Source organism: Danio rerio, chromosome 5 (genome assembly GCF_049306965.1).
Source record: "Danio rerio strain Tuebingen ecotype United States chromosome 5, GRCz12tu, whole genome shotgun sequence".
Taxonomy (NCBI): domain Eukaryota; kingdom Metazoa; phylum Chordata; class Actinopteri; order Cypriniformes; family Danionidae; genus Danio; species Danio rerio.
This window is the reverse complement of record NC_133180.1, coordinates 71,058,036-71,130,124: the sequence shown is the minus strand read 5'-3', so window position 1 is coordinate 71,130,124 and position 72,089 is coordinate 71,058,036. Positions and strand designations below refer to the sequence as shown.

General features: G+C 36.5%; 3 protein-coding genes across 14 annotated transcripts in view; 2 read left to right on the top strand and 1 right to left on the bottom strand.

Moving 5' to 3' along the window:
- col27a1b (collagen, type XXVII, alpha 1b) overlaps nt 1-14,252 on the top strand; it is a 147,200-nt gene extending 132,948 nt beyond the window's left edge. For 3 of the 9 annotated variants that reach the window (XM_073950527.1, XM_073950528.1, XM_073950529.1), the window contains 21 exons: nt 141-194; nt 319-375; nt 468-521; nt 623-676; nt 1,697-1,750; nt 1,868-1,921; nt 2,005-2,112; nt 2,217-2,324; nt 3,277-3,384; nt 4,205-4,258; nt 5,574-5,636; nt 5,730-5,783; nt 5,874-5,909; nt 7,495-7,512; nt 7,611-7,646; nt 7,780-7,806; nt 9,408-9,470; nt 9,629-9,797; nt 11,241-11,350; nt 12,026-12,244; nt 13,470-14,252. In XM_073950527.1, coding sequence (XP_073806628.1) covers nt 141-194; nt 319-375; nt 468-521; nt 623-676; nt 1,697-1,750; nt 1,868-1,921; nt 2,005-2,112; nt 2,217-2,324; nt 3,277-3,384; nt 4,205-4,258; nt 5,574-5,636; nt 5,730-5,783; nt 5,874-5,909; nt 7,495-7,512; nt 7,611-7,646; nt 7,780-7,806; nt 9,408-9,470; nt 9,629-9,797; nt 11,241-11,350; nt 12,026-12,244; nt 13,470-13,616 — 1,647 coding nt within the window. In that variant the 3' untranslated portion in view covers nt 13,617-14,252. 9 annotated transcript variants of the gene reach the window in all.
- Nucleotides 14,253-22,700: 8,448 nt separating this feature from the next.
- On the bottom strand, nt 22,701-36,867 carry cfap157 (cilia and flagella associated protein 157). The gene is made up of 8 exons (NM_001110168.1): nt 36,631-36,867; nt 35,868-36,139; nt 35,247-35,400; nt 30,442-30,709; nt 27,358-27,488; nt 27,121-27,271; nt 26,915-27,051; nt 22,701-22,964 (listed from the first exon to the last, which is right to left on the bottom strand). The coding sequence occupies exons 1-8, from the start codon at nt 36,783-36,785 to the stop codon at nt 22,817-22,819; spliced, it is 1,416 nt and encodes a 471-aa protein (NP_001103638.1). The 5' UTR covers nt 36,786-36,867; the 3' UTR covers nt 22,701-22,816.
- sh2d3cb (SH2 domain containing 3Cb) lies at nt 36,202-70,817 on the top strand. 4 transcript variants are annotated; one of them, NM_201076.1, is given in 11 exon segments: nt 36,202-36,423; nt 43,657-43,696; nt 49,760-49,888; nt 52,774-53,207; nt 54,924-55,000; nt 55,073-55,527; nt 57,168-57,283; nt 58,803-58,974; nt 61,562-61,673; nt 61,874-62,071; nt 70,236-70,817. In NM_201076.1, coding segments are annotated over 11 exon segments (1,908 nt in total). In that variant the 5' UTR covers nt 36,202-36,418; the 3' UTR covers nt 70,406-70,817.
- The last annotated feature ends 1,272 nt before the right edge of the window (nt 70,818-72,089 follow it).

Below are 72,089 nucleotides of genomic sequence, written 5' to 3'. Positions count from 1 at the left end.
TTATAAGAATTTTTATGTTTTATTTTGAGCATAAAGCTTTTAAAACAGCTGATCTACATTATGTAAAATAATGTTAATATTGCTTTTTAGTGCTAGTGGTTTTGTAATCCATTTCTTTTCTTTTTTTAAATTTGCCTTAGGGTCATCAAGGGCCACAAGGTTCATTGGGATCCCCGGGACCAAAAGGTGAAAAGGTATAAATAAATACACATTATTAAAAAAAAAAGATCACATTAGCCATAACGAAACACACAGCCAAATGCATATCAGATGTTTTAGGAGGAAAAGTCCTGCAATGAATTCTGAAATCAATTTCAGGGAGAGCAAGGCGATGACGGGAAGGTTGAAGGTCCACCTGGTCCTTCTGGTGACATCGTGAGTCAGTCCATTAAATATATTTTAACTTAGTTTTGGAGAATATTGGGTGCCAACCTGATCAATATATTTGATTTTTCATTGGGTTAAAGGGACCTGTTGGCAACAGAGGAGACAGAGGAGAACCTGGTGACCCTGGATACCCAGTGAGTATCCAAAAAATATAACCAAAATTGGACACCAACAAAAATACTTTATATATCAGATTTTGAATTTCAATTCTAAAATAGATTTTGTCAATTTTAAGGGCCTTGAAGGTGTTCAAGGAGAAAGAGGAAAAGAGGGGGCTCCTGGAGTCCCTGTGAGTAAATCTACCTTTATACATCTTTAAACCTGTGTTATTTAAGTAGCACTGATATGCTTTATAGTTTTGTAAATTAGATATTTATTATTAATATATAAAATATTTAAATCTAATACAAATTATATATAAATATGTAAATATATTGTTTTGGATTTTTAGGAAATTTGTATTTACATACACATACAGTTGAAGTCAGAATTATTAGCCCCCCTGAATTATTAAACCCCCTGTTTATTTTTTTCCCCAATTTCTTTTTAACAGAGGGAAGATTTTTTTCAACACATTTCTAAACATAATAGTTTTAATAACTCATCTTTAATAACTGACTAATTTCTTTTTGCTATGATGGCAGTAAATAATATTTTACTAGATATTTTTCATGACACTTCTGTACAGCTTAAAGTGACATTTAAAGGCTAAACTAGGTTAATTAGGTTAACTAGGCAGGTTAGGGTGATTAGGCAAGTTATTGTATAACGATGGTTTGTTTTGTAGACTATCGAGAAAAAAATTAGCTTAAAGGGGCTAATAATTTTGAACTTAAAATAGTGTTTAAAATATTCAAAACTTCTTTTATTTTAGCCGAAATAAAACAAATCAGACTTTCTCCAGAAGAAAAAAAATATTATCAGACATACTGTGAAAATGTCCTTGCTCTGTTAAGCATCATTTGGGAAATATTTAAAAAATAAAATAAAATCAAAAGGGGGCTAATAATTCTGACTTCAACTGTATATTATATAATTACAAAAACATTTATTTGGATTAGAATAATCATGATTAATCTTTTGTCACAATATTTTTATTTTCACTAAATGATGGTAGTTTTGTTTTGCATTTGTTTTTGTTTTTCTTTTATAAACTAAAAAAAAATTGTAAAAAAATCCTTTGCAACTACCTGAAATAACATCAAATAATATTATTTATCAATGTATTTGTTACACTTTATGTTATTTAGTTAAGTATCCGTAATTAGTTTTCTTAATTTTCATCCTATTTCCCTTTCTAAAACAACAGGGGAATTCAGGGCCTAGAGGTTTTCCAGGGCCCAAAGGATCTAAAGGCAATAAAGTAAGAAAATAACTAACATGTAAACAAGTGCACACACATATATGGTTAATTTATACATACATAAACATCTAATTTAAATAATTTTAATGGCTCAACTGAATAACTGATTGTATTCAGGGTCCAAAAGGCAAAAACAGTCCTCGTGGTGAATCTGGAAACCGAGGGTCTCCTGTAAGCAAATTTCCTATACCCAGAAATGATTTCAGTAACATCTTAATAAAACGGCAACTGATGTTACTGTGTATTTTATTCAGGGTCCTGTTGGTGTTCCTGGGCCCAGAGGGGTCATCGGTCGAGAGGGTTTTGAGGGGGATCCTGGACCCGATGGAGCTGCTGGGAAAGATGGAGCTAAAGGAATGCCAGTAAGACAATGAATGTAATTCTCAATGTCCTCAGTGTAAACCTTCATTTGGCCCAGGTGCTTTATATGGTTTGTGATGTTGTGGTTTGTTATTTCCCCTATTAGGGTGATCTTGGACATGATGGGGATGTTGGGCTGCCTGGAAAACCGGGTCCTCAAGGAAATGCAGGAGCACCAGGTCTACCAGGAGTTCAAGGCTCTTTTGGGCCAAAGGTACTTTGCTTATATATAGATAGTTTGCTTTTGTTTGTGTGTGTCACTGTTGGGGATAAAGTACATCCATGAGGTTGTTATCACAGAATAAAGCCTCACAGGTTTATAGGCAGCCCGACGTGAATCGGAGAACTACTATATAAGACTGAAGGGCTTTATTCTGCGAAAACAACCATCCTGGAGGTTCTTTATCAAATTATACATAAATCATTGTTCTGAGCCGTAGAAGTTTCTTAATTCTTAAATTAAATGCAAAGCTGACAGAAACGAAAACAGCTGATGAAGTATACACTAACCTGCACATTATTCAGCCACAAGATGGCGCCAAACAATTAAAAACCCTGGCCTGACAGACAAGCAGATACCAAAGAATGTGTATGTAAGTATATGGATGTGAACGTATTCACTGACGTGATTGGAAGCTCCTGGATGAGTCTGAGCTATTTAGCGGTTATTGTGTCTGAATAGCATTCCTTGGAACGTCGCATCTGACCAATCAGAATCAAGTATTCCAGACACCCATGTAATAATTCTTATTATTTAATGGGGAGTCTGATTGACTGATGAACAATGCCCCATCATCAATTACTCTGTTTATACTTCTGTTATATTACCACACCTGAAGACATGGTACAGATGCTGTATCGTGGTGGCCTCAAACTCAATTTCTAGAGGGCTACAGCTCAGCTGATGTTTTTCTCCAACCACCTCCAACTCAAACCTGCTTAATAGTCTCTGGTAGACTTGAACACCTTGATTAGTTGGATCAGTTGTGTTTGATTAGGGTTGAAGCAAAACTGTGCAGAGCTGCGGCTCTCGAAGAATCGAGTTTGAGACGTATGCTGTGTTGTAGGACCTTTGTCAGCTTTATGTCCTCAATAGCTCCTGTGTGGCTCAGTTATTTCTGGTGTATGTCAGTATTAGTTGATTTTAGCTTCATTGTTTCTCTTAGGGGGAAAGGGGCATCCCTGGCCAATCTGGACCTCCAGGCAAAAGAGGACTGAACGGAGGAATGGGATTTCCTGGAAAACAAGGCGACCAAGGCTTCAAAGGACAACCTGTGAGTATGATTTCCCTCTATGGGGCCATTTACAACACAACACAGCTTTCAGCCAAAGTGAACTATATTTATAAACTAATTTGGAGAGGATCACGTTCTTATGATTGATCACAGCTTGTCCCACATTAGCAAACGCATGATTCACCAATCGGATGATTCCTAACTTACTATAAATAACCATAGTTTCTTACCTCAGTTATCTTTGTCTTGAAGATTCCCCCCTTCCACCCCTACTCCCCCTCTCTTTTCCTTGATAGGGCGGCACGGCGGCGCAGTGGTTAGCACTGTTGCCTCACAGCAGTAATGTCACTGGTTCAAGTCCTTACCAGGCCAGTCGACGTTTCTGTGTGGAGTTTTCATGTTCTCCCTGTGCTCGCATGGGTTTCCACTGGGTTCTCCAGTTTCCTCCCGCAGTCCAAAGACATGCGACATGGGTGAATTGACCAAACCAAATTGGCACCATAGATGATCTCCTAATCCGCAGTAAATCTCTCCATAGCAATCCCTAATTTGTCATTAGCCATAAATACACAGCGGAGTTCTCGAGACCTACCTGAGCTCAAACTCCCCTCTCGCCCTGCAAACGGGAGGGAGCCCCTGGGCTCGAGGATCTACTGAGCTCAGGGCTCTCTCCCGGGACAGCATGCCAAACGCGCTTTATAATCAATAATCAGCTAGGTTTGAACTTCAGAAAAATTAAAACTCATTTTGTTTAACACTTAATCAATGAATAAATGGCATCAGTGACATTTCTTTAGCACACACTGAAGATTGATGCTACCTGCTGATCTGCTAGTGTGTTGTTTGTATTGTTCTTTAGGGTGATGCTGGTGAACAGGGATTTCCTGGAGTTCTTGGAATATTTGGACCACAGGTAAACTCAAAAGAAGAATAGCGGTGTAACTCCGGTCTCCTGGCCAAAGTTCCCCATTTGGTCCTTACTTATCATGGCCTCCTAATCATCCCCATCCACTGAATTGGCTCTATCACTGTCTCTTCACTCCACCAGTACCTGGTGTGTGGTGAGCGCACTGGCGCCGTTGTCTTGTGGCTGCCGTCACATCATCCAAGTGGATGCTGCACACTGGTGGTGGTGTGAAGAGACTCCCCTCATGATTGTGAAGCGCTTTGGGTGTATGGCCATACACAATAATTGCGCTATAAATACACATTACATTAAAAAATAAAAGTCAACCTGTCGCGTTTTTATGGCCCTGTTTACTTTAAAATATGTTACTGATCTTATTATGATGATAACGAAAGTCTTATTATTCTGTGATGTTCCCATTTTTTTTAAAGAGGACCTATTATGCCCCTTTTTTACAAGATCTCAAATAAGTCCCTAGAGTGTGTATGTGAATTTTTAGCTCAAAATACCTCACAAATAATGCTTTAGAACTCTTTGCAACCGCCCCTTTTATGTTTTGATTCTAATTGGGTCCTTTTGGTTAATTTCGCTTTAAATTCAAATGAGATTGTGCTTTTTTCAAAAGAGGGTGGAGCTACAAATGCCTGTGTGTCAGCATAGTGGCAGATTCATATACAAGACATTGAAGTCCTATGCTAATGAGGGAGAGATCATCACTAATGGGCGGGGCTTTCCTTCTCTGATGACACGTACATTGGGAGAATGTCAATCAAAGTGTTTCTGCAGACTGTTTTTATCAAGTGTGATTATAAAAGAATAAAATTGATCAACTTTTTCCATTAGAATCTGGTTATATTTAAGGACTGATGCCACACAACTGTGTTTAAACCCCTTATTAAAGTGATTTTTGCATAATAGGTCACCTTTAAAAAATGCTTGTTTCAATTCAGAACCTTCTAAGTACTTCTAGTATACTGTTTTTTAAATACTATTAATTCAGACATAGTACTCGGCTAGCATACTACTTTTAACATAACATATAGTAGGTATATATGCAATTTTTAACACAGCCCAAGTGTTTTTTATGATTATACATTAAAAAATGTTGAACATAACCCAGCATTACAATCTAAAAATCTTTTAAAATAATAATAATAAATCAAATGTATGGCTAAAAATTTATGGTGAATGAGAGCAGAAGTCTCGAGCCAACAAGCTGCCAATGGGTGTGTCTTCTCGTACATGAAAGAATAAGGGCAATAGTAATAAACAGTCAATTGTTCTTCCTTTCTGACTCCTAAAGAGTTTCTGTCATTCAAAGGGGCCTCCTGGAGACTTCGGTCCAGTGGGTGTGCAAGGACCTAAGGGTCCTCAGGGTTTAATGGTAAGTACCACTGTGAGAACTGATGTGAAAACACCAGTGAGATGAATGAAGAGTTCTTGATCAGCAACTACTGTAGGTGTTTCTTCTTTTAAGGGGATGCAAGGAGCCATCGGACCAGTTGGGATCATTGGGCCGAGTGGTAACCCAGTATGTATGATCCAAATCATTCAGCAAACCTTGTTCTTTATGTGCTTTTTAATTAGGTTCACAAAACATATCTCTTCTTTCTTATATTAGGGACCGCAAGGAGACAAAGGAAACAAAGGGGAAATGGTAAGATGTTTTTGGAAACTTTTAATTATGTCAGCCCCTATTTAATTTCTCCAATTTCCTATTTTATATAATAAACCACTTTATAAATCAAAAGGTATTGGAAAATCTCACATATTATTCACTTTGTTATTGCAAATTTTGGATCAACTGTTATTCATTCATGCTATTTTTTAGTGTGGAATGAAAACATGCTTATCCATAACAGAAAAATTTAAACTACATGTTATTTCACACTAAAGTCATGCAAACATCATGCTAATTCATACTTGAAACTATACTATATTATACTATACTATACTTTACTATACTATACTTTACTATCATAATCCATACAGGAAACATGTTAGAAGATGCTAATTCATACTAGAAACATGCTAGTAACATGCTAATTCACACTACAAGCTATACTAAACTATACTATGCTATAATATACAATACTGGAGACATGTTAGAAGATGCTAATTCATACCAAAAAAATGTGAATAACATGCTAATTCATACTAGAAACTATAGTATACTGTGATATACTATACAATACTAATCCATGCTGGAATTATGTTAAAGGATGCTAATTCATACTAGAAACATGCTAAAAGTATGCTAATTTGTACTAGAAACTACACTATACTGTGATATACAATATATACTATACTATACTCTAATATACTAAACTAATCCATACAGGTAACATGTTAAAATATGCTAATTCATACTAGAAACAAGCTAATAACTTGCTAATTCATACTAGAAACTATACTATATTAATCCATACTGGAAACATGTGAAAAGATGCTAATTTACACTAGAAACATGCTAATAACATGTTAGTTTATACTAGAAACTATTCTATACTAATCAATACTGAAAACATGTTAGAGGATGGTAATTCATACAAGAAACATGCAAATAAAATGGTAATTCATACTAGAAACTATACTATACTGTGATATATTATACTATACTAATCCATGCTGGAAATGTTAAAGGATGCTAATTCATACAAGAAACATGCTAATAGTATGCTAATTCTTACAAGGAACTATACTATACTGTGATATACTATACTATAATATAATTTACTATACTCATCCATGAACATGTAAAAATATGCTAATTCTCACTAGAAACATGCTAATATCATGCTAATTCATACTAGAAACTATACTATACTATAATAATCCATACTGAGAGCATGTTAAAGATGCTAATTCATACCAGAAACATGCTAATTCATACTAGAAACTATTCTATACTATACTACAATGTACTATACTATACTAATCCATACGGGAAACATGTTAATCAATACTAGCAACATGTTAATAGCATGCTAATTCATACTAGAAACTATACCATACTATGATATATTATAGTGGAAACATGTTAAAACATGCTAATTTATACTAAAAACATGCTAACAACATGCAAATTCAAAAGAATTAATGAACACAAGATCCAGAAGAAAATTTTAACTGAACTGGCAGGAACAGTAATGTATTCTTGATGACAACTTCTAAGTGACTTTATGGTTTAAAAGTGTTCATTGCAGAGTATAATTCTGTGGTTTTTCTTTTATTTTAAACAGGGTGTTCAGGGACCCAGGGTATGTTTGATCCAATCGCCTTAAATATTACTTACCACCTTTTTACATAAGTTAAGTGGCATGTTTTTAACAAACCATTTTTTTTTTGTTCCCATCAGGGGCCTCCAGGTCCTCGTGGACCACCGGGACCTCCAGTGAGTATTTTTAATCCATTTTATCAAGCATATGAATAGCGTTTATGACTGAAGAATAATATCAAGGTTGAGTTGCATTTAGCTGAAGCTTATGGATTTAATACTTGTTTCTTATTCTCTCATTTGTTTACAGGGGCTTCCTGCTGTAGCCTTTTCTCATGTAAGACATCTCTGATGATATAAACTTCAATACAGAACACTAGATATTCTCAATAAAAAATGCTACTAAATGTCACCACTAGAAATAATATATATATATATATATATATATATATATATATATATATATATATATATATATATATATATATATATATATATATATATATATATATATATATATATATATATATAAAATACTAAGCTTTTTTCTCTTTGTAAAAATAATGGTGGCTTAAGAAATGCTAATAATTCTTGCATGGTAATGACATGCCAATGATGTCACATGCTAGCAACATGCTAATTCATGCTAGCAACATGCTAACTTATACTGAAATCATGATAACAACATGCTAACACATACTAGTAAACATGTTAGCAACCTGCTAATTCATACTGGAAACAATTGTAATTCATACTAGAAAAAAATGTTAGTGACATGATGATTCATACTTGCAACATGGCAAATCATACTGGAAACATGTTACTGACATGCTAATTATGATGGCTACATGCTATTTCATACTAAAAAATGTTAACAGCATGTTAACATGTACTAGAAACATGCTAGCAACATGCTAATTCATACTAAAAAATGCTAATCCAAGCTACCAACATACTATTTTATATTAAAATTATGTTAACTACATGCTAATCAATACTAAATTCGTGCCAACAACATGCTAGATCATACTAGAAACATGTTGGTGACATGATAATTTATGATAGCAACATGGCAAATCATACTAGAAACATGCTACCATCATGCTATTTATGATTGCTTTGTGCTATTTCATACTAAAATGTTAACAACATATTAATATGTACTAGAAACATGCTAGCAACATGCTAATTAATACTAAAATCATGTTAACAACATGAAAATTCATACTGGGAACATGGTTAAAATACATATGCTAATCTATAAAATAAACATGCTAACAACATGGTAATTCATGCTGATAACATGCTAACAGCATGCTAATTCATACTGGAAACATGTTAACAATGTGCTAATTTATACTGGAAGCATTCTAACATGCTAATACATGTTAGCATGTTAATTCATACTGGAAACATGCAAATCCATTTTAAAGTCATGCTAACAACATGATAATTCATACTAGAAACATGTTAGCAACATGGCAATTCGTACTGGGAACATGGTAAAACTATGCTAATCTAAAAAATAAACATGCGAACAGCTTGAAAATTCATACTAGAAACATGCTAACAACATGCTAATTCATACAGGAAACATTCTAACATGCTAATTCATGCTAGCAACATGGCAAATCATACTGGAAACATGCTACTGACATGCTAATTATGATAGCTACATGCTATTTCATACTACAGTCATGTTAACAGCATGTTAATATGTACTAGAAACATGTTAGCAACATATCAATTCATACTGGGAACATGGTAAATATATGCTAATCTAAAATAAACTTGCTAACAACATGGTAATTCATACTGGAAACATGCTAACAACATGCTTATTCATACTGGAAACGTTAACAACATGCTAATTCATACTGGAAACATTTTAACATGATAATACATGCTAGCAACATGTTAATTTTTTTTTTCTCTTAGGAAAATGAGGCCCTTGGTGCTGCTTTACATGTTTTTGATTCCCGCTCCGCAATAAGATCTGAAGTAGGTGCATTGGTGCAAGCAGTGTCGGAAACCTATCAGAGATTAGTTTTAGGCATTAGCAAATAAACATTAGAGTTGTGTCTGTTCTGTGACTACAGTTACTGTAATTTTTTGCAAACAGGGACACAATGTTAGCTAACAACTTATTCAATTCACAGATGTATCAGGATACTGACCTTCCGCTGCTGGATCAAGGAAGCGAGATTTTTAAGACTCTTCACTACCTCAGCATCCTGATCCACAGTATCAAAAACCCGCTGGGAACGCAGGAGAATCCGGCCAGAATGTGCAGGGATCTGCTTGAATGCGAGCACCGGTTGAATGATGGTGAGATTGTAAACTGCATTGTTTTTGCTCTGGAAAATAGCCCCCAGCTTGGTAACTACGCAACAGTGCTGCGTAACATCATTGTGCCTGCTGCAGCCAATAGATATATACATTAGATGTTGCCTACCCTGCTGTTGTCTATTAGAAGGAATGCTTCAACAGAGCCGCCATTTTAGTACAGGGTAGCACTCCTTTGAAATGAATGCGGGACCAAGGTGCAGTGGAGGACTGTGGCCATCCAAAGCCTGAGATATACACATATATACACATATATCTGTGATCGCAAATTTTTTAAATGACTTATAATTATAATTTTGCATTACTTTTCTATATCGATGGATAAGTGACCGCATGGGCATTGCGGACAAAGAGCATGTTTGTGTCATGGAAATGTATTATCCTCCCTCCCTGTTTAATCTGATCTAATCCAAGTCCTGAAACACACCTCCTCTCCTGCTTTCACTTCTCATTCTGCGAAGCAAGGGATTTGTTTGTGAATGAATCGCTGTTATGAACGACTCATTCACTTATCCGACAATAATTCAAGTTTCTGCCACCGCAGCATCTTTTTGTCATATTTCTTAACATTGTTAGCTTATTTTATTCAACAAAACTAGCATAAGCCTAGAATTTAGTGTGAGTTGGTGCTCCTTTGCCTAATTGTGAATGCAGTAGGTGACTGTATCATCATCAATAACGTGACTTGTTGAGCACTATTTAACTATTAAATGTTCTGCCTGTGTGTGTGTGTTTTTTTTTATTTATTTTTTGCTTATTACTACACCCGTGCACAGCGCTAAAGTCTAGCATCTTCACATTGGCGCACTGTCTTGACTAGTGCGGTTGAATGACATTTGGCCTAGGAGCACTGGACAAATGTTGCAGCGCTATTGACGCATGCTCAGGGTCCGTATGTGATATCTAGTGTATATATCTATGGCTGCAACCATGGTAGTTCAAACAAAGTTCTTTGACTATGAAACTAAATGAACTATATAAAATGAGACTATAGTTCCTAGCCATATCAGCCTAGAAAAAAAACAGGCAATTTAACTACAAAAGAGTCAAGCTTTAAGTAGAAAAAAATTAAAAACTATTTGAGTGAGATGCTAAGTGTCTAATCTGATTCAATGATCTATGCTAAGCTATGCTAAAAGTGCTCCTGCCAGACTCTCGAATTGACTGAATTGATTCAAAAATAGTAAAACTCAACAGTTTAACTCAAGGAGAGTTGTAAAATTTAGGGAAAAAGAGGAGTGTTTCTTTTAGTTACTGCCATATGATTGACTAATGAGACATTTGCTTTAAAATTTGAAGTCGTGTACCTAAAGTGGTCAGCAAGTGTAATAAAACAGTTAATAAACAACTGTGGTTGTAGTTTGTCATATGTGATAGAAATGAATAGTGTAGGATCGTTCATTTCATTCATTTTCTTTATTTCAGGCACTTATTGGATAGATCCTAACCTGGGCTGCTCCTCTGACAACATTGAAGTGACCTGTAGCTTCACCAATGGAGGTCAAACCTGCCTTAAGCCAGTCACTGCATCCAAGGTCTTTAAAGCACACAACCAGCTATAACTTTATATATTTCACTGAATCTGTATTTGCATCATTCCAAAGATTGCTGTTGAGTTTAAAGGGGACCTGTTATGCCTTTTTTTACAAGATCTAAAATAAGTTTCTGATGTTCATAGAGTGTGTATGTGAAGTTTCAGCTCAAAATATCCCACAACTAATGTTTTATAACTCTTTGAAACCGCCCGTTTCAGGCTTTGTGCTGTTTTAGTGACTGTCGCTTTAAATTCAAGTGAGATTGTGCTCTTTTCAAAAGAGGGAGGAGCTTCTAATGCCTGTGTGTCAGCATAGTGGCAGATTAAAAAACAAGATTAATGTCCTATGCTAATGAGGAAGAGATGGTCACTAATGGGCGGGGCTTTCTCCCTCTGATGACACGTACAAAGGGAGAATGTCAATCAAAGTGTTTCTGCAGACTGTTTTAACGAACTGATTATGAAGAATATAATTAATTTTTACCATTAGAAGCTGGTCATATAAACACACTGTTGCCACACAACTGTGTTTAAACCCATTTAAAAGTGAATTTTGCACAATAGGCCCCCTTTAAAGAGTTCTTATGTTGCTTTTTGTGTCCATTTTTCTGCAGAATAGATTGCTCAAAGTGTCTCTTTTCTTGTGGTAATCAGTTTTTTTACTTCTTTCCTAAAGCTGGAGATCGGAGTCAGTCTGATCCAGATGAACTTCATCCACCTCCTGAGCTCTGAGGCTGTGCAGATCATCACCGTTCACTGTCTGAACATCTCCGTTTGGGCATCGGAAGACTCCAAAACACCTTCCTCCAGCATGGTATACTTTAAAGCCTGGGATGGACAGATAATCGAGGCTGGAGGATTCATCGAGCCTGATTTGCTAAAGGATGAGTGCTGGGTATGTTTATTGTAATCATTTATTTATTAGCAACTGCCAGGTTTCACAGGCATCAGGGGGTTCACAAGACAACATAAGTAAGATCATGCAATTGCCACATACCATATGTGTTGTATTGTGTTTTTTCGGGATCAGTTTGAGTATGGCTACACCTCTAGTATTTAGGGTTGTCAAAAAAGTATCAACCTCCATATCAATTGGTACTGATACAAGGTCCCATGATTTGCTTTGAAATGTGCATTCAATGTTTGACGTAATCTCAACCGAAATGTGAAGAGAGGGTGGGACCAATGACTGTAAAAAATATGGATGACGTGACATTGAACACTTTGAATCCAAAACGCCTCATAACTATCGCAAAAAACTGCTGAAATTGGAGCCCAGGCATGCATAGAAAGACTACCTGATGGAGCTAGAGACAGAGCCACGGAATCAGACTTCCAGTCAAACCAAGTGTATCTGTCTGCGGCCAGCAAGACGGAGGCATAATATGAAGGAGCGTAACTTGTAGTAAGTTATAGGTGTAACTTGCAGTCATCGAGATCCCATAGAACCATGCAAGATGTCGCAACGAGATGTTGTTGGCAAGATAGCGGAAATACTTACCAGAGAACATTTTTATCAAATGTTTTCATGAGTTTTCTCCAAATTTATCCACAACCTATTCATTTGAAATACTATTATATTCATTCGTTTAGTAACTCCACTTGCTGACTTCTTCATCTGTTTTATCATGACATTTAGACTACTTGGCATAGAGTAATAGTCTAAATATCAACAGGATATTTACACATCCAAGCACTATACAAAATAATCCTTATCAAGTTGTACAATAAATTTTAATTATTTACTTTAATTTATAATAATAACTTTAATTATTCTTTACTAGGAGTTTTAAAATAAAAAGCCAAAGGAAAATGATGGGGGGGGGGTCTTTCCAAAATGAAGATAGGGAGTAAAGTTAGGCTGAATATTTATGTTAAATTTGTAATAATCCGATTGGCTAGCTAATGATTACCAATAGTGACCAGCTGTGGTCAATCACATCATGTGCTCCTCTCGAAATTAATTTGTGAGACTTCACTTAAAGGAACACAAAGCAGGATTGGTTTCAATTCGCCGCAGTGATTCGCTGCAATTTTCATGTTGGCTATAAAAAATCTACCACCTCTATTAGACTTCCTCATTTTCACAACTAATCCTACCGCTTTTTTTTCCTATGTAGATCACAGATGGTAGATGGCATCAAACACAGTTCATTTTCCGGACGCAGGACCCAAACTTACTACCCATTGTGGAGATCTACAACTTGCCCAGCACTAAACCTGGCTCACATTACCACCTGGAGGTGGGCCCTGTGTGCTTTTTATAAGGAGAAATCACCACCGAGGCCTTAAAATCCCTGATCAATGGCATCCAAGAGCTTCTGTGCTGTCACCAAAGCTGTATTAAGTTCAGTACACCATGTCTCAAACCTGTACGGAAGCCTTTAACAGGAGGAACCAGGAACACAGAGCAGCTTTGGAAAAAACAAAAGAAGACTTTCTACATGAACCGCTCAGGATGACATTTGCTCTTTTTTTCAGAGCTAAGTTTCTCCTGCTTTTTTAAAACTCTGATAGTCTTAATTTATTCATAGGTGGGTTTTTTGGCACATGATCCATGTGGACAAGCTTTTCGGATCATTTAAGACGTTTGTAATGAAGTACTTATTTTGTATTCTACAGTTATACACAATCATGTGTTTTATTTATACATGTTTGTGTGTGTGTATATTTTCTGTAAAGTGCAATAGAGGATGAACAGATTGTTTTTTTTTAAAGATGAATCTTGCTTTTGGCTGTTTAATGTAAAAGTGACGTTTACTGTCACTCATATCATTTGATTCAGGTTTAATTATTAGAGGAAGCCGAGGCTCATTGACGATATGTGCCTCAGCCTACACTGAATATGTTGTTCCAGATACATTTTCTTGTACATTTCAGATGACAAATCCACTAGAGGGCGCTGTCTATGGTTTTGTGAATCTAAAATATATTACGTTTTCTCCATGTTTTAAGATGGGACTTGTCATACGGATCACCTAGCAAACCACTAACCAATAGTGTTTTCAGAAACAGACGCAAGAGAAAAGATATAACATATCTTTAGCTTAGCTTAGCATAGATCATTGAATCAGATTCGACCATTAGCATCTCATTAAAAAAGGACCACTTTTGAACATTTTTCAGCCTACATTAACATTTCTACATTAACATTTTGTTGTACATTTTAGATGACAAATCCACTAGAGGGTGCTGTCTACAGTGTTGTGAATCTGAAATACATTACTTAGGCTATGTTTCTACACATTCGAAGACTGGACTACAATCCAGTCGTACGGATCACCTAGCGAACCACTGACCTAAACCCAACCAATAGTGTTTTCAGAAACAAACGTAAGCGAAAAAATATATCCAAAAAGTTATATGAAGGTGCGAACATTTATACCTTAAAGAAACACTCCACTCATTTTTAATAGTCTCATTTTATAAATCACCTAGCATTAAACAGTTGACTTAAATCATTTTTTAATCCATTCAGCCGATCTCCATTTCTGACAGGAGCCCTTTTAGCTTAGCTTAGCATAGATCATTGAATCAGATTAGACCAGGGGTGTCCAAACTTGGTCCTGGAGGGCTGCTGTCCTGCATATTTTAGTTATCACCCCAATTAAACACACATGAACAAGCTCATCAAGCTCTTTCTAGTTGTACTAGACGTCCAGGCAGGTTTGTTGGACCTAAACTAAGCAGGACACTGGCCCTCCACGACCGAGTTTGGACACCCCTAGATTAGTCCATTAGCATCTCATTAAAAAAATGACCACTTTTGATAATTTTTCCACCTACATTAAATACTTTGCTCCGGATAAGTTTTATTGTACGTTTCAGATGACAAATCCACTAGAGGGCGCTGTCTATGATTTTGTGAATCTGAAATATGTTACTTAGGCTACGTTTTCTACACATTCGAAGACTGGACTTCAGTCGGACGGATCACCTAGCGAACCACTGACCTAAACGCAACCAATAGTGTTTTCAGAAATGAACGTAAGTGAAAAGATATAACATATCCAAAAAAAAAAATATATATATATATATATATATATATATATCAACGTGCGAACATTTATACTTTGAGGAGACACACCACTTTTCAAGTCAACCTAGCATTAAACATTTGACTTTAACCATTTTTGAATCCATTCAGCCAATCTCCAGTTCTGACCTAAACGCAACCAATAGTGTTTTCAGAAATGAACGTAAGCGAAAAGATATAACATATCCAAAAAAAAAAAAATATATATATATATATATATATATATATATACTGTATATATATATATATATATATATATATATATATATATATATATATATATATATATATACATATATATATATCAACGTGCGAACATTTATACTTTGAGGAAACACACCACTTTTCAAGTCAACCTAGCATTAAACATTTGACTTTAACCATTTTTGAATCCATTCAGCCAATCTCCAGTTCTGACAGGACCACTTTGTTAGCTTAGCATAGATCATTGAATCAGATTAGACCATTAGCATCTCATAAAAAAAAGACCAATTTTGATCATTTTTCAGCCTATATTAAATACATTGCTCCGCATCAGTTTTGTTGTAGGTTTCACATGACAAATCCACTAGAGGGCGCTGTCTAGAGTTTTGAGAATCTGTAACATGTTACTTAGGCTACACATTCTAAGACTGGATTTCAGTCGTATGGATCACCTAGCAAACCACTGACCTAAATCCAACCAATAGTGTTTTTAAAAACTAATTTAACATACAAGAGAACTGCCACAGTTAAGGTAAAACCACATAGTTTTACTTGGATTTTATCTTTTTTTGTAGAAACATGCTTCACCCGACCTTAAACGAAGTGCTCTGCATCACAAAAACAACACCGTACAAAGTGAGCGACCATATTTGATTACAAATTATGGACATTGTTAAGGTATTTTGTGATATTTACTTAAAGGTGTGTAAATAACTACACACAAATAATCGATGTCCCTATAAATATCATTAGTGTGAAAAGGAACAGGAGTTGGTGACTTCATACTGTCCCGTATAATTCATTTAACTTGATTAACTTAATTAATTAAACTGCAGTCAAATGTGTGATGAAGTACGTGTTTGTGGCTGAAGCATGTATTTCCAATGAGCCTGTGTTGATCATATGTATGTGTGTATGCCAGCAGGTCTGACAAAAAAAGCCTCAGATACCATAACACACATATATTCAAAGCCAGAGAACGAGTCAAGGTGAATCCAGACTTGAAAAGGAACATATATAAACGTCTACCTCCCATCTCTACAATTTCTTAAGCATTTGGGGAACAGTAAGTGTTCAGAAATGGATTCACATGCATTTAACCTGTGGTTAGACTTTTGTTCCTGTCATGTTTTTAACTTAAGTGCCTTTTATAGGTTTGAAGGGAATATTGTATTTTTTTTGTAAAGGAAAACCTTCCAGCCAAACGTATTTTAATCTTTTGTTTTCTTTAATGTCTTTTTGTAAAGATATTCGAACTTTGAAGACATGAGGATGCTTTTTATTATAGTAGACATTGTGTTGTGCTTTATTTCTTGGAGTTGGAGGGCTTTCCATCAAGTGCACAATACCAAAAGCCCTATCTGACTGCAGAAGTAGTTGTTTAACGTGCAAAATCTGCTCTGTTTCATCATTGCTGATTGTTGTGTGTTTAAGGTGTTTTTACAAAGCCAAATCTTACCATTGATTCAGCTGATCAAGATCAAAACGAGAGCACTCAAATCTTCAATCATATTGGGCTTATCGTGTGCAACGCATTGATGGTGAGTGAAGTATTTCAGTACATTAGCTGTGACTAGGGCTGCATAAAAGATTTGAAGTTGTTGAGTATACAGTGCATGCGGAAAGTATAGCGCTTCACTTATTCCACATTTTTTTATGTTACAGCCTTATTCCAAAATGGATTAAACTCATTTATTTCCTCAAAATTCTACAAACAATACCCTATAATGACAATGCAAAAAAAAAAGGTTTTGAAATTGTTGCAAATTTATTACAAATAAAAACCTGAAATGTCACACGTACATCAGTATTCACAGCCTTTGCTCAATAGTTTGTTGATGCACCTTTTGCAGCGATTACAGCCTCAAGTTTTTTTGAAAATGATGCCACAAGCTTGGCACACCTGTCTTTGGGAATTTTTACCCATTCTCTTTGCAGTACCTCTCAAGCTCTATCAAGTTGGATGGGAAGCGATGGTGTACAGCTAATTTCAGATCTCTCCAGAGATGTTCAATAGGATTTAGGTCTGGGCTCTAGGAAGAGTCCTGGTGGTACCAAACATCTTTCAGAGCGGCAGAAATGTTTCTGTAACCTTCCCCAGCTTTGTGCCTTGAGACAATCCTGTTTTGGAAGTCTACAGACAATTCCTTTGTCTTCATGCTTGGTTTATGCTTTGACATGCACTGTCAACCCTGGGACCTTATATAGACAGGTGTATGCCTTTTCAAATCATGTCCAATCAACTGAATTTACCACGGGTGAACTCCAATGAAGCTGCTGAAACATCTCAAGAATGATCAGTGGAAACAGAATGTACCTGAGCTCAATTTAGAGCTTTACAACAAATGCTAATAGTGATGTTCATGTGATTTTTCAGGTCTTTTATTTTTAATAAATTTGCAACAATTTCAAAAAACCTTTTTTTCACAGAAAAAAAGTGAAACGCTATGAATACTTTTCTGATGCACTGTAGATATAATGATTCTTGCAATATAACAAATCTAAAAAAAAAAAAATGTCAGGGTGCAAACATTTATACTTTAAAGAAAAACTCCACTTTTTAAAATAGTCTTATTTTACAAGTCATCTAGAGTTAAACGTTTGTGTTTAATCATTTTTTAATTCAATCAGCCGATCTCTGGATCTGATAGGAGCACTTTTAGCTTAGCATACATCATAGAATCAGATTAGACCATTAGCATCCCATTAAAAAGATGACCACTTTTGATCATTTTACTATTTAAAACTTGTTACATCGTACACATGCTGTGTCCACACTAGAGTTTGAGCTTGCGCAATGCTGTTGTACGGCGCTGTGAAAAGGGGACGAGATTAAACAAGATTATTAGACGTAAAAAAGTGAGCGATTTGTCCATATTTTAAATTTTTGTACAGAGAGGTCATGTTTTGCTATGTCATTGGTCTCATACATGTCTCGTGATGCGATTTTGCAGGTCAGAGTTTACCGAGCTTGAACGTAACAATGCAGCGACATGCAAAACTTGTCGCATAAGCTTGTGTTTTCGGTCTTCTGCATTCGCATGCATATAAATGGAAGTCTATAGGGGGTTGCACTGCGGATGCGCCATTCGGTGATGCACCACATAGCGACATGCCATATATTTCTATCAGGGTATGCACTGTGGTGCAGCAAGTAGGCAGCTGTCCGCGCCACCCAGCTTCTACTCAGAACAGAGCGCCATCTGAATAGTTTCATATTAAACAACATGAGCATGTGCGTGTCTGGTGTGCAATACAACTGTCATGTGCGTGCCACATCGCAGCGACCAAAACTGACAAAAGAAGTTAAATAAATAAGTAAAAAAGAAAAGTGATCAAAATGGACTAATGCTAATGGGCTAATCTGATTCAATGATCTATGCTAAGCTAAGCTAAAAGTGCTCCTGTCAGACCCAGAGACTGACTAAATGGATTCAAATATGGTAAAACTCTCGGGGAGTTATGACATGAGCCTATTCTCCGAAAACTGAAGTGTTCTTTTAAAAAACTACGAATGACTGAAAGCATTGTCAAATATTCTGATTCTTATTCGCTCTTAACTCTTATTCTCTCTCATCTTTGCTCCCAACATTAATAACGTATTTATTTTAAGCTCTCCTCTCTGAAGGCTCAAGGTTCAACTTACAACCGGAATAGCCAATAATGTAACATTACAATAATATAAAGATAGTTAGGTCACATTTGATTGGTTGAATATGGATAAACACCCTGTGAATGTAACACACAAATGCTTTGGCACATAAAATGTCTCACACCCTTCTACAATATGGATATTGCAATCTATTATTGAATAACGATAACTTTTTGATTAATATTGCAGCCCTAGCCTTGACCAAAAAGAGTTTGTAAAAATGATTGTGAAATATTTGTTGTTTTGATCAGAATTGTTAGATGAAATGTAAGTTTAAGGTCTTGCAGACAAAGAAAGAAATGCACGTTATAATCAATATTATTATGGTCAATCATTGCCTCTTAAATTCAGCAGACACCAAAGAACTATGATCTCAGTGTTGTGTAAATTAATACACATTCATATCACACATGGACAGCCCTTATATCTGTCTGCCATTCTAAGATTGTTTTTCCTGGCCATTTCAGTGTCTCATTGGAATAAACAATGATGAAAAAACTGCATGTTGTTTATTCATTTTTCTTCAGCCAAAAACCAAATATTATCGAGAGCCGTGGGAGGAAGGTAAAAACACCAAACTACATTACATTAAAGTTGCCATGGGTCATTTCCTACTTTCATTCATTCATTGTCCGCTTAGTCCCTTTTTATTAATCCGGGGATGCGACAGCAGAATGAACCGCCAACTTATCCAGCACGTGTTTTACGCAGCGGATGCCCAGCTGCAACCCATCACTGGGAAACATCCATACACACTCATACACTATTGACAATTTAGCCTACCCAATTCACCTGTACCGCATGTCTTTAGACTGTGGGTGAAACCGGAGCACCCGGAGGAAACCCACGCGAATGCAGGGAGAACATGCAAACTCCACACAGAAACGCCAACTGAGCCGAGGCTCGACCCAGCGACCTTCTTGCTGCGAGGCGAACGTGCTACCCACTGCGCCACTGCGTCGCCCTAATTTATTTTATAAGAGTTCAAATATTATTTTAAGTCATATTAACCATGCAGTATAACATTTTAAATAAAACTTATTGCAATAAAACCAAACAATCACATTTATAACATTTATTGGAGGTCAATGCTGAATATAGTCAAGCATAATCTGCCTTTGACTTGATTTGCTCAGCAAAGTATCTGCATTGTCTGGTGACAGTATGCACATTTAAACAAAATCTGATTGATTTACACCTTTTAATTAAATGTCAGTATGATTTTAACAAAAAAACAAACAAGCAAAAGGGTACAATAAATTTAAATAGACACTCTCTAAACCATCCCCCCTCACTCTCCCTCTCTTCTCAGATGGGATGGTGGAATAAATCGAAGGATCATTCGCTATATTTTAACAAGTATATATCGATAAGTATGGAGTCAGAATAAGTATGTTGTTTTATTTTTACAAAAATATATTTACTGCATCGATTGATAACATTATTTATACGTTTTATGATGATAAATGTTTCTGTAACTTAAATGTAGACTTTTAACATGCATTTAACGTGCTTTTCAAGTAAACAAAATCGCTTTTGTAAATGTCACTTGATAAAAATGGCACATTCAATCTTTGTATCTTAACTAGCAAAGCATATTGTAAAAGCGTCACAGTCTTCTCTGCTTGAATCCCAGGTTTAAACTGAAACATTTTACATTTCAAGAGTTCACACTTAGCTCATGATTTATACATAGCTTGTTTGGCATGCTGTCCCGGGAGAGAGCCCTGAGCTCAAGGGATCCTCGAGCCCAGGGCTCCCCCCCTTTTGCAGGGCGAGTGGAGATTGAGCTCAGGTCTATCTCAAACTCCCCCGCTGCTGAGTCCAAGGCGAACTTCCTGAGAGTAAGACATTATAAAAAAGGTTTAGGCTTGTTTTATCTATAATATAGAGCACATTTGGATGGTGGGAGGAAACCGGGGAACCCGGGGGAAACCCACGCGGACACGGGGAGAACATGCAAACTCCACACAGAAATACCAGATGGCTCAGCGAGGACCCAACACCATTGGTATTCTTGCTGTGAGGCAACAGTGCTAGTCACTGGGCCACCGTGCCGCCCATTCTGGATAAAGGAGGAAGAAGGGGAGGAGGGGGGTTTCTTCCAGACGAAGATAGTTGTAGAAAGGAAATGAGGATATATATAGTGATTTGGGATCCTTCGATTGGAGGATCATAATTAGTTAATGTGGACCAGCTGGGTAAATCATGAGCACATGCTCCTCTCGAAATTAGTTTAAAACTAAACTTCGAGTGGTATTGATTTAGTAATAATTTCAGACATCACTCGATCATACTGAGAATACACATAAAAAAGTCACTTGAATTCTCTTTTGTGTTGCATATAAAGGTTGTAAAAGAAAAATATATGAATGCACTTTTATATATATTATGTGGTCTCAAATGTGGTACACTGTCACCCTGTGGGGGGTAGCTGTTGCTTTTGTTTTTTTCTCTGTCTCTCTCTCTCTCTCTCTCTCCCTCTCTCTCCCTCTCTCTCTCTCTCTCTCTCTCTCTCTCTCTCTCTCGCTCTCTCTCGCTCTTTCTTTCTACCTTGTCTCACCTGTGGGCAATTAAGTGGCTGGAGCATGCTGCAGGAGGGAACAAAGAGAGATTGTGCCAAACTCTAGTGGGTGAAGGCTGCTCCCACCTGGTTCTCCTGCCCCAGACTAGCTCTTGGTGTTGAAAAATTGAGATACTTGTTGTAAAATTACAAATCTTGTTGTTAGTGAACAATAGTGAAATTTAGACTTTAAATTCCCTTTGTTTGTTTAATACTTAATCTTGTTGGTTTTTGTTTAAATGTTTTGGAGCTGTACGGAGGTGGATGTCACTTGTTTGTTTAATACATTTATTTTTTTCTCCTGTTTCTTATAGAATAGGAGCAAGGTAAGATCTTTGTTTTTTTTTTTTTTTTCTTTTGAGAGTTTAGAAAGTTGCTTCCTCAATCAGTTAGATCTTTTGTTTGTTGGTCTGGCATTATTGTTTAGTTATAATTTAGTATGTTTGACCAATGGTTATTTATTATTTGTTAATCTGTAAATAAATAAACTTGTTGTTTTTGCATATTGGATATGGTGTGATTTATTGTTGAAGTGCTGGGACAGGAGAAGAGTGATGATTGTTGGCTGCCTTGCCCTTTAGTTTTTTGTTATTTAGTTATATTTTATAGCATCAAAATTGGCCTCTAATTAATTTTATAATTTGGCTAAATTTAATTTGTTAATTTTTATTTTCTTTTTCCCTTTATGTTAAATTGTTGCATGTTTCCCTGGCCCTAGATAGGGAAGGCATGTAACATTTGTCCCACGTACGTTCGCTTGCTCTAAACATATAATGAATGATACAACAGCGCCACCCTGTGACAAGACATGAAAACAACACAATAACATGTGGAAATTCTAAAGAATATACATGATTTAAAAAAAACAACACCAAATAGGAGAGCTCAGTCATTCCTACTTTCTAAAAGACAAGACTTTATTTAAAGCAATACATTAATGAATGACTTGTATATGTACTGTCATTGTATATGTACCGTCCTGTTGTTGATGTACTGTTGATGTTCGCATCCTCTATGCTTTCTTCTGTAGACTGGTGTAAGCACTCCTAGAGAGATTTCCCATCTTTGTCGATGTGCTGTGTGTTTTGCGAGGAACCAATCCCAGATCTCCCGTCTTATAGTGAGAAAGATGCGGAGAAGTTTTCTGCAGTGCACCTGGTCTGGAGTTAAATCACACTCAGTAGGTTTACAGTGATACATTCTTATTTTAACACAATTAAGACAATACTCTGATTAAGAATAGCGGCTGATGTCATTTTGGAAGTAAACACAAATTGATTTAAAGGGATAGTTTACCCAAGATTGTGTGGAGTTTGTATGTTCTCTCTGCGTTCGCGTGGGTTTCCTCCGGGTGCTCCGGTTTCCCCCCACAGTCCAAAGACATGCGGTACAGGTGAATTGGGTAGGCTAAATTGTCTGTAGTGTTTATGTGTGTATGTGTGGATGTTTCCCAGACATGGGTTGCGGCTTGAAGGGCATCAGCTGCGTAAAAATATGCTGGATAAGTTGGCGGTTCATTCCGCTGTGGCGACCCCGGATTAATAATGGGACTAAGCCAACAAGAAAATGAATGAATGAATGAATTTACCCAAGATGTACATTTTTTTATCATTTGTAGCAAACCTGTTTGAGTTCTTTCTTCTTTTGAACACAAAAGAAGATGTTTTGAAAAATGCTGAAAACCTGTAATGTTTATTTCTATAGCACTTTGACAATGTAGATTGTGTCAAAGCAGCATAACATAGAAGTTCTGGTAAACTGAAAATGTTTCAGTCCAGTTTTCAAGTTCAGTTCTGTTTAGTGTGGTTTCACTGCTGAAAGTCCAAACAGTAAAGATCAAATCTATCGATGCGCAAATCCACAAGTCCCGAACCAAGCAAGCCAGTGGCGACAGCGACGAGGAACAAACCTCACCAATTGATGAAGTGAAGGGGGAAAAAAGCCTTGAAAGAAACCAGGCTCTGTTGGGAACGACAATTTCTTCTCTGGCCAAACTTCATGTGCAGAGCTGCAGTCTAGGCGCGGGAGAACGCTGGACATCCATCGTGGAGAACAGCAGGAGTGAGTAGGTCACCGGCGGATGTTCAGGCTGGCCCACAGGATCAATGCATAGATTCGTTTGTATTGTGGTTAGGAACACGTTCTCCGCTTCTCCATGACCACCACAGCATCAGCTCAGGATACGGCCTGGTCCAGGATTATGAATACCTTTACATAATTTCTTCACAGGTCTTGGATCGCATCATAATTGCTGCATAATCTCTAGGGACCAAGGGGCCATTGACTTCCATAGTAGGAAAAACAAATACTATAAAAGTCAAAGGTTCTAACATTTTTCAAAATAACTTCTTTAGGAAGGAAAGTAACTTATAAAGTTTTGGAACCAATTGAGGGTGAAATAAAAATTGAAAATATTAATTTTTGGGTGAACTATCCCTTTAAGACACGTAGCATGCACCTTGAAGCCAGATTAGCTGTAATGTCAGTCAGTTTAGTATGCACCAATCCTGGGTTTATAAGAAGGCAGCTCAGCTTTATCATTCTTTGTTGTACAGTATCTATGCTCCCTTCCAGTTTAGAGATTACATAAACAAAATTAACCAATCAGCTGTGAGCAAAGTAACATATCATTGAAGTAAAGCCACTCCCCAAAATTCTTTTACTACAAATTAAAGGTCACCATATCTTAAGCAGGTATCAGTAATCCTAATCGTTGACCTTATTCTGAATCAGACAATAATATGATTCTGATTATTTTACAATATTCCATTTAAGCTCTCTTTTTACATATTGTGGTGCTTAAATATATTTTATAAAATATAAAAACATTTTTAAAATAATAAAATCGTCAGTTTTTAGTGGATTATTTATTATAATTATTTTACATGATATCAGAAGGCCTACATTGTCTTAATTCATTAGACATATAGTTGAGTGCAAAATGATTAACCTTCCAGTGAAGATTGTATTCTTATCCAAATATTTCCCAAGTGATTATTTTTAACAGAAGTAAGAAATGTCTGTAATACAGCCCCTATTATGGGTTTTTTGAAAATGACCTTTCATGTAGTGTGTAACACAGCTCTAGTGAAGTGAAATATCCAGCTAAGGCCTAAACCTGAAAGTGCAGTGTACAAAATTATTGATTCATTTATTAAAGAGTTGACTCATTGTGCTTCAAATGAATCATCTTAGTAACGAGTCCTTCGATACGAAACTTAAACACCGCCCAATTGTTTCCCACGCAAACACCGGAAAATTGAAACATGCGGCCCCGCCCACAAACACAGTAACAGATCCCGGTTAAGTCAAGTCATGAAGACGCTGTGCTCAGCTGGATATTACTGAAAGTGTGAGGGGAAAGTGTTATTTTCTCAACCCAAAGATGAAAATGTGAAGAGTCAGTGCTTGAGGTTTATTTTTGCAAAAATACCTCGGCATTATAGCCCAGCCTTGTGCTGTTCCTGTCATTTTTCTGACGAGTGCTTAAGCAATCTACACGCTTACAACAGGGGATTCATCGGCCGTTTGTTAAAGGAAGGATCAGAAAAGACTATTGATGTGTGGGACTTTGTAAGAGCTTGACAGGAACTTTACAGTACACTGTTCATGGATTAGTTTTTTCCTCCATTTCACAAGTGTAAGTGCGATTAAAATGGCTGCCTTGTTTTCTCTAGCTTGCAAATTATGTATTTAATTGTGTTTTGTTACTTATAACCGCTTGTAGTGTATCTGATTAACTCTTTATATTCTCATATCGCGTCTAACGCCACATTGAAAACGCGATGCGTGCTGCTTTGTTTACTTCAAATGCGTTTGTGAGTTTGCGTTCCATTGCTGTTTGTCATTGCTATGGCCACCGTCAGCTTTTCCTACACACGTATGATGGGCAATAGTTCAGCTTTTGCCGCTGTGATGGTTAATACTGATTGTGTCACTGTTTTTACTTTTGTTTAAGAATAGAGCAATATGCTGGTGTTTAACTGCATTGCTTTAGTGCACTCCTGCATTGGGTTCACACAAATACCTGCCAACATTTGTCCCTTATAATCTGGGAAACCAGGGGGTTAGGTTCGGGTTTGAGGTGTCTGAATAACACTGTTGAGAACCGGGTACTGTTTAACTGTTTACTGTGGTGTTAGTAACTACAATAAAGTTGAAGTTTTGGGCAGCCGATGCGATCGGATCCTATCCGCTTGTTAAGTGTGACGCCACGTGAAGCGGCTTCCGGGTCCAAGCGCTCTGTTCAACTGTATGGGGAGACTCATGAAATGGTAATTATAGACAGTTACAAAGCGATTTAATACTTTCAAAAATCACGATCGCAATAAAAGTCATCATAAACGAATAATTTCTCAACTCAAGTGAGTGGCGACTTGGACCCGGAAACAGTATTACATACTTCACCAACACGTCACCACTTAATATGCGGATACAAATGTTGGCGACATGGGGGTTTCACAGACCATACCAAAATGCTGAGGACCTGGTGGGGGAGGGGGTGGTTGAAATTACAGGAGTTTTCCAGGATAAATAACAAAATGGGTGGGTGGCTGGAAATGGGAAATGTGTCTGAAATAATGGAGACTTCTGGGAAAAACAGAAGTGCTAACACATACACTGCACTCTGACTACTTCAATATTGTTGTTAAGCCGTGGTGGGCATTTCACTCTGTCTCACGCTGAATGCTGTTGACCAACAGGCTGTCATCAGTCCAATCAGCGCAGATTAGCTTCGCGCTAAGGAGGGGTTTGGAAACAAATGAATCGCTGAACGAATCATACGGAAGTCGTTGGGCAATTAGGTAACAATAAATGCATATTATAAGACAATAAAAGTGTTTTTTGAACTTGCATGCATATCAGCCTGTTGTTGGAGACCCTCAATGTCAAAATATAACCTGTTTAATGTATAATAGGGGATCTTTAATAAAATATATTTATGTACTATAACATGTAAATATTAAAAGACTTGAAAGGAATATTTTAATAAATCCTAATCATAATATTGTCTTATTCAGAATAAGGTCAACAATTAGATTAGATACGATTAGATTGATACTTAATTGAACGATTAGATACTTTTCATGTCTTTTTTTCAATCTCATACCTGCAAGTCATTAAATCAGTAAGAGCAGGTCCTTTTCCCAAAGCTGCAGCGCCGTCCAGAACAGCCAGCAGCTTCTGCATCATCTGACTTCGTCTGACGGTGACCTTCAGCTCAGAGTCTTCCTCCTCTGGGACGTCCTGTACCCAAACCAGTGTTTACTTCCTCGCCTATGATTAAAATATCAGTATGTATATGTTGAGTCTCACCCTCAAGGCCTCCTTCAAAGCTACAGCTGCTTCTTCCAGAACCGTGTTTATCTGCGCTCTCATTCTGCTTTCCTCCTCAAGCTCTTTCTTTTGTCTCTCGACTTCAGCTTTGGTTTGGTTCAGGTCTTCTGTAACCGCTGCATGTTTCTTTCTGTAATACAGCGGGAGTAACGCTATTAAAATGCACCCTTGGGTGTATTTAAGGACTGTTTTAGCATCAATAAGAAGAAGGTCAACCTGAGATCCTCAATCTCAGTGCAAACCGCAGAGTGAATGTCCAGCAGCTCCTGGTGATCCTGTTTCAGTTTGGTGCATTTCTCCACTTCAGACTGCATTTGCTTGCACTTTTCTGTCAACTGAAGGACCACCTGGAGAAAGACTTTGACTTTATTTTGCTCTAGGATATAGATATATTAAGAAAAGCAGCTTAAAGTTTCTGTGAAATTAAAATAAGACCAATTCCACCGTTATGAATGTGACATTTGAAGTAAAAATTCTAAACATAAACTCACAGAGAAAGTATATGTTAACTTTATTCATTCATTCATTCATTTTCTTTTCGGCTTAGTCACTTGATAAATCTGGGGTCACCACAGTGGAATGAACCGCCAACTTATCCAGCATATGTTTTAAGCAGCAGATGCCCTTCCAGCAGCAACCCATCACTGGGAAACCCGTACACACTCATTCATACACATTCATAAACTATGGACAATTTTGCTTTCCCAATTCACCTGTACCGCATGTCTTTGGACTGTGGGGGAAACCGGAGTACCCGGAGGAAACCCACACGAACGCAGGGAGAACATGCAAACTCCACACAGAAACGCCAACTGGCCCAGCTTTTTTATATTTTAAATGAGGAAAATAGACATGCCTTATAGATGTGACGAAAAAGGCTAGCAAGTTTACAGTATACAACATACTTGTGTAGAAATTACTCTGTGAATTAAACTGCACAGCCCAAAATAAATAATGCTAATCAAAAGGAAAAGAGTTGGCTCTCTGTAGAACAAAAATGATTGTTTACATTTTTGCATTTATGAGGTGAAAGCTTTGTTATGGATGTGACAGATATGAAATTGGCACTGTGTCACATTGAAAGACATTTATGAGTATTTTTAAAGTACTGTACTGTAAAAGTACTGTAAAATGCTTACACAAATAATGTTGGATTGCTTTTCCTATTTCGCTGAAAACTTAATTTTTTTTCATGGCAAGCTTGACATTTGCATGGAATTGCTCATTAGGTGTTTTAGAAGTTAGCATCACTATGTTCGTTTAAAGTTTATCTATCAGCTATTGTGCTATAAAACGGACAAAACTTGCATATAGAAAATATAAATATAAAATCAAACTTCTGCCTAAATCAACCCAGGCTCATTCTGATTATGTACTCCTATGTTCACATATGGAGAGCGCCAAATACATCCCAGGAGGTACATTTTTTTTGCAGATTTTGTTTTTGCAAATCCACCAGAGGCTGCTGGTACGCTTTTTCAGATCTCAAATTTCTCTCACAAGTGGCATTCGTTCTTGCTGTTCTCACATAAATCCCCCAGAGGCTGCTGTCGGCTGACTATCTGCTGACTGACCGACCGACTGACCCACCCTCCCTCTTTCCTAAACCAAACCAATAGTGTTTCAAAAAGCACGGATTGACCTGCCCACTGCCTTCCCTAAACCCAACTGACAGTTTTAAAAAGCAATCTAGAAAAAGGCCTGATTTTTACCATGTTTTCAGATTTTACCACATTTACTTGTTTATTTTATTTTTTAGCATTTGTTTTTGTCTTACCTTCTTTCTAGAACCGTTCTTCACTGGTTTTGATCCCCATTGTCGCGGTCAAATCTGCTCTGCCAGTCAAGTCCGCCGATATATTTGACTAGCTAACCAGACAAACTGGTATAAGTGGGAAAGCCGTCCATACAGAGGTAATCGGTCAGCTGGTAAGTGTGAAAAAGAATGGTGTCATACTGCTCCGTAACACTCATTTTAAAGATGAAATGCAGCCATGCGTCGTTCTGGCTCCATAATTTGCGATCTCCAGAAATGTATATAGGGCTACGTTTTCAGATTAAGCCATAAATGGACAAACATTTTTTGTGACACCACCTCACACTTAAGTTTTTTATAAAATCTTCTGGCCTATCAAATCCTCTATATTGTCCTCTATATGCGTGAGAAGGACGTTGAAATGTACAAAACAGCCTTTGGTGGATTTACGAGAAATGACACATGTGGGACAATGTGTATGGGATCAAATTTCCGCCTAAAGTATTGGAGTCGTGGATTTTAAAAAAATTATACGAGTAAATCCAAAGGTTGACATGACGTGTAAAATAATAATGCCCAAAAGCGAAAACTAAATGCACAATAAGAAACAATGAGGTCGCGTTCCAAAAGATAATGAGCGTAAATCTAAAAAATAAAATTAAAATTTTGCTTATATTTTGAATGTATTGTGTGCTTACGATCTTTCCCCCTTCACTCTTCACTCTTTAGGGTTCCCTAAACCCAGAATGTTCCCACATTCTGCGCTTGCGTTTCCAAAAGATGCAATTCGAGATTCATTTAAATCCCGGGCGGTCTTCATCTTTGGTCCACTAGTCGAGATTAATAGTTGCTCCAGCCAATCAGACGACAGGGGAGTTTACCATAGACACATGTCAGTGATCGTAAGGGATTAATATTGATATTAAATACAGTTATACTGTAACTTTGCAACTTAAATTGCATCTTTTGGAAACCCAGGCGCAGAATGTGGGAACAAGAGCAAAGGGGAAAAGACCGCAAGCACAAAAAACATTCAAATATGATTGGATATTGTCTTTTAATTTTTAATTCACTCTCATTATCTTTCAATAAATGACCTTGTTGTTTCTGACTGTACGTTCAATTTTCGCTTTTGCATGTTATAATTTTACACACGATGACAATCTTTAGATATATGCTTTTTATTTTCTATTTACGACCGCAATACTTTAGGCGGGAATTTGATCTTGTAAATGTGCCCCAGTAACGAATTTGTGATTGTCAAAAATCTACACGTGTCCGCTAGTGAATTTAAGAAAACAAAAACTGAAAAAAGCACACCTAGCCCTGGGTACATATTTCTCAGTTCTCAAAAATGTAGCCCTGGGCACATATCTCCAATGAGTCTGGGTTGGAATAAGTGTTACCAAATTGCAAACAATGTTAAAAATGCAACTCTTACAAAAAACTGCAATATGATATTCAAACAGAGATGGCAATAGTCCGTACTGCACTTTTAAATAAATGCACAAATTTAAAGATTGTATAAAGTTTAAATTGGCAACCTTTTGATTGGCAACACTCTTCTTGGTTATTTCGTGCAGTAGTGGTTCTGTAATGCCGTTCTCTCTTTTGAGTTGCCTTTCTCTTGCTCGTAGGGCATCGTTCTCCTTCAGCAGCTCTTTGGTTTTCTCTGAGAGCTGCTGTAGTTGTGCCGTCACCGAGAGATTCTCCTGCATGGCCCTCAGTGTCGTCTCGGGCATCTTCTCGTCTGAAACCCGGCGAAATTCAGCTGCTACAGTGGCAACATGTTGCAGCATTTCTTTCTTGAGTCTGTAGCAACAAATACGTTCAAATGAATAAAATGAAATATTTTTTTTTTTTAAATATATTTGATTTCACCCAATTATTTGATGTGACTATATAAACCAACAAACCTCATCAGGCATATTTAGAGCAAGAATCAATCCATGTGTCATGATCACCAATGATCAAGCAGTTGCAGGTCGCTGGAGAACTACAATTCGGCCACTGAACCGAACTACAACTCCCAGAACTTTTTGCTCTCATCAGTCCTGCCACAGCTGACAGTCATTTGGAAAGACACGCACATCTAAAACTCATGGTCATTGCTTATTTGGAGTATTTAAACCACTCACTTTTTCATTCACATTGCTGAGTCTTGTTTCCACAATCTTTACAAAGCATTTTTCCCTGTTTGTCTTGCTGTGTTTTGATCCTTGTCTTGCTTACCATTTTGATTATTTGCCGCCTAGCCAGATAATTTGCCTGACTACATATTTTGCAACCCAGGCTCATTCTGAAAATGAACCGCTATATAGATTTTTTTTCCCCAGAGATGGGTTGCGTCTGGAAGGGCATCCGCTGTGTAAAAACTTGCTGGAAAAGTTGGCGGTTCATTCCGCTGTGGCGACCCCGGATTAATAAAGGGACTAAGCTGACAAGAAAATGAATGAATGAATGAATATGGATTTCTGGAGAGCGCCAAATACGTCCCAGGAACTACGTTTTCCGATATCGCGAATCCACCAGAGGCTGCTGTGTATGCTTTTTCAGATCTTAAATTTCTCTCGTGAGTGCCATTCGGGCCTGCTGTTCTTGTGTAAATCCACTAGAGGTCGCTGTTGACTAACTGACCGACTGACTGTCTGACTGACTGTTCGACTGACCCACCCTCCTCTGTCCCTAAACCCAACCAATAGAGTTTTCAAAAGCACCGATTGACCCGCCCACCTTCCTAAATCCAACCGACAGTTTGAAAAGCAATCCAGAAAGAGGAAAGCACTGGCCTGATCCCTTTTTCCAGATTTTTAACACATTCTCAACCTGTTATTTACTTCTTCTTTTGTTTGTTTTTTGGCTTCTGCTTTTGTCTTACCTGCTTTCTGGAACCGTTCTTCGCCAGACTCGAACCCTGTTGTTGTGATCAACACCTTTCTGCCTCCGCCAACGTACATGGCAACCTAAATGGAAAAACTGGTAACAGCAGTAAAGCTGTCCATATGAAGGTAAGAGGTCAGCTGGTAAACGCAAAAAGGAACTGCGTCATACCACCCTCTAGCGTCTGTTTTAAAGATGAAATGCAGCCTTACTTCTAGCTATATAATTCACGATCTCCAGAAATGTATATAGGGCTACGTTTTCAGAAATTCAATCTTTAAATTATCCTTCAAATTACTAGATTTCTTTCATTTGTCAACCAGGAGTTTTTAATAATTTTTAATATTATAAAAATGTGTATGGTTAATCACTTATAATTTTATATATATTCTATTTAAAGTACAGAATAAGTATGTTTGTTTTATTTTTTCATTAAATGACAATGAAACATTATTTAATTTAACCAATGTTATTAGAAACATTAAAGTAGACATTTAGGATACCTCTTATGTCTATAAAATCCTTTTTATGCATTTAATTTGATAATGAGAGATCTTATCTTTCACTTAAATAAGGTTAACTTAAAAGATAAAATGTTTTTTTGTTGTTGTTAACTGCACATATATAAATACATATTTAAATAAAATATTGTGTTCATCAATATTACATTTAATAAATTGAATTATTGTATTATTTAGTTTAACATTTTTTTAACAAGCATAACTAAATCCTTTAACAAAAGCATTGGTCATTGTTAGTTTGTGTCAGTTAAAGCGTCCACTATTGTAGCATTCATGTATTCATTTTTCTTCAGCTTAGTCCCTTATTTATCAAGGGTCACCACAGCGGAATGAACCACCAACTATCCCAGCATATGTCTTACGTGGCGCATGACTGGGATACACCCATACACTCTCATTCACACACACACTCATACACTACGGCTGTTTTTGTGTACCTAATTAACCTAAAGTGCATGTCTTTGGGGGAAATCGGAGCACCTAGAAAAAATCCACGCCAACACGGGGAGAACATGCAAACTCCACACAGAAATGCTAACTGGTCCAGCCTGGACTCGAATCAGTGACCTTCTTGCTGTGAGGCAACAGTGATAACCACTGAGCCACCGTGTAACATTACTCTAATTTTGTTGACACATTAGTTAAAACACAGTTTAAATTATCCATGTTACATTTTCCAAACTAATAGTACCAGTAAATTATGCTTAAGTACATGCAATAACCCTTAAAACATACTCTAATCTTAGCACATGCTGTTATTCAAATTACTCACCACTTAAATGTGCAATTACACTGTAATGTGCAATTATAAAACAAGTGTAACCATTTTCGACTGTTTATTACAGAAATGTCCACATATTTTAAACTATAAACAACGAGAACCTCTTTTTGAATGCAGCACTATACATATATACCAAGCAGCAGATCCACTTGTTTACTGAACAACTGCCTCTTTGTAAAGCCTTACATTGCAGCCATTCATTGAAAAGGATCATAAATGGAAACTGTCTCCCGTTTGACATGTATGTAATTTATAAAGTCCTGGGTTGAATAATCGACTATATTTTTGTATATGAAAACATCTCCCAAAGCTTTGATATCTGATCCATTTACATTTGCGGATTTAGCAGGTGCTTTTATTTAAAGTGACTTACAAGTTAGGATAAAAAAAGCACTTCAAATCATACAGTAAACCCTCTCTCTCTCTCTCTCTCTCTCTCTCTCTCTCTCTCTCTCTCTCTCTCTCTCTATATATATATATATATATATATATATATATATATATATATATATATATATATATATATATATGTACTCACCGGCCACTTTATTAGGTACACCTTATTATTACTAGGTTAGACACACTTTTGCCTTCAGAACTGCCCTAATCCTTCGTGACATACATTCAACAAGGTACTGGAAATATTCCTCAGAGATTTTGGTCTGCATTGACATGATAGCATCACGCAGTCGTTGCAGATTTGTCGGCTGCACATCCATAATGTGAATCTCCTGTTTCACCACATTCCAAAGGTGCTCTAGTTAGTTAGTTAATTTCTTTAGCACATTTTTTGCAACACAACGTTGCCCAAAGTGCTGAACACAATCAATACTAAATTAAAACAAAACCTACATCACATACATAACAATTAAAACATAAGGCAAACCCCTCAACATTAAAAAGGCTCAGATGCTAAAGAACAAAGATGGAGTTTCAAATGCTTTTTAAAAACAGATAGAGTTAGAGCGTGTCTAATGGGGTGGAAGCCCGGTCCAGAGTTTTGGTGCGATATTAGCAAAAGCTCAATCCCCACTTCGTTTACACTGGGACCTTGGTACAGAAAGAATAAACTGATCAGAAGACCTTAGTGACCTACCAGGATTATACACATGTAGGAGATCGGATAAGTAAGGTAGTGCCAGATCATTTAAGGATTTAAAAACAACAATTAATAGTTTAAAATCAATCAGCCAGCTCAGAGAGGAAAGAAATGGGGATATGTGCTCACACTTGCAAATCCCTGTCAGAAGTCTCGCAGCTGCATTTTGTACTAATTGCAATCTATTCAGGGCATTTTGACTAATACCCACATATAGAGAATTTCAATAGTCAAGTCTTCCCAAAATAAAAGCATGGATCACCTTCTCAAGGTCATTAAAAGAGAGAAATGATTTCACTTTTGCCACAAGTCGTGGATGGTTTTTGACCACAGCCAGGTCTTAGCCTCCACCTGGCTCTTTCGATTGAGTTCTGGTGAATATGGAGGCCATTTGTGTACAGTGAACTGTCATGTTCAAGAAACCAGTCTGAGATGATTAGCGCTTTATAACTTGGTGCGTTATCCTGTTGGAAGTAGCCATGAGAAGATGAGTGCACAGTGGTCAAAAAGGGATGGATATGGTCAGCAACAATACTCAGGTAGGCTCTGGCGTTGACACGATGCTCAATTGGTACTAATAGGCCCAAAGTGTGCCAAGAAAATATCCCCCACACCATTACACCACCACCAGCAGTCTGAACTGTTGATACAGGGCAGGATGGATCCATTCTTTTTTATGTTGTTGATGCCAAATCCTGACCCTACCATCCGAATGTCGCAGCAGAAATCGAGACTCATCAGACCAGACAACGTTTTTTCAATCTTCAAAATCACTTAAATCACCTTTCTTCCCCATTCTGAGGCTCAGTTTGAACTGCAGCAGATCGTCGTGACCATGTCCACATGCCTGAATGCATTGAGTTGCTGCCATGTGATTGGCTGATTAGAAATTTGCGTTAACAAGCAGTTGGACAGGTGTACCTAAAAGTGGCGACGACTAAAGTTACTAAATGTACAAGTCTAATCCATGCATATGGAGCAAAAGTGTGTCCTACAAGTGGTTTGTCCAGCCCACTGACCTGTGCGGAAAACACCAAGAATTGCAGTATGCGGTGTGAACATGCTCACCTGTCATTGTCCAGTACAGCTTTTTTCTCCAGATTATAGATTTCAGCTTGATGATCCTCTTTTTGCTTTCGAAGTTGCTCTTCCAAAGACCTGCGTTCAGCTATAAGCGTCTCTCTCTGTGTAGAAAACTCCTCCAAAGATGCTAGTTTACCAGCTGAACACAAAAAGGTAAACACATTTTAATGAGCAATCTGAAAATTCGATCTGTCATTTTGAATTATAATAATCGCTTAAAAGATTTTAGTTCACCCCAAAATGAAAATTCTATCATCATTTACTTATCCTTAACTTGTCTCAAACTTTTTTTAGTTCCCTTTTTTTATTGAACACAAAAGAAGATATTTTGAAAATTGCCAGAAATCAGTAGCTGTTGACTTTCATAGTATTTGTTTTTCCTACAATGAATGTTTAGTGTCTATTTCCAACATTCTTCAAAATATCTTTTGTGTTCGACAGAAAAAAAAAAGAAACTGAAATGTTTGGAACAACTTCATGATGGGTAAATATATGAGTATATTTAATTTTTTCATCTCTTTAATGTCAACTGATATGCTTTACTTTCATTCACTGTTTATATTGTACTGTATATTTGCAGATATGTAACTGTGTACAATCTTGTACCAAGTGTCATATTCTCAGATGTGTATTTTTCCTTATTTTCCTGGAGTTCACGTCTAAGCAGGCTCAGCTGTGACTCAAAGGACTCTCTCTCCGCCTCTTGGGCTTGCTGGTGTCTTGATAATGTTTCCGCCAGATCATTCAGCTTATCCTCTTTCTTAGCCAATGTGCGTTTCAGGAACAGAACGATGTCTTTCTTCTCTTTCTCCACATTATTGATCTTAGAGGACAAGTCCTTTTCTTGAACCTCCAATTCATCACATTTAAGCTGGTATCTATGAGGAAAAAAGACAAGCCCACGATTCTTATATTAGGCAAGTGTTTCCTGTTGAGGCTGTGATGACATATTTGGTGAAGTATGTTAATTATTAACACGAGATATAATCCAAAGTCTATTTCATATTAGTTTCCGCAAAGACACCGATATGAGCTACAAATAACCTAAATACTGTTTTGCTTAATTCTAATTTTCTGATTTAATAATGATAGCATAGCTTTTATTAAAAAAAATTTATATATACCGAAACTTCATTCAAGTTTGTCAAATCGACATCATGAGGTGAGTGTTTTCTAGAAAATTTACCCATTGCTTTTGGTTAACTACTATGGTAGGATATATGTGCAAATGCGTTTTGTTTATGGGCAGTTTTGCTTTCAGATATTGAACAATCTTGACAATCTCTGAGTAAAAACTATTATATAATATGAACAACCAGGTAACATGAACAACCAGTGGTTATGATAACTTGCTAGATTAGACTCCCACCTTTCCAGTCGCTCCTCCAAGTCGCGTATCTGAGCTTGATAAAACTTCTTGTCACTCTCCGTTAATTCTTCGGCGTTTTTCTGCTCTGTCTCCTCCATACCTCCCGTTTTAATTGCTTGATCTCGGTTCTTTTTTCCATTCTTTTTGGGAGGCATTAGACTTTCGTGCACTTTAAACGACACAGTGTGAGAAGTAAAAACTTTGGACAACGCAATTGTTTCTTGTTGCCATGGATGTGTGTTTGGGCGCTGTGTCACTCGCTGCGCAGAGACGTGCGCGAGAGTTTGCTTTTTCACAGACTTGAACTTATTAAGTTTAACTTAATAAATTGATAAAATGCTGTATGCTAAAGTCATTAGGCTAATGCATCCGACGACTTTTTAACCATGCTCCAGATTTCGGAAAGAAATACGCAAAATGGGCTAACATATGTTGGAACAAGCTTTATGGTAAATATATTTGTTTATGCACACAGCTTTTCTTTTTAATATTTAATTCGTTTGCAGACCCGTAGCCAGCCTGGTGAAAGGGGAAGTTCTCTTTTTCTCAAACAGTGGACCTCTTTGTACTTATTCGACTTATTTTTTATTAAATTATGACATTTATACTGCATTTTAGTGGTATTTTAAGCACCATTTCAGCTGGATTACTTGTCGGATAGTCACCATAACCACATTTTTTAATGATTTATAATAAAGAAATATAAATTAAAAACATACTTTTTCATATACGAATGTAATACATCATATATCATACATCATATATCATTAGATACAAATATGAATCTGTTAAAGTTTTAAATTATGAACTTGCCATCTTGTCATTTATTAGGCAAATAACAAACTATCAAGAAAATTCAACTTTTCAGAATTTGGCCCTTTTATTAATAAAAATGTAAACGTAATAATAATAGTAATTATGTAGATCTTTAAAATTTGTCTAGCCTCTCCTTTAAAAGGTACATTTGGAAATCCATGGATAACAACAACAATGGCCAAATTAGAATTCAAATTCATTTTTTTATGGGCGGCTTTAAGGGCCAAGATTTAGAACAAAAAATCTTTCCTTCATTTAAAACAATACAGTAGTGAAAGTTGAAGTCACTTACGTCAGATTGTCTGTTTTCTTGCACAGCTGGTTGTTGGACTCATGAAAAACTATTGTTTGCAATGCATTGACCAAAACTGATTAGCTAAAGTCACACCAAATTGACAGCCAACAGAGGATTCTGTTTGGTCTTAATGATTTTTTCAATGGGTTATTTTCACCAATTTTGATGGCATAGCAGTCAAAATAGGACAGTATGTAGGACAGATTCTGGACCTGTGTAAGTAAAGGTTCTTCTGAACCGCTCGAACCCCCATTGGCTAGGGGCCTGGTTTGTATCAGAGATGTAATTAAAGAACTAGTCTTCTTTTTCTACATGCTCACTCTTAAAAAGAAATGTTAAAAGGGATTCCATTTAGTAACCTTTCTGTTTTTACAAAGAAATTTCTGTTTCTTTTCTATATATTATTCTTTAATTAAACAAACATAAGTTATATATTATATATATTATATATATATATATATATATATATATATATATATATATATATATATATATATATATATATATATATATATATATATATATATATACATACAACAGTTCTGTCTGGTTCTCGAATCTGATTGGCTGATAGACGTGATATATATAGGTAATATCAGCACCCTTACATCCTCTTTACCCTTTGTGTATTACTCTGCCCACATACAGCCAGCAAAAAGCAGACACTACAGATCTAAAGTTTAAAAGATGCTTGCTCAGATGTCCTCTTCACATTAAGGATAATCATTATTATTTTAATAAATGTTCATTTACCCAACCCAATTATTTTTGTAGCATCACTCTAAAAATAAAACTGACTAAAACTTTTTTTCAGCAACGTTTTTTGTCTGTAATTTGTCATATTCCTAGAGGGCAGAACAGTTTAATAATTTAAATCTTGTTCCACTGAAGATGTCAAATTTAATCATAGTTAAAGGTTCATCATAAAGCCACTGATGCCAAAGGACGTTTATTTTGATAGAACCTTTTTTTAACCATGTAAATTATGAATAAAAAATTAGAGGCCTTGTAAATCCTCCCATTCCCACCCACCCAGAGAAATACAATAAAACATTTGAACCAATCAGACCCTTTGTCTATTACCTTACGTGTTCCTCAGAGCTGTTAGTACCCAATAATATATATCCATGCGAAAGACAAGATAAAACTGTTTTATAAAATGCATTATGACCACAAACATTTTTTTTTTTTTTTTAAGAAATTGTGTTTGGAAATTTTACTTTCAAGTTAATACAAATATATAAATAAACTCCACTTTTTTTTAATTGCAGTAATGCTATATATATATATATATATATATATATATATATATATATATATATATATATATATATATATATATATATATATATATATATGTATATATATATATATATATATATATATATATATATATATATATATATATAATTTTATTTATTTATTTGTTTTTTTATTTTTTTTAGAAATCTTTATTTACGCTAAACAAATCAGTCATTGAATGATGTTCATATTGACTGAACAGGTCAGGTGACTGCAGTTTGCTAAGACCAGTTAAAACTGCATTTTGAAAGCCTCATGACTCATTTTCATATCCTCAGAATTAATTACCTAAGAAATTACTCAGATATTGCATTGCTTCTGTCTGCAATGACCTAATTTGTCCTTCAAGATCTCTCCTTTAAAGAACAGGTCACCCAAAACTGAAAATCTGTCATTGTTTACTGACTTCCATACCATTTGTTTATCCTACTATGAAGTGTACATATATAAAATACATATTACTAATACATAATACAAATACATATATCTAACATTCTTCAAAATATTTTATTTTGTGGTCAACAGAAAGAGGGATCTCACTTTAGGTTGAATAGTGACTATATTTTCATATCCTGATTAACATATACCTTCAACAAGACTATTCCAACTATCCACTGCAACCGAACATTTATGACAAATTCAAGACAACAAATATTTGCATGTTGTTTTATATTATTTTAATAAGTTAATCAGGTCTAAACTACATTTATTTAAGTTATACAAAGTTTAGCTTAATATTTTAGTCAGTATGAATGATGTAATTGATATGACTAGAAAATATTATTGGATTCAACTAAAAAAATGAATCTTTTACAGTGTATATTTGAGTTGTGACAAGACATGGTTATAAAGTAAATACGATTTTGGGTAATACCATTTTAATATCTCAAAATCAAATTAACTTTGCTTTACAAAAGATACAAGTTCAACCATATAAAAACGCTCTATTTTCAGGCCGAGCCACTCAGAGACTGACACAATAAAACAATGACCTGAATGACAGCACTGGCTTCATTTTAGTATTGCCGAACTGTCCAACCAAACGCTTTTGGCTTACAATAACAGGCATTTTGCGAGTATGATGAAGTTGCCAAGTTTTTGAGGGGGAGGGGGAGAAAAATACAGAAAGAAACGACGTCATTATGAGATACTGCAACATTGTAGCTGAGAACAACACGCTGCGTGAAGAAAAAATAGTTCGTGTGAAATACAAACTGCCTCAAACCGCAGAAAGTCTCGTGAGGAGCTTGTAGTTAATGTCAGCTGAGGTTATTTAAACCACATTCAAATATGGGATTAAAGTGTCATTCTTTAGCAATAAGCACCACACTTTGCGCTGAGGTGAGATTTAAAGAAAAGAATGTCATGGAACTGCTTCTATTTCTGGAATAGATACACTGTAACTACAGTAAACCGATAATGGCGGGGTTAGATAGTCAGTCTTTTTGAACTGCTTGTGGAACTGCTTCTATTTTTGGAACGGATATATTGTAACTACAGTTAACCGTTACTGGGTTAAATTGTCGGTCTTTGAGTCATAGAGATAGATGTAGCTTGTTTATGGTTGTCTGAGAGAAGAGAAGAGAGGATTGGGGAGGGAAGTTTCAGTCTGCTTATTATGTAACTGCTGTTTGGAAATGTGTTTTCGCGCTCCGCTTTTTGAGTTCGGACATTCTTGCAGTTCCATTTGGGATTCCGTTAATTTCCGTAGTTTTGTGAGAACAGATCACGGAGGAAAACAGCAGCAGCGTGCGCATTGCTATTATCCTGTCATCATTCGCATGTCGTAGTATTTGCGGAGGGATTTACTGATAAGTAAGTAAAAAAGTACATGAGAGAATCTGAGGAGAATCTCTTTCTGGTAGGAGTTTTATTTTTGTATTTTTGAAAGTTAGTTTTGGAGACGTCTTTTTTTTTTTGTATGTAAGCAAATTATGGCATATTTGTCTTACTTCTGTGTTCTACCTAAAGCAAAATGTTTATTTTCGTTAGGATTTCACAGAGGAAAACTGAATTGGGGCTCATCCTCATCCTTTCAAATATCTCATGTAGTTTTTGTGGAGGGATTTTTTGTGCTGAAGTGAAGTGATGTGATTTCTAGAGTAAAAACTACTTTTTGTCATTTGTTTTTTGGTTGGAGGTTATTATAATTTGGGTAAAGTTGGTTTTATATTCGCACATTCGGTTTTTTTTTTTTTTTTTTTTTTTTTTTTGACCAGTGACAACTTGTGACATGCTACTTTAAATATTGGGGCTGAACTCACATGCAAGTATGTCTTAAAAACAACATTAGCACAATTTAATTGCCTGTGAACACTGTTGTACTTTGATAGTCATTGGCTGCTAATATGATTTTCCTATTTGAAATTTCCAAAGAATACTTTTCTGAAGTTATATTGGGTAGGTGAAAGTCCAAAGGTGCGAATATAAAACCTATTTTATTTTCAACTTTTAAAGTTGTTTAAAAGTTGTCTAAGTAATATGGGAAATAAAATACAAATGTTGTTATCCAGTAAAAATATTATATACATTGTATAAAATGAACAACATACATGATATATTTTCTTACTTTATGCATAAATATCACAACATTTAATTTCATTTATGTTTGAAAAAACAGAAACAAAACATTTTATGTAGTAGACTTTTAAATGTAACCTGAAATCTGCGTTTCTAAACCACTGTTTAGTTTTTTTGTCCAGTAAAAAATCAGTTTAATAAACAACATTGATAAAAAAATTAAATGTTTGTATTTTAAGCATAAATTTCACTAGTTAGAATAATAACGACAACCATAGGAAGCCAAAATATATTTATTGTATTAGATTTTTAAAAATCACCTAAAATTTGCGTTTATTATCCAGTTTTGTTGTTTTACAGTACTATACTGTTTATATGACAACAGATGTTTTTATTGTTACATTTTATTTGATTTGTGCTTGAAACAAAAAAAGAACAAACATTTTTTAATGCATTATAAGTATGTTTATTTATTTGTTGGAAAAAACGGGGAAAATACTAAGTAGAAAAACAACAATTATTACTGATATGCGTATTATTATGTCTCACTATTGTGTTGTACCTTAAGCAAAATATTTAATTTTAGTATTGATTTCACAGAGGAAAATTCAATTGGTGGTCATCCTCATCCTATCATATATTTCATGTCGTAGTATTTGTTGAGGGATTTTTGTGCTGAAAGTGAAGTGATGTGATTTCTAGAGTAAAAATTACTTTTTGGTAATCTGTTTTTAGTCGAAGGTTAGTATAAGGTTATAGTTATAGTATAAAAGTTGTCTGAGCATTATTTAAAATAAATTTTAGGGAAAAAGTGTCTCTGATATATTTTTCAGTTTTATAGCCTACAGAACAAATGCCATTATTCAGTAAAAATATATAAATTGTGTTTAATAAACAACATGAGTAATATTTATTTTCTTTTTTTAAGCATAAATATTACAACATTTGATTACATTAATGTTTGAAAGCAAACAACTCCTGTAGACATTTAAATGTAGCCTGAAATCTGTCTTAACCACTGTCTAATTTTTCTTATTTTGAGCATACATTTCACTAGTTCATAGATGTACAGTATGTTGAAAATAACAACAACAAAAATGGGATGACAAAATATATATTCAATGTACACATTTTTTTGAACAACATTGATAATAAATGCCATTTTTTCTTATTTTAAACATAAATTTCACTATTTAAAATAATAACAACAAATATGGGATGACAAAAAAATTTATTCAATGTATTAGATTTTTAAAAATGACCTGAAATTAGCTTTTTTTTAATCAGTTTTGTTGTTTTTACAGTACTATACTGGATTTATATGACAACATTTTTTTTTAATATAACATTTAATTCAATTTCTGCTTGAAACAAAAACAAAGGATAACAAACATTTTCTGAATAAAAAAGCATTTTACGTTCAGGCTAACATTTGTTTATTAAATATCAGTTATATTCACCTGAGAAAAAAAAAACTAAAGATTAAAAACTTTTAACTTTTACGGATAAATCTTATTAAAAGAAGTGACATTTTTGCTTTAAATAAAATTTTTTTAAAAAAGACTATTCATTATCCATAACACCATTTATATACACACAACAAAGCACTGGTCACTGTGTCTGCCTGTGAACACCGTGTGCAAAAGAATGTGTTTTTATGTGCTGCATTTTTCAGCCCAGAAGGCTACGTTCTGTACAGAGCGTTAAATATTTGATTGTGAAACCGTGAGAGGGAACCGGTGTTGTAATGTCTAAGATATTCAGGCTGTCTGGCACGGAGGCCTTTTGTTTGGGAATGGACACAGCAGGCCGTTACTGGGTGTTTGTGCTCCAGCAGTTAATTTACTGCACTGTGTAACGGCATCCTCGTATACACAGAGGATATAGTGGTCATGGGAAAGAGCAGCATGCGTTTTGCCTGTGACAGTTTCCTGCATTGATGCCACCTGCTTGTCATAATCTAATGTGAAGTTACGCTCATGAATTAATGTTTCCACTACGAAACAAACACATTAGTCATTCCTCAGTCAGTAGCTCATTTCGACATTGGTTACTTCAGTAATCTAATTTGATCACTGTTTCTGCTTTCACAGGCATTCGGGTTCCATGGAAAACAGTGACGTTTATGTAAAGGTAGGCAATAGTTTGTGATACATGTAATATATTAACTTTGAAAAGTTTCAGGGTGACATTGTAAAGCTTATGCTTTCGGTTTTCAGTTGTGTGATGGAAATTCTATCATCCTTTTCTTAATGTGATCCCAATGGGCATCTTAATGTCAAAACAGCATAAAAAAAAACAACTCAGGCTGATTATGGATACACGCCCCTGCATAAATTTTTGGAGAGAGCAAAATACTTCCCAGGAGGTACATTTTTTGCTGTTTTTGATTTTGCAAATACACCAGAGGTCGCTGTGTACACTTTTTGAGATCTCAAATTTCTCTCGCGAGTGCCATTCCCGCCTGCCCTTTTCACTTAAATCCACCAGAGGCCGCTGTCGAGTGACTGACCGATTTACTCTCCCACCTCCTTCCCTAAACCCAATCGATAGTGTTTTCAAAAGCACCGATTGATCCGCCCTCAAACTTCCCTAAACCCAACTTGCAACTGCTTGCAGTCAACTTCTCTCTGTGTCTCAAGTTCGCTGACGTATGTGGCGAGCCACTGGGCAAACTAGTAACAGTGGAAAAGTTGTCCACACGAAGGTAAGCGGTCAGCTGCAAGGGCAAAAAGAAACAGAAGCCGGTAGCGGCTTCATTGCACCTTGTATAGTTCATTTTAAAGACAAAATGCAGCCATGCGCAGATTTGGCTACAAAATTTGCTCCCTCCAGAAATGTATACAGGGCTCAGTATTCACAATGAGCCTGTGTTGCGAACAACATGCCAAAAATGCTTATTGATTTGATGTCAATTGCCCACCTTGATGTGAAAATGGCATCAAATTGACGTCTAACATTTGCACCAAAAAGAACATCAAAAACTGATTACGAGACTGTTGTGTTTTTTACGATAATGTCAGATGTCAATTTGATGTGATTTTAACATCAAGATAGTTTACATTCATTGTACGGATACAAAAGCAGTGTAAATTTGTAATTGAAGCTTCAGATTAATAAATGCTTATATAACAATATTCTATTGAATCGTTATTTTGGTAGTCAAAAGGGCATTGTTTTGTGTATGCTAAATGGACATCAAGATATCAATCTGATGTCTTTTGACTTCAAGGTACCCACTGGGATTTTATTTAAAATATTTCATCTGGGAAACTTAACCCATGTGCACTGTTCAAATTTCAACCCGGGCTCATTGTGGAAACGTAGCCCCGCGGACGTTTCTGCGGACCGCGATTTACGTCCCGGGAGGTACGTATTCGAGCGTTTTTTTTGCTTTCGCGGATCCGCGAGAGGCTGCTGTGCTAATTTTTTAGCTTCCCGGGCGCCTCTCGGGAGCGTGCGGCGTTCGCACCCACGCCGTTCTCGCGCGAAAAGCCGCCGGATCGGGAAAAAAAAAAAAACAAAAGCCCTCGTCTTCGATTTCGACCGCGTTTTCGGATCCCGCCCTTATTTTTCGTATTCCGTTTTTCACCTTACCTGATTTCCGGAACCTGCTGTTCCCCGGACTCGATCCCGGTCATCGTCCACCGCGGCCGGCTCCGCCGACGCAACGCTGTGAGCTAAGCGGACAAACTGATTGCATCGGGAAAGCCCTCCACTCGGAGGCGAGCCGTCGGCCGGCGAGCGCGAAGAGGAGGGGCGGAGCGGCACCACACTGCCCCGTAGCGTTCGCTCGAAAAAAACCAAACGCGGCCTTTACGTACCTCCGGCCACGTAAATCGCGGTCTCCAGAAACGTCCGCGGGGCTACGTTTCCAGAATGAGCTTGGGTTGTCAAATTTACTACCTTTTGTTATGTTAGGGATGAAAACATCCATTAAATTTAACGGCTGTAAAATTGCATCAGATTATTTTTGCATAAATCTGTTAATCTTAAACTACTAAAAGTTTTTAAAAATTACAAGATTTTCACTCTTTAATTGCCAAATTCATAAATGATGTCACTGGTTTTGTGAGGAAAAAAATACAAAAGGATGTATTTTCAATATAAAAGTAAGTGTAGACTGGATTTATGTCCTTTTATCGCAGTCTTGGACTTTTGAAAGAGTAGTGACAACAATGGCTTTGATGCATTGTTAGTTTTTGTGCAGCGAAAGATTTAAATAATTTCTCCCTAATTTACTGTTCATGTCTGTTTTTGCCCCATTGACTTCCATTATAACCACATTTTTTGACTGAAAACCATGACACCCATGAACATTTCCTGTTTGTTATCAAACTATTTCATAACAGTAACAGTTCAATCACTAAATGTTAAAACAGCTATCAACATTAACATTACTAACATTATTTATCAATATGTGACTCTTTTTCAATTCCTGGCCGCTATAGAAATAAAAAATGTAAAACAGGAAATATGTTGGGACCAATGATTTTGTTTACATCCCTCAAAATGGTCCAAAAAATAATAATTATTTTATATATATATATATATATATATATATATATATATTTTTTTTTTTTTTTTTTTTTTTTATTTAAGCCAAACTAAAAAAAAAAAAAACTTTATCCTGAAAACAAAGTTAAATAAAATAGGACATACTAAGAAAAATATCCTTGCTCTGTTAAACATCACATTACAAACATTTTAACAGTTTCTCAGTAGGGCTAATAATTTTGTCTTTAACTGTGTATATATATTTATATTATTTATATGGTCCCACTTTATATTAAGTGGCCTTAACAAATATGTACTTACACAAGAAAAAATTGTTTGTTACAATGTACTTATTGTGTAAATACATGTATTTACTGTGTACTTATACTTGATTAAATACATATATGTAATTACATCTGTAATTAACTTTTGTTATCACATTTGTAAATACACTGTTGACCATCCCTTACACCTTAACACACCCTTAAACCTACCCATGCCACCAAACCTGTCCATAACCCAACCTCTATCCCAACTCAAAAGCACCACACGTGTTCTCAAATATATCATAAACACAGTAAGTACATTGCATTTATTTTTTTTATGTAAGTACATAGTAGTTAAGGACACCTAATATAAAGTGGGACCATTTATATATTTACTTACTATCAAATGGTCAAAGTGCCTGTAGCTTTGCATTTTATGAATCAAAAGGGATGCATTTCAGCTAAATTCATCGTTAATGTACTGAATAAAGCAGTGACCTTTAGCCTGAGAGTGAACTCATTTTTAGGTGAACTCTCCTAAAAGGAAAAAAAGTGCTGCAATATGAAGGTTATTATTGATTTCCTTGTGACGTTCTCCAACAAAGCGCTAGTCACAAAGGAATCTAAAAGCTTAGCCATTAAACTCTAATTGAATTAAGACGGACAACACAAAAGGGCTTGGACTGCTGCCCGTGTTTTCAGAATGGTTTAGGACAAGCAGGGTTACTGTAGGCAACCGACTGTGCTAAATGTTGCTGTTTATTTTAGAGCGACTGAAAACTGGCTCTCATTGAAATAGAGATGCTTCACATTATACCACTGGTTGTTCTGCTGCAGCCTCTAAAACAAAGGCGCTCTTTTTACCATTACTGTTGTTTGTCTTTCTGTACAATGGTTACTTAACATTCAGGACATTTTCCCATAATTTGAGTTCACCTATGTCAGTTTTATTGCTCCAGCAGAACAAATATAGTAGAGAATGGGGATACTTGTCGGTTGTTAGCAATAATATATTAGCCTATTATAACTATAAATACTGTAAAGTGATGTCATCTTAAAGGCACAGTATGTATTTTCCCCACTAGGAGGCGCATATTCACAACAAACAAAGGCATATTTTGATGATGCCATTACTGAGTGTGGAATCATGGGAATTGTGGTATTCATTACATCCTATAATACTTTAACGTGGAGCTAATATTGAGTGTGATGTGACAAATGCAGTGGTGATCGGGTAGGCCCGCGTTGACGCTCCACCACGCCCTTCTACCTCGCTCCTCACTTTATGATCGCTTCCTCACGTCATCGCTCCACCAAGTTCACCTATGTCAGTTTTATTGCTCCAGCAGAACAAATATAGTGGAGAATGGGGATGCTTGTCGGTTGTTAGCAATAATATATTAGCGTATTAGAACTATAAATAAAGTGATGTCACCTTAAAGGCACAGTATGTATTTTTCACCACTAGGAGGCGCATATTCACAACAAACAAAGGCATATTTTGATGATGCCATTACTGAGTGTGGAATCATGGGAATTGTGGTATTCATTACATCCTATAATACTCTAACGTAGAGCTAATATTGAGTGTGATGTGACAAATGCTGTGGTGATCAGGCAGGCCCGCGTTGACGCTCCACCACGCCCTTCTACCTCGCTCCTCACTTTATGATCGCTTCCTCACATCATCGCTCCACCAAGTTCACCTATGTCAGTTATTGCTCCAGCAGAACAAATATAGTGGAGAATGGGGATGCTTGTCGGTTGTTAGCAATAATATATTAGCGTATTAGAACTATAAATAAAGTGATGTCACCTTAAAGGCACAGTATGTATTTTTCACCACTAGGAGGCGCATATTCACAACAAACAAAGGCATATTTTGATGATGCCATTACTGAGTGTGGATTCATGGGAATTGTGGTATTCATTACATCCTATAATACTCTAACGTGGAGCTAATATTGAGTGTGATGTGACACAAATGCAATGGTGATCGGGTAGGCCCGCGTTGACGCTCCACCACGCCCTTCTACCCCGTCCCTCACTTTATGATCGCTTCCTCACGTCATTGCTCCACCGACTCTACACCCCCCCACCCCCTACACCCCAAACACACACACACACAATTTTGTGATCGCTCCACACTCTCAACCCCCCCACTTCCTTTTGCGCTACGCCACTGCACAAATTAGTGCACCCCATTTTGAAAATGAACGTCTTTTTCTATTTCTTAGTGAATATAGGTCATATAAATTAAATATATAGGCAAAATTTTGTAAAAATAAATTACAAACTACAAAATGTAAAAAAAAAATGAAAAGAAAAATTTCTTGTTTCTTTTGAATTTTGCTCTTTTTAAAAAAAAAAATATTGAGTACTTTTTATAATATGCTAATTTTGGACTGTTATTATAAATTATTTAGATTAGCTCCAGATTTGCCTTCAGTTCTTACTGATCTAATGTAAATGCACAAATATATTATCGTAAAGCTTCTAATAGAAAATATTAATTTAAATGAGAGATTTGTGAGGGGTGTATTCATATATGTTGAGCACAGTATAGCAGCGAAGCTTTCATTATGCCACTGTCCACCGGTTCCAGTTCTTCCACTCATGATCATGTGAAAAAGAACCAGCTGAGGCGGCGCTGGCTGGTTCATGCTTTGTGACAGGATGTTTTTGGTGGGCCCTCTAAAGTGAGGACTGGTGGTAGGAGGCTGATGTGGGACTGGGCTAATTTGTATGTTTGGGGGGGGGGGGGGGGGGGGGGTACGGGAGGTATCACAGACGAAAATGAAGAGCAAGGCGGGGCATTGGGGCAGGGCAAGTTGAGTATCACACAACAGTGAGAGGAGGTGGGTGGGAGTTGGGTGCGGGAGGTATCGCGGACGATGTTTGGGGCCCCCAGAGTTATACACATAGCACACGCTTCGGCTCACTAGTTAAAATCGCTTATTTATCTGGATTTTAAAATTCTTTAAAATATTTTTATAATGTACGTACATCCGTAATATTATGGTTTGTTTCCAGCAGCTGGGGTGCCGGATAAAAAAACTTAAAATTACGGCTGCTAAATTACAGAAATTTAACGTAAAATAATAGAGATCAAGTTACAGAAATTTACTTAAATAAAAATTTCTGGTAAATTTCTGTAATTCAACCTTTGTTATTTTACAGTAAATTTATGTAAATTAACGTCGTTATTTGACGTTTTTTTATCTGCACCCCAGCTGCCGGAATTAAACTGTAAAATTACAGATTTTTTTTTACAGTTCTAGTGGGTTTGGGATATTTTATTGAAAAAAATCATACATATTGTGCCTTTAACAAATGACTAGAGCCCCAGTCTTTTAAATGTGACTCACATGTGTCATTGGTTTCATGAGAAGTGATTTCTTTATTTGTGATTTGCATTTATGATTTCCTTTAGTTTTCTAAAGGCACACACCAGCCGAGCTCCCCACCAGACAAACTAAAGCAGGAGTTGGAGAAAGAGCTGAAACTGAGCAGCTGTAATTTATCAAGTCATGGTTGGTACCATGGTCGTATACCCTGGGAGGTGAGGTTATTCATGTTATATTTAGTAACTACTGATTTACAATCACTCTCAAAAATGTTAGTTCAATTCATGGGTTTACATCCATTCTAACTGCGTTATAAGACCTTGATCTGTACTCTGACAATGTGAGTTTTATTGACTTTCTTTGCAGTTCAAGGTGCTATAAAAAGTGCAGGATGGTCATGTAAAGAACAAAACAAAAAGTTGTAATGAGTTGGAACAATTTTTTCTGTTATTTCAAACTTATGTGTATAAATATTGTCACCTTGGAATTATAAGGTTCTATCTGCGTTCTGAATGATTTTGAAATATTGAGCTTCAAAGCTTTTGCATTCCATAGCAAAAAGTTTGTGTAACATTTTTTTTAAAATAAAAACTCTTAAAATTTAAACAACATATAAAAAACGCCCTATAATGTGAATAAGAAAGTAATTTAATAAGAATGTCAAGAATTCAATTTTGACAAACTGTGATGAACCTTATTGACATTTATGTCCATCAGAAAAACACCACACACGATGTAACGTACAAAAGAGACAATGCTTTATTCACTTTAAGAACAGGGGCCAATCAGATGCGGATACCAGGGCGAGAGATTTAGATGTCAAAGGCTACACGCGATTATCTCGCCCATTCCTTTACACACAGTGAGTTTAACACATTAGTACAACAGTGTTTCGAATAGCGGGCGAGGCAACGGCGCAGTAGGTAGTGCTGTCGCCTCACAGCAAGAAGGTCGCCGGGTCGCTGGTTTGAACCACAGTCCAAAGACATGCGGTACAGGTAAATTGGATAGGCTAAATTGTCCGTAGTGTATGAGTGTGTGTGTGAATGTGTGTGTAGATGTTTCCCGGAGATGGGTTGCGGCTGGAAGGGCATCCGCTGCGTAAAAACTTGCTGGATAAGTTGGCGGTTCATTCCGCTGTGGCGACCCCGGATTAATAAAGGGACTAAGCCGACAAGAAAATGAATGAATGGATGTTTCGAATAGCACCCAACACCTCAATCTACACTGCACACAAAATTAAGGCGCCTCCCCTATAATCATATCTCCCCTCACTTGCCTCCCACACTAATCACCTTTCACGCACATAACAATCACACGCTACAGGCAACAGGCATAAACACACAGCCTTTGAGACCCAGCCAAGGAGAAAGGCACCAGCGTTATCACACAGAGTAGGAAAGATTGCAATACGTCGATCACACAGGCCCGCTATATGACTTGTCCGTCCACTGTCTGAAGGCGGGGCCAGCCAGAATGCTCATTCATAAAATGTGGAGAGGAGGCGGGGCTAGACTCTATGACTCACCCCAACACATGACTTCGTAAGGAGAGAGGCTATTAGGCCGAGGTAGAGGTCATCTAAACATTAAGGGGGGGTGGGGGGGGGGGTTAAACATCATCTAACCCCCCCCCCCCTAACTTGACTATCTCACATAGGAAGCCCTGTCTAACTAACTAACTATCTTCATCTGCGGAGGGCATATTGCCCCCAAGAGACAGCCCAGCGAAACCCACCACTCACCACCTCAGAGCTTGCATCTATTTCCCACACGCCTCTTTTAAAGTCTCATCATAAGCGGTCCACAGGTGAATTCATTCAGGAAAATCACATGGTCCTGAGATCTCAACATTACACAGAACCTTATAATTCTAAGGTGGCGATATATGTATGTTTATGTATACAGTGCATCCGGAAAGTATTCATAGCCTTTCACTTTTTCCAAATTGTGTTACTGCCTTATTCCAAATATGATTAAATTCATTTATTTCCTCCAAATTCTACACACAATAGCCCATAATGACAATGTGAAAAAAGAGTTTTTGAAACTGTTGCAAATTTATTACAAATAAAAAAGCTGAAAAATCACATGTACATAAGACACATTTGTATATGATGTTTGCTGTTTGTTCAAACTAATTATTTAAAAATTAGCTTAAACAGCCCAATACTTGAGGGTTTTTTAACCCTCCCACAATTGTTTCATGTTCAGTCTAATTAAACATGTCATTCATTTATTCATTTTCTTTTCGGTTTCTTTTACTTAAGTATGTAAAAACTAATAACTTAACAATAACCTAACTTAATTCCTTCCTGTTGTCCCAACACATATCAATGTGTGGAGCATTTTTTACAATGCATATATTATGTCAATCTGCTAAAAAAATAAAAACTTCAACATTATCAGAGCTGAGAACAACGTCCAGTAATACAATTTAAAAGAAAACAAACCCCAAAATACCAGTAAATCACAAAATTCTGAAGATTAACTTTTTTTTTTCCCTCAGTGAAGTTCTTGGTTTTACTCAGTGCTTAATCATCTCAGTATATATATACAGTTAAAGTCAGAATTATTAGCCCCCCTGTTTATTTTTTCCCCAATTTCTGTTTAATGGAGAGAAGCTTTTTTTCTGCACATTTCTAAACATAATAGTTTTAATAACTCATCTCTAATAGCTGATATATTTTATCTTTGCCATGATGACAGTAAATAATATTTTACTAGATATTTTTCAAGACACTTCTATACAGCTTAAAGTGATATTTAAAGATTTAACAGGGTAATTATGCAAGTCATTGTATAATGATGGTTTGTTCTGCAGACTGTTGGGAAAAATATAGCTTAAAGGTGCTAATAATTTTGGCCTTAAAATGGTTTTTAAAATATTAATAACTTCTTTTATTCTAGCCAAAATAAAACGAATAAGACTTTCTCCAGAAGAAAAAATATTATCAGACATACTGTGAAAATTTCCTGAATCTGTTAAACATCATTTGGGAAATATTTTAAAAAATCCAAAAAAAAATTCCAAGGGGGGCTAATAATTCTGACTTCAACTGTATATGATGTGCAATATAATGTTTTATTGCTCTTGACAGGTGTCTGAGTCTCTTGTGCAACAGGAAGGAGATTTTTTAATCCGTGACTCCCTCTCTAGCATTGGAGATTATGTCTTAACCTGCCGCTGGAACCAGAAAGCTCTTCATTTCCTCATCACTAAAGTTTTGCTCAGATCTTATGACACGTACACTCGAGTGCAGTACATTCTGGAGGAGGAGACATTTTATTCTGTCCCGGCGCTGGTTCATTCTTATGTTGGAAATAAAAGGCCTCTGACGAAGAAGAGCGCTGCCTACATTTACTCTCCTGTTAACAGGACACTTCCACTCAGATACCTGGAAACCATGTTTGGGCTGCCGAGTGTGGAGAACAGTCCGGTAAACTCACCAAGCACGCAGAAGGGAAGCCAGAAGAAAAGGGAAAGCGTCGCTGTGACAGAGGCTCTGGAAATCGAGCTGATAAGACCGCAGACGTAAGTTTATATTACAAAATTTGTATATATATATACATATATATATATATATATATATATATATATATATATATATATATATATATATATATATATATATATATATATATATATATATATATATATATGTATGTATGTATATATATATATATATATATATATATATATATATATATATATATATATATGTATATATATGTATATATATATATATATGTATGTATGTATATATATATATATATATATATGTATATATATGTGTATATATATATATATATATATATATGTATGTATGTATATATATATATATATATATATATATATATATATGTATATATATATATATATATATATATATATATATATATATGTGTGTATATATATATATATATATATATATATATATATGTATATATATATATATATATATATGTGTATATATATATATATATATATATATATATATATATATATATATATATATATATATATATATATATATATATATATATATATATATGTATGTATATATATATATATATATATATATATATATATATATATATATATATATATATATATATATATATATATATATATATATATATATAAGAAGTAGGGATGCTTCGATCGATCGTCTGAAAATCGGTATCGGCCGATAATCACATTTCATGACTCAATCAGTACTCGCCAATCTAGCCGATCTAGTCATGATTCACTGCCTGTGGTTTCAACCAGGTCCGGTGCTGACATAATGGGGGCGGGTACTTTCACTTTACACTGCTACAGCCCCATATCTCTGATCGTGTTCAAACCAAACTAAGATCGGCGCTGTGTTTCTTATGGTAGGTTTTTATCATGCCTACATGTTGAGAGATCGAGTTGATCGACTTGATAAGAGAATATGTCTTGACTTATTCCACACAGACATGACTTAGTAAAGCGTAAAGTCATGTATTATTTTAATCATTGCATTAGTCTGAATGTAAATCCCATCGCCAGGCAGTGCTGGAGCAGTGTGAGAGAGTGGACCACAGCGCATCAAATGAAAAATATACAACTTAAATAAAGAATAAATAAAGATAAATAACACAGCCTAAGACACTTAAATGCTTGTATTTGTTGTATTTGCAGCAGCTCTGTGATGCACGTCCACAACTTCATGCATTGGATTAAATTTGGCTGCCCAGTCTCTGAGTTCAGTCCGTTACAATCACAGACAGGCAACCAGGCAGCGTAACAAAGAGTGAATCAAAGCGCATCAAATGATCGGTAATAAAAAGGGAAAAACAGAAAAATAGAATAAATATATATATACTTTTATATTAGACACACATCTGGTGTTTGTATTTGCAGCAGCTCCACGTTCACTACTTCACGCATTGGGTTAAATTAGGCTTTACAGTCTCCTTTACTTCCACTGTATCTGTTCAGCTGAGAGATAAGAACCAACCCCATGACGTCAGACAAAGTGACATTCCTAGATGGCGGGGCCCTAGGTCTAAAATCTTTAGTAAAACATGCTGTTTTTTGCTAAATGATTACATAAATCGAGTTTGTTTAAAATATTTTCATTAAAGTGGAATCCAATGCACAAAATAAGGTAAACTTGACTGAGTGCTTCACGTGCCCTTTAAAGAATACACTTACAAATCTCATCTTGTAAAAGGGAAATGTTTTGTTTTATTAATTAATCCTTTTTTATGTATTTCCCAGTGATGTGGTGAGGAGCTTTGATGGCACCGTGGAGCAGCATGTTGTAGTCTCCACTTCCCCCATATTAATGAGCACATGTAAGGTTAATCAACTCAAATCTATTCAAATCTGAGAATATCATTATGACTGTCTACCTCTTTCATTTCCAGTGGCCAGGCGGCGTCGGAGCCCCTCCGGGAACAGAAAGTTTGTAATAATCCCTTCATCACCTGTTCTCAAGTCCAATGAAACACGGCTTTGTTCATCACCTCCTGAAAACACTCTCATCTACTTGGAGCCAACAGTGCATCTTCTGTCCTCCATGACATATCAAAACAGCACAAAATCCAGCTATTCCCACACGACTGACCCTCTTGCTACAAATCATCCCTTTGTGGGACTTGAGATTCAGGCTGTGGATCGCAGAGAGGAGTACGATGAGGATTATTTAGTGCCTTTCACCACAGACATGGTTTCCTGTTTCAGACCTAGCATGTACCAGTCGCCATTTATGCCCCCAGAAAATAAACCTCTGGAGACCAGAATACTGAAAAGGGTGAAGGATGTCCTGTTTGAGGTTGACATAAAGACAATGGCAATGCACATCACCAATATTGACTGCATGGTAGGTTTGATTTGTATAAACTATTGCTCTTCAAAGATCAAAGGGGAACTTCTATGCAAAAATCACATTTATAAGGGGTTTTAACACATTTGTGTGGCAACAGTCTGTGAATATAACTTGCTTTTAATAGTAAAAAATTATTTAATTTTATTTTTTATAATCACACTTGATTAAAAAAACAGTCTGCAGAAACACTTTGATTGACATTTTCTTTTTGGACTTTTTGTACATCTTTGTGAGTTACCAAACAAATTTCGTTGTATAACTACAATGACAGTAAAAGTTCTTTACTTTACTTTACTTACATGTCATTAGGAAGGGGAAAGACCCACCCATTAGTGACAATCTCCCTTATTAGCATAAGACTTTAGTCTTGTTTTTGAATCAGCCACTATGCTAACACACAGGCATTTGTAGCTCTGCCCTCTTTTGAAAATAGCACAATCTCATTTGAATTTATAGCGACTGTCACCATTATGGCACAATTAGAATCAAAGCCTAAAAAGGGGCAGCTTTTAAAGAGTTATAAACATTGTGAGGTATTTTGAGCACATGCACACACTGTCTCTGGGGAAAATAGAGACTTATTTTACATCTTGGAAATTTTACATCGTAAAAAATGTACTAGATTAGTTGGCGGTTCGTTCCGCTGTGGCGACCCCAGATTAATAAAGGGATAAAGCCGACAAGAAAATGATTTAATGAATGAATGAATGAAAAAGGGACATAATAGGTCCCCTTTAAGTTACATTTAATGCATAAAAAGAACATATAGCATGTTATTGATTATACGACAGCCCATAGATTCATTTGTGGTAGGCTACATTGTTTTAAAAATTGCCACACAAATAGAGGACAGTCTGATTATTAAGTACAATTTGAAGTTCTTGAAACATGCAGTGTTTAAATTGATTGTCCAAGTCATGAAATATCCAGCAAAAAAACAAATGTCCTGTTCACACTATACTTTGAGCATAGAGAATTTCTATACTGCAGTTTATAGGACATCCACAGCAGCATCTATATGGCTAAATCCTATTTAAGCTAATTTTTCTTATTCTTCTGTGACCACATTTCTGAAGATATCTCCTAGCTTTCGAACTAAAACCACCAAACTCTGTAATCATTTTAGCATTCCTGGCTAATTCATGCTAAAAACATACTAGCAACATGCTATGCTATTATGCTTTAGAAAGATGCTAGCAATACCAATTCATACCAGAAACATCCATTACGACTCTTCGAAACTGATGTTGATAGATTCATCTAGAGAGATATGCCCAGAATAATGTTACAAACTTCTAGACCAGGGGTAGGCAAATTCGGTCCTGGAAGTTCGGTGTCCCTGCAAGGTTTAGCCGCAACCATAATCAAACACACCTGCCAATAGCTTTCTAGTGATCTTGAAGACACTGATTAACATGTTCAAGCGTGTTTGATTAGTGTTGGTCAAAACTCTGCAGGACACTGGCCCTCCAGGACCTGTTCCAGACCACTCTGCTGCTTTTCACAAAATTTGATCATGATTAAACTATGGAGCTATGGAAATGTCATGCTGACAAAACCAAAATGCTATTATTTCAATCTCTGATACATTTGGTTCATGTCACTTAACAACATTTTGCATCTGTTTTCTGTAGGTTGCTCGAATTCTGGATATGTCTGAAGATGTGATGAAAGGGATGGGGGTGAGTTCAGGAATGGAGCTGCTCACACTCCCACACGGACATCACCTCCGCCAAGACCTGCTCGAAAGGTTGGTATTAACATCCACTTTATCCAGTACATTCTGATAGGGCCATGTGTAAGATTTTACTTGTATTGATCACTTTTTTTACCAATGTGTGAAAAAACATAGAAGACAAAACCTTGCAGACTTCTATGGTTCTCTATGAAAGTCTGACTGATTTTAATGTGAGGTATTCAGGACGTTTTAGCATGGAAAATCAGAAGGATCTGACATTTACACATAAGCCCCTTTCACACAGTGATACCGGTAAATATCCGGAAAATTTCCGGAAAGACTTTACCGGTATATTGAAAAAAGCGCTGTTCACACAGGCGAGGACGTTACGAAAATTTTCCGGAAAAGAGCTTTCACACATCCATTCCAAAATACCGGTAAATTTTGACATCATTCACCACAAATGAGCTTTAAACAGCTGCGCTTGTATTTGTAAACATTTGACTAAATTACAAACTCTGTGGATGATCAATATTGTGAACAACTTTCGCAGGTTCACTTTCTCATGTCGAGATGTTCATAATATGTGCGTGTGCAGGCGCTCACAGGCTGTTCCACAGGCACACGCAAAGCTTGAAGGTAAACAAACAACGGCTTATCATACGCATCTCATCGATGATTATTTACACAGTTGGCATTAAGAAGAACATATAAACGTGATCTGACTAACTTCTAGCAGCTAAATGTGTCTGGAAAAATATTCAAAGGCTTTTATCCTCACAAACCGCGCGGACGTAAATGCGTCTGACTGTTGTGATTGGCTAAAGCAGACGTCTCACGTCAGCACGTTCTAGACGTGCACGCGCTTATTACGGGAATCTTCCTTCTGCATTCACACAGCGCAGCATTCCGGCAAATTGCCGGTAATGTTACAACTTCTCTTTCCGGAAAATAGCCAGAACGAATTTACCGGTATTTTCAAAAAGGACCTGTTCACACATACAACCTTTCCGGAAAATTGCCGGCAATTTTCCGGAAAGGTCTGTATGTGTGAAAGAGGCTTATTCTGTAGTCACAAAACTACTACTTAACAACAAAGACAGTCTACTCGTAAATATGAATGGGGGATAGTGCAACACTCAACATTTCTGCCCTAGCAAACTAAATTCTGCCTTTCAATGAAAATAGCCAATTGTCTGTCTTTACGGATTGACTCGTTCCCTCCAGTCTTCGCTCTGGGCTCTGTATCTATTTTGTTTTTTTATTTTTTATTTTCAGTATTTCCGTTACCACTGTAATAGCTGTAAACAACATTGTTGTTGTTGTATACCTGCCAACCTGCATATGCTCAGTGGCTGAAGCAAAACTAGAAATAAAAAACATGCTTTAAATGTAATTAGAGCTTTAGCAATAAAATTCTTTGGATAGGTTGATTTGACTTATGTAGTTTAATTGTGTGGTCAAAGTTTTTGAGATTTCAAGATATCCCCTATTCAGGTGTGGTCCTTATTAAACTACTGGAGGTGGATACAAATTTGTCCTTTGAAATAGCCTTTAAATGTCACTAAATAACTGTTTTGTGTGCTCTCAGGTTCCACACCATGTCTATAATGTGGGCTGTACAGCTGCTGGGCTGCACTGGCAATGCTGATGAGAGAGCTGATCTGCTGCACAGAGCCATTTGTCTGGCCTCTGAACTGAAGAGCAGTTTGGGCAATTTGTTTGGCTTTGCCACAGTTATGAAATGCCTTGAATTACCACAGGTTAGTAACAGATGAACGCAAGACTTTTGAACAACGTGGAAGAAATTGATTTGCCAATAATTGCATCATTTAACACTAGAACTAACAAGCCAGTCATTTTGACAAGTTTTAAACAGGGTGCGAATTACGCTTCAATTAATTAAATGTATGTATTTATTTTGATTACATCTAATTTATTAATAAAATGTATTTACTTTTTCAGTGTGTTGAGGGATTCTTTATATAGCTTGACCTACAGTATTTTCTGATTAGATGTTTCAGAGATTACTGTAGGTCAAACTATATCAAATATGCTTCTAAAAGCCAAATTGCTTATCGCTGGAATTTTGTTGTTAGGACACAGTGTTATGTGTCAGACTAATGACCTGGGGCGTTGCTAGACATAAAGCTCTACTGGGGCACAGCTCCTCCTCAAAAAAAAAAAAAAATTTAATTAAATAAAAATCAGGATCGTAGCCAGCCTATTAAAAGGGGTGGTTCTTTTATTTCAGATATTTACAGATATTTGAGGTTTAAATATTGCATTTTAATGACATTTTAAGCACTTTTTTGTGCTGGATTAGCTTGTTGGATGGTTATCATTACCACAATTTTTGATGCAACAAAAATACATCCTACATTTTTGTCAAAGTGCTTATCATACTATTTTTTGTTAACAAAAATGTATTTATTTACATTAAATACATAAAATGTATTTATTTAGTTACAGTTTTATAAATAATCTAATGAGATTAAAATTTTAGAAATATTAAAAAATACTTATTTTAAATGCTAATTTATCATGATCCATCATAAAAAAATAAAATAAAAACTAATAAAAAATTAGGAATCTGTTAAAACTGGCTTTAAATTAAGCCTATTGGCAAATAAACTGGCCAGCTCATTTCCTCAGTCAGAATTTGCCCATTTAAATAATAAAAGCCTTCTTTTATTGGTTATTCTTCTTAAAAAAAAAAAAAGTTATTTTAAAAATAACAGAATTATTGTTATCGTACAATTATTACACTAAATAAATAACAGAAATAATCCTGACTTTAACTGGAAAACAATCTAAAAGACACAACTGGAGTGATGCTAAGATCATTGAAGAAATCTTTTGCATAAATATTAATTTCATTTAAATAAAATTCTCTAGACAATTCTATAGAATACAAAAAAGAGAGATGTTTTATAGAATCATCTGTTGTGTGTTTTCTTAAACCCGACTCATGGCAGAGAATACATTTATTAAGTCTTACCTCTGACTCATCATCCCTCTTTTTGCTTCAAACAAGAGCCAATCAGGGGCCATGCTTAGTCTAAATAAGATCACCATCATATTGTTTAAACTTAGTTTTGTTGAATTGCAAAACTCACTGTGTGCCGACACCTCCGCATAGAAGGCTGTTATAGCAGTTTTACAACGCATAAGAGCAGAGCAGTGTCAAGCAGGAGCGGTGCGTGAGGCGCCCGGGTATGTTTTTTTCTGTGCACATGCTCAGTTTTGTTTATGAGTAAACTACATTGCTTTCATCAGCGTTGATTTGGTTGAACATAGAGAATATAATTTTTTATTCTGGGATTACCACTTCTTAATAAATACACTTGCATATAAAATAATGCCGAGTTCAGACTACATGATTTTCAAAGTAGTCGTGTCACAGATGTTTTCACACTGCATGACTATCTGGGCTAGCGTTTCGTCGCTGCTTTGTTTACACTACAAGATGTATCGGCGATAGGGACTTTCACATTGCATGACTTTACTATAGGAAGAATCACCGACAATTTCGTCCGAACTACGTCTCACAGCCAAAAACACGTAGTATATCTTTTGTTATTAACTACATAATGAGAAAGAAGCCTTAATGGGGTAGAAAATGTACATGTTTGCTCACCTGGGTTTAAAGGGAATTAGCCATTTCTCCTCAACGTTGATAATAAACTAATTTATTTCTGTATGAAACGTCAAACAGACACGGTTGCTCCTGAGTCCTGTCAAACCTCCACTAGATTTTCCTCCATTTCGTGGGTCCAAATAAACCAAAAAAGAGCGCTTTTAACTTCTCCCCCAGCCTCCCGCTGGCCTGCAGCAGGTATACACACACGCACACACAAGTGAAAGCTGCTCTCTCATTGTCTGTAGGCGATCGCTGATGTTATTTTCAGTCAAAACTCATTTCACACGGCATGATTTGAATCGCCGACAGCTCCAGATATTTAGCATGCCAAATGTCTCGCAGGCATCGGCGACTCATCGGCGATTCTCTCGGATCGCGTCTTTGATAGTTCATATTGTGTGATTGTCACTCACGTGCACGAACAGCGATTTGCCTGTGATTTCAGGCATTTGTCGGCGATTTCTCAAAACCTGTCAGCGAGCCAAAATCGGGGCTAAAATCACGCAGTCTGAACTAGGCAGAAATCATATCTCAAAGCATTTACTGAGGCACTGGCAATTCTTACTGGGGCACGTGCCCCAGTAAATGGGGTCTAGCGACGCCCCTGCTACTGACTATGGCCATTCAAGTAATTTAATTAATAGAATTGTAAATGCGTGAATAAAAATAGCTATTTAAAAAGTCCTAACAAAACATTTGTTTTTCAGATTGCTCGTTTGAATGAGAGCTGGACGATCTTACGTCAGAAGTACACAGAAAGTGCTATTCTTTATGAGAAAACTCTTAGACCCTCATTGAGGATGATGAACGATGGAGAAGGTATTCATTCAACATGTATTAATCTGCAGTGTTTCTTAATAAATATATATTCAGAAATACTGTGAAAAATTACCCACTCTGTTAAAAATCATTTGGGAAATACTCAAAAAAGAAAAGGGAGGGCTAATGATGATGACTTCAACTCTATACTGCGCTTTAAATACTGTGTGCCAAGCAAGTAACAACTCTCTTTTTTTCAGCGATAAGCAGGCACACAGAGACAACGTTCCCCCATGTGCTCCCCCTGCTGTCTCTGTTTGAAAGGACCGTCGAGGAGTTGGAGTCATGGGAAAGTGCAGACACTGGAGTGGCGCTGGTTTTGAGCCATCTGGATGCTGCACGTACCATCGCGTTAAATGGGAGGATCTTCAGTGCTAATGCAGAGGCCAAGCTGCAGGGTAATGGCTTCATAATCTAAACAGTTTATAATGCTTACAGATTCTCCCAGTGTTGGCGTGGGTTTCCTCCGGGTGCTCCGGTTTTCCCCACAGTCCAAAGACATGCAGATTAGGTGAACTGGATGAACTAAATTGGCTGGAGTGTGTGTGTGTAAATGAGAGTGTATGGGTGTTTCCGAGTACTGGGTTGCGGCTGGAAAGGCATCCGCTGCTTAAAACATATTCTGGAATAGTTGGTGGTTCATTCCGCTGTGGCAACCCTTGATTAATAATGGACTAAGCTGCAGGAAAATTAATGAATGAATGATGCTTATGGAATTGTAGAGCTGTTTAGCATATAAGCACTTTCATAAAGACAAAGGTTGCATCGATTACTTAATCCACTGTAAAGTTATCAGATAAAGAGGCGAAAACATCCTAGTTAAAAGGTGATTTGAGATAAATAACATATGAGACCATAAAGCCAGTCATAGTGTCAATTTTTTTTAGATTAAATAAGGTTTCCATTGATGTATGGCTTGTTAGGATAGGAAAATGTTTGGCTGACATGCAACTGTTTGAAAATCTGGAATCTGTTAAGGGGCAGCACGTGGCACAGTGGTTAGCACTGTCGCCTCATAGCAAGAAGGTTGCTGGTTCGAGTCCCAGCTAGGTCAGTTGGCATTTTTGTGTTAGAGTTTGCATGTTCTCCTTTCCAGCCGCAACCCAGTACTGGGAAACACCCATACACTCTCACATTCACACGCATGCTCAAACACTACGGCCAATTTAGTTCATCCTATTCACCTATAGCGCATGTCTTTAGACTGTGCGGGAAACCGGAGCACCCGGAGAAACCCACGCCAACACTTGGAGAACATGCAAACTCCAGGCAGAAATGGAGTCGCCAGCTGGGACCTTCTTGCTGTGAGGCGACAGTGCTAACCACTGCGCCACCATGCTGCCTCACAAATATGTAACTCTGTATGAAGTTAAAGAGCCCATATTATACATGAAATAGGGTCATATCTTGGTTGTAAGGGTCTCCAACAACAGTCTAATATGCATGCAAAGTCAAAAAACACTTTCATGGTCTTATAATCTGCATTTATTTTTACCTAATTATCCCAGCGACTCCTGTATGAATCGTCCAGTGATTCATTTGTTCCCAAACCCCTCCTTAGCGCGAAGCTAATCTGCGCTGATTGGACTGATGACAGTCTGTCGCGATTGGTCGACTGCCTTCAGTCAGAGAGTGAAATGCCCAATAGCTAATCAGCAATATAAAAAGTAATCACAGTTCATACACGCTCGATAGTGTAGGCGTGGATTTTACCTGCCACACACACACAAAAACACACACAAACCTCCGAACGACAACGCTCCCGCTTCCGCCCGCACCCGCCAGGTTTTAGCATGAACCCGACCGCTCCTGCTTATATTAAGAATTTGTTGTCCCGGTGCCCGACCCGCCCCGTTTTCTGCCCGCCGCGCCCGATCCCGCTAAAAAGCGGGGGGGAACAAGACCAAAAATCGCCCAGCTATACAGTCTAGACAGCCAAGCTGTCTGTATAAACACACACAGCACCAAGCACACACACACAGACAAAGCTCTCTCTCTCTCTCTCTCTCTCTCTCTCTCGCGAGATGTAGGAGAGTGGTGAAGGTTTGGTGGGGAAGAGTGATTTCTACTATCTACTAAAAAACTATCTTTTTTCTTTATTTTCTTATCTGTATCTTTTTTTCTTTCTTTGATGTAAGCGTCTTATTTTTTGGATTTATTGATTCAAGTTATTTGGTGAGTGAGAGAATGGCGTCGCTCGTGGATGAGCGAACGCCATCTCTTTCACTTCGCCATGGTGTCAAGTGTATGACAGAGCAAGGAGTTAAGGTGGAAGACGTGCTAATAGCTGTGGGAGAACAAATCGGCTGTGAAAATATAGTTTCGGCGTCTAGGATGAACAAAGCAGTTGTTGTTTTTCTTAAGGAAGAACTTTTTGTCTCGCAGCTTATTGAGAGTGGTGTAACAATTAGTGGGAGTTTTTGTCCCGTACTACCACTAGTTGCGTTAACGTCTAAGGTAATTATCTCGAATGTGCCGCCGTTCATCCCCGATGAAGCCATTGAGCGAGAGCTCGTTAGGTTCGGAAAAATAGCGAGTCCGATTAAAGTTATATCGCTAGGATGTAAAAGTCCAGAGCTGAAGCATGTGATGTCGTTTCGACGACAAGTCTTCATGTTTCTAAATGAACCAACGTTGGACATATCTTTTCGGGTAATGAATGAAGGTAAGTCGTTTATGATTTATGCTTCTACTGCTGGATTGAAGTGTTATGAATGCGGAGATTTTGGTCATAGACAGTATTTTTGTCCCCATAAAGTGCAAGGAAATACAAATGATGACAATGGTGATGTAAATGGGTTGGAGGGAGAGAAGAATCAAGTGAAACAAACAGAAACGGAAACGACAATTGAGAATGACGTTGTTGGGAAACAGCAGAATGAAGGGAATGTGATTCAGAGAAATGTAATGAATGATGAAAATCAGGCAACAGTGGTACAAGAGGTTGTAGATGAAAATGATTTGAGTTCTGAAACTGTGACTGCGAGTGCTAGTGGTTTAGTGAAGCTTAATGAGAAAATGGAAGGACCTGTAGAAGGCCTATTAGAAGATGAACATAAACAGGATATGATGGATGATGACGACACTTTCTCTCAGACTTCAGATTTTTCCGAAATGGGTTCTCAAATGGAAGACAGTAATTTTTATTCTCTACAAGAGATAAATGAATTTTTGGATGATACTTTCGGAAGAACAGTTGAAGTTGAAGATTTTTTCCCAGATACTGATAAATTTGTGAAAACGGTTCTTAGACTACGGCGTACTGTTGGATTGGATGAATTAAGTGATAAAAAGAGATTTAGACTGGGGAAATATTTGACAAGAATAAGGAAGCGTAAAAGCTCGTTTTCAAGAAAATAGGTAAATGAGTCTGAAACACTGGGTGTTCTTTCTTTCCTATTTTTTTCTGATCCTTGTCTCTTTCTCTTCTATTATTATGGGGCTTATGAAAATAGGTTCTTTTAATATAAATGGAGCGAGAGATCAGACTAAAAGGGCTATATTATCAGAATTTTTAAAAATAAATAAAATTGATATTATTATGTTACAAGAAATCCATTCTGATAAGGCAAATGAGATAGATTGGGGTTTGTGGTGGGAAGGGAAGTACGTACTCAGTCATGGTTCAAATTTAAGTGCTGGTGTCGGGGTTCTTTTTTCAAAATTTTTGAATGTTGACATTTTTAAAACTGAAGAAGTGGTAGCTGGAAGGGTATTATTTGTTCACGCACAAGTTGAAGGAATGGAATTTTTATTCATTAATGTTTATTCACCAAATGTTGGTTCTGAAAGAATTGAATTATTCATAAATATAAAGAGTCAGATTTCAAAATATGATAATAATGTTTGTATAATTATGGCTGGCGATTGGAACTGTACTGAAGATTTTAAAGTTGATAGAAACGGTGAAGAACCTCATTTTCAGTCAGGTTATGTACTTTCTAAAGTGATAAAAGAGCACAATTTAATTGACGTTTGGAGAATCAGAAATAAAGATATAAAGCAATATACATGGGTTAAAGTAAATAATACTCAAATTAAGGGGGCCAGATTAGATAGATTTTATATATGTAAGTCTTTTAATAGTAGAGTGGTAAATGCTGCTATTGTCCCTAGTGGTTTCTCAGACCACCATATGGTAACTATAGATATAAATAAGAAAATAACAGCTAGAACACAATATTATTGGCATTTTAATAAAAAATTATTATATAATAAGTTATTCTGTGAGAGTTCTGAACATCTTTGGGAAAAATGGAGATTAGAGAAAAATAATTATGAAACTAAATGCCAGTGGTGGGAAGTTGGAAAGGCGCATATAAAAGTATTTTGTCAGAGTTATGAATCTCAAATTTCTTTTAAAGTTAGAGATGCGGTAAAAAAATTGCAATGTGAAATTGGTGAAATAGAAAAAATGATGTTAGACAATGAAGAAGGAACTGATAAAAGTGAAAAAATCCATAAGAAGAAGCTAGAGTTGAAACAAATTTTACAAGAACAAGTCAAAAATGCTTTAATAAGATCACGTTTTTGCACGGTTAAGGATATGGATGCGCCTAGTTCCTATTTTTTTAAACTAGAAAGAAAGGTAGTTCAACATAATCCTATGCTTCATTTAAGTTATCCAAATGGAAAAATTACGGACAATCCAAATGAAATGAAAAAAATTGCAGTTGATTTTTATTCTGAACTATTTAGTGCTGAGCAGTGTGATGAAGAATGTATGATGGATCTTTTTAAAGATCTTCCTAAGTTGCAAACTAAACAAAGAGAGAACTTGGATAGTGATATCAGTTTGCAAGAGCTTACAGATGCGTTACAGCAACTTTCATTAGGACGTTCGCCCGGAATTGATGGAATAACTACAGAATTTTATCATCACTTTTGGAACATTTTGGGACAAGATTTTTATGAAGTGGCAAAAGAGTGTTTTGAAAATGGACTTCTTCCAAGTAGCTGCCGAAGAGCAGTTTTGTCTCTTTTACCAAAAACAGGAGATTTGGCTTTCTTAAAGAACTGGAGACCTGTTTCACTGTTGTGCACTGATTATAAAATTTTGGCAAAGTGTTTAGCAAATAGGTTAAAATGTTATTTGGAGACAATTATTCATGGTGATCAGACATATTGTGTACCTGAAAGATCTATTATGGACAATCTTTTTCTTTTGAGAGATGTGATTGATTTGAGTATTAAAAAAAATATTAATATGGGGATTTTAGCATTAGATCAAGAAAAAGCTTTTGATCGGGTTGACCATAGTTACCTTTTAAGTGTTTTAAGTTGTTTTGGTTTTGGTGAAAAGTTCATTTCTTGGATAAAACTGTTATATCATGATGTTTCTACGTTAGTGAAAGTGGGAGGAGGGTTGAGTGCCTCAATTCCTGTGAGAAGGGGAATCAGGCAAGGATGTCCACTCTCTGGCCAGTTATACAGTATTGTTATTGAACCACTTTTAAGAAGAATAAGGAAAAATCTTAATGGTTTTTTAATACCTAATTATATAAATTGTGATAAGATAGTGTTATCTGCTTATGCTGATGATATAACAGTTTTTATACATGGAGAAGATGATGTTAATAATCTTAAAAAAAATATAGAGTTGTATGAAAAGGCTTCTACTGCAAAAGTAAATTGGAATAAAAGTGAAGCATATGCAGTAGGTCGATGGATGAATAAAAGACTTCCAGATCTACCAGGAGGATTAAAATGGGGAAAGGAAGGTCTTAAAATTTTAGGTGTGTTTTTAGGTTCTTCAAATTTCATGGAAAAAAATTGGGAGGGACTGCTGGAGAAAGTGGTGGCCCGATTGTCTAGATGGAAATGGCTATTACCACAAATGTCTTATAAAGGGAGAGTTTTGGTAATAGATAATCTGGTAGCATCTACACTATGGCATAGGATGATGGTGCTTGAACCACCACAGGAGTTGGTGGTGTCTATACAAAAGAAACTAGTAGATTTTTTCTGGACTGGTCAACATTGGATTCGTGCTGCACAACTGTATTTGCCAAATTGTGAAGGAGGGCAAGGATTAATAGACATCAAAAGTAAAATTCAAGCTTTCAGACTGATTTCAAACCAAAAACTTTTGTGTAAAAGCAAGTTGTCATGGACTCATACTGCCTGTGCAATCTTGAGAACAGTAAAGGGGCTGAATTATGATCTACATCTTTTTTGGATACAAACTGATGAGATGGATTTAACAGGGATTACATCGTTTTATAAATCAGTGCTACAAGCATGGAATAAAACCTTCAAGATTCAAAGAATATTTGACATCCCTAAATATTGGGTGTTGGAGGAACCCCTTTTTCATAATCCAGTGGTTCATGGTACATTGATATCTTCGAGGAGTGTACAGAACAATATGATTAAAAGGAACTGTACAAAGTTAAAACATCTGGTCACGGAGGATGGATGGAAGTCGATAGAGGACATAATGGTTTTTACAGGACTGAGATCCCATCGTTTAGCTGCACGATTCTTGGAAGAAATACACTCCTTTTTGCCTGGACAGTATAGAGCGATTTTACAAGAAGAAGACTCGAGTGAAGAAGTTAAAATTCTCCCTCTGGTGGTATCTTCAAGTTGTGAATTTGGTGGGTTCGAGGAAGAGACTGGAATTTCTAAAACATGGACGGTTGACGGAATGTCTAAAGAGGTTTTATACATCTTATGCGTTAAGAATGTTCACAATGATATACTAAAAGGACAATTATTGAAATGGACTAAAAAGTTTGGACCTAATTTCCCCTTAAGAGATCAGTGGAGGTCCCTATATAAATCTCCTCTTGAGAAAAGAATCGGGGACTTGCAGTGGAGACTTGTTCATGGGGCGATAGCTACCAACAGTCATGTGTCTCATCTTAATCCAATAGTTAGGAGGGAGTGTGCTTTTTGTGGTAAGGAAGAGAATGTAGAACATTTGTTTTTAAGTTGTACACGATTGGAAGACCTTTTTAATGTTTTAAAAGAGTGGTTTAGAGGTTTTGGTGAGACCTTTTCTGAATGTATTTTTATAGGGGGAGTAAAATATAGAATGTCTAAAAAGATCCTTTTCACTCTTTTAAATTATGTTATTGGCACAGCAAAATTGTCTATTTGGAAAACTAGAAAAAACAAAATATCAGGTGCTGGTGGAATAGATCCAGTGATTATGTTAAAAGGTTTAATTTCAAATAGATTGAAAATTGAATTTACTTTCTATGAATTGGTAAGAGATCTAATAACATTTGAAGAAAAGTGGTGTCTAGGAAGCATTTTATGTAGTGTTTATGAAGAACAGCTTGTACTTAATTTATAAAAACAATAATAAGGTAGTTGGGTTTCATTTTTTTCTTTAATTTTGGTTTTTTAATCGACTCAAAGATGAATGGAATATGATGTGAATGAACATTTAATGGATTGAGAATGTTTTGTTAAAAAGAAAAAGAAAAACTGTATATAATAAAGCTGTTTTAAACCTCTCTCTCTCTCTCTCTCTCTCTCACTCTCTCTCACTCTCTCTCACTCTCTCTCACTCTCTCTCACGCTCTCTCTCTCTCTCTCACTCTCTCTCTCTCTCTCTCTCTCTCTCTCTCTCTCTCTCTCTCTCTCTCTCTCTCTCTCTCTCTCTTATACGCGCGCGTGCGCACTGACACACACACACAAGCACCAAGCTCTCTCTCTTTCTCATTGGCATAGCAATATCCGTGATATTGCTAGACAGCCCGCTCCCGTCCCAAATTAAACCCGTTACCGACCGCTCCCGCGATTTATTCAGAAATTTATATCTGCGGCGCGGGAATAAATTTCTGAATAAATCGCGGGAGCACATTTCTTTACCACGGAGCTCCGTAAACAAAGCAGCACGCGTCGCGTTTTTAACGTGGCTTTGCACGCGATAAGAGAATATAGCCAGTTAACCTGATACAGTACACTCGGTTACAAGTAACAAATCACAGTTAAATACATTTGCAAGCTAGAGTCAACGAGGCAACAACTTTAATGGCACGTACTTACACTTGAGAAATGGAGGAAGAAACCTATCCTGATGTCCATCAGTAAGTTTACTTACTCTTTACTGATCCTTCCTTTAACAAACGCAGATGAAGTATTCTTTGTAGCATGTAGTTTCCAGAAGTTTCCAACTGCTTGGTTATAATGCTGAGGTTTCATCTTTGGATAGACCCTCGATAATATCCATCTGCAGTTTGACTTCAATCGACCGGCATGTTTGTGGGTGTGTGTGTGTGTCTGGGTTTCTGCGTCAGAGGGCGGGGCCTCAGGTTTGAAATCTCCCGGGTTTGCGCGTGCACGTGAAAACCTTGGTTTCGTTCGTACGTCATGGCGAAACACCTAATGACTTGGTATCAAGGCGACTCTATTGAAGCACTTTGAGTTGACTCTTTTAAAGATGAATCAACCGTTTTAAACACTGTACTCTTACAGATTTAAGCCTTAGCTGGATACTTCACTTCACTTAGAGCTGTGTTACACACTACATGGAGGGGAATTTTCAAAAACCCATAATATGGGCTCTTTAAAAGTTGTGTTTTAGGTCATCTTTTTCTGATTTTGCAGGATTTGAGGAGGAAGCAGATGTGCGGGAGATCTTCCTGACAGAGTTCCAGATGCGTCTCCTGTGGGGAAGCCGTGGAGTGGAAAGAAACAAAGATGAGCGTTACTCCAAGTTTGATGAAGTGCTGACAGCTCTGTCTAACAGACTCGAGCTTTCACACTCTGCAAAATGAAGGGATGAACTCTATTCACTTTTATTTGTTAATATACTGTGTTATGAATTTCTGTACTGTTATTTTTCCATTGGACATATTTCTGCTGTTGTATGTAAAATGAGCACCTTGTGTATTTCAATTTTAACTTATTTGACTTTTTTCTGATTATTTGCCCGTTTGTATAGCTACATGATTTTATACAGTGTACATAAAATTCATACTCATAGTTATATTTTCTGAAACTGTTAAACATGCTAATATTGTAAGTTTTTAACTATTTAATTGCACTGCTATTGGTTCATATAATCAATAGTCAAATAATGGGTAATATTTACTCGGAGGAACACTTTTTTAATGCATTTAATGCTAATATTCTATACTTATACATCACTTAAAGTAATAATAAAAATGCAGATTTGGTTGGTTGGTATATTGTGGTGTGTGTCCAAGTGAAATATTTGTTTATCTGATTTACTGCCTTTTACTGTTTTGAAACAGCAGTGAATGTACTTTGATACCAGTAGCCACATCATAGGCACCAGTGAATCTTAGGCTAAGTGAATCTCTTATGTGCTTGTTTAGCTAATTAAAAATAGTATATTCATCATCATCATTTCAGTCATGTCTCATGCAGATCTGTAGCCAGGGGGATTCGGGTGGTTCGAAAGACCCGCCTTTCAATGACAAAGGTCCAGAATTTACCCTGCTGAAAAATCCAGCTTAAACCAGCCTAGGTTGGCTGGTTTTAGCTGGTTGACCAGCCTGGTTTTAAAGGGGTTTTGGCCATTTCCAGGCTGGTTTCCAGCCATTTCCAGCCTGGTCTTAGCTGGTCAGGCTGGGAGAGGAACAGCTAAAACCAGCTTGACTAGCCTCACCAGGCTGGGAGCCCAGCCAAAACCAGCTATGTCCAGCTTAAACCAGGCTGGTCATGTCGGTTTTAGCTGGTCATTTTCCAGCCTGACCAGCTAAAAACAGGCTGGAAATAGCCAAAACCCCTCTAAAACCAGGCTGGTTGACCAGCTAAAACCAGCCAACCATCCTAGGCTGGTTTTAGTTGGATTTTTCAGCAGGGTTGTCCCATACATGAGCTCATTGGTCTTAGTTTCACTGCTATGCCATCATAAATTGTGAAAAGAACTCATCGAAAAATGCTTTAAAATCAAGTGGAATCCTCTGTTGGCTTAACAGCACATCTAATGCAAAAGCTATTATTTTTCAAGAGTCCAACATCCAACTGTGCAAGAAAACATAATCTGACAGCTAAGAGAAGTCATCTTTGGCTGCTGTATTGTTTTTTAAATAGAGAAAATATTTTACAGGTAACTTTTATTTTAAATCTTGGAGATTTCTAAATTGTAGGAAATATTTTGTTAGGCTACATAATAAGCGGTTAGGCCGATGACCACCCAACAAGCTAATCCAGCTACAAATAGTGTCTAAAATTTCACTAAAATGCAAATTTTAAACCTCATAATTAGAAAAGAAGACAAATAACTGCTTTTAATCTCTTTGTGATAAAAAAAACACCTCTTTCACCAGGCTGGCTACGGGCCTGTTGATTAGCAATATTAGCCTATAGCCTACTTATTACTGGGATCCACTTGTATAGGAACTGTTCAAAAAGCTTATTATGTTGTTCTTTTACTAACTTAATCGCTTTAAGCGAGTTACTGTACAGAGAACCATCTCGCTCAAACATTTC

Bases quoted from the DNA above. Each gene is read 5' to 3' on its own strand.
- sh2d3cb (XM_021476041.3), top strand. From the start codon at position 43,670: ATGGAAAACAGTGACGTTTATGTAAAG. The intron at 55,528-57,167 runs GTAGGTTTGATT...TGTTTTCTGTAG, and splicing joins TCACCAATATTGACTGCATG to GTTGCTCGAATTCTGGATAT. The intron at 61,674-61,873 runs GTATTCATTCAA...TCTTTTTTTCAG, and splicing joins GATGATGAACGATGGAGAAG to CGATAAGCAGGCACACAGAG.
- cfap157 (NM_001110168.1), bottom strand. From the start codon at position 36,785: ATGCCTCCCAAAAAGAATGGAAAAAAGAACCGAGATCAAGCAATTAAA. The intron at 30,710-35,246 runs GTGAGCATGTTC...TTGTTGCTACAG, and splicing joins GCTGTACTGGACAATGACAG to ACTCAAGAAAGAAATGCTGC. The intron at 27,489-30,441 runs GTTGCCAATTTA...GTCTTTCTCCAG, and splicing joins AGAGTGTTGCCAATCAAAAG to GTGGTCCTTCAGTTGACAGA.